The following is a 72089-nucleotide window of genomic DNA, read 5'->3' as shown; positions in this document are numbered from 1 at the left end:
ATTACAGAGCATAATTATTAAAGATGAGTACATAGAGAATATATTATTAATATTCACAAGTACTTAAACAACATAGATTACACTTATACCAACAAACGTGACACTTAAAATAATAAAAGTTGTAAGGCAGAAAGATATGTGTAAGGGGAAGAGAAGCAGAGAAGATTGGTTGGAAGAAAATACCTGCCCTTTAGTTATGTTAACTTAACATATCTAAAACCTTTTCATGAATTATCTCGATTCGAAACGGTTTACCCCTACCAGGATGATACTGAGAGTAAATAAATAAATAGCACAGGAGCAACTCTCACACAATATGCTACGCCTCCGTGTTCGATTGCCATGTTCAAGGCCTTTCTTCCATCAGACATATTTCATGGTATTCCGTTGCAAATAATCGTATCGCGGAATTTTTCATTATTATTTATCAGGGTTTACAAAAGAAATCTAAATGTTGTATTAATAATGTAATCAACGCCCCTCCGTGTAGTCTATCAAAATGACACTTTCTTTTTAAAGTGAGAACAGTATGAAAAAAAAATCTTACCAAAAAACAGAAAATCTTCAGAAAAAAACCTTGGTATCCAGCTCCGTCAAGTACACTTAAAATACTTTTAACTTTGTGCGGGTACCGCCGCCACGAGAACCATTGATTGGATAACCAAAACCTCTGCCATAGGTCACCCCGAGTGTTTTGCTATGTTTGGTGATTTAGCGCAGGGGTGTCCGGGTTCATGTTCGGGTGAGGTGTGTTGAGGATGGTGTGGTGTGCCAGATCGGGAGAGGCTTGTTTGGTGGCAACAACTGGTCTCTCGACCAGTCGGAGGGGTATTAGTCCAGTCAAGTTAAACATGAAAAGGGGGTTGTGCTTGCAAAAGGTCCAGTCATTCTGAATTTTATATGTTGTTAGGACTTAAACCAGTATAAAAAAAAAATTTTTGCAACTTCGAAAGTGCTGTGCGAGCGGCGGTGGACCTAAAAAACCAGGAAATTTTCGGATTTTTTTCAGTTTTTGCTCAATATCTCAGTAAAGGAAGGGTCTGACCGGTGTAGTCAGTGTATACACTTTTAAAGTAGACTGAATTTACTATAATTTGAGACCAAAACAAGTTATATAAAGCCATTGGTTTTCAAGATACAGTTCTTCAAAAATAGGAAATTTTTTCCAAAAAGTGAAATTTTTTCGAAATGGTCACTTATTTTGTAAAATAATTTCTAAAATACGCATCTCACGTCAAATATTGTATGATATAAAGTTGTTGTAAATTTAATAAGCTTTTATTTGAAACTAAATTGATATCTGTAGACTAAAGGGTTCTCTCAAAAATGGCAGATAACCAAAAACAGTCATAAGTGGGTTTTCGGTGAAATGCAAATAAACTGTTCTCGCGTCTTTTTATGGTTTTATTTATCAAACAGTTAACAGATTTTTGATGAAAAAAAGAAAAGATATTACATCTATCGGGAATTACGTCATCTTCAAACATTGTTTTATATACCTACATACCAAAATGCTTGTACAAACATCATGGTACCTACTATAAGGACATTTATTATTATTATTTTTTTTTTTCTTTTTTTTTCTTTATTCATGAAATATTAATGTGTACAGTTTTTACATGCTTTTCGACTACCACACTAGACACACGCCCGTATTATGGTAGTCGAAATTTATATACATAGGTTTATATAATTATATAAATGTAATATTTGATAACTTGTTAATCTAAGTATTTTTTTTTCTTACATGCAATGTATGTGTATAATAGGTGACACTTTTACTGGTTCCCAGTTCAGTAGATTGCTCAAGTGTACATCAACCGTATTTTAAACTGTTGATATTAATGAGATAAAATGAACACAATCAGCAAATAAATAGGTTACTTTACTTGTTAAAATAATGAAAATAAAGTAGAAATTATGAAAATGAACTTGTTGAAATAATGAAAATAAAGATTAATTAATTAATTATTAAACTTTTTTCTTTACAGAATTGAATGAAAAACAAAAATGACTAATAGAGAAAATGAGTTTAATTTAATGATGGCAGGCATTCCTTGAAAAAGTTCCTTCCCTTTATAAATAACCAATTTTGAACACTTATGACATACAAATTGTGAGTTTTTGATTTTCTGATATCAATACTCAGCGAGTTGAATATTTTGGGAGCAATATAAGAAAACTGCCGCTGGGCGAAAGCTGTTTTCGTTTGGGGAATTTTACATTTTAGGTGTGACGAGTAACGGGTGTTAATTTTTTCTTGTGTTTTATTCACCAAGTCATTTTTCCGTATGTATATGAGAATGGTCTTAACATATAATTGTCGAATATCTAATATTCTGAGTTTTCTAAAAAGTGGTTCTGATGGGTTTGTTGGCTTACATTTGAATATTATCCTTAGTAACAGTTTTTGAATTAAAACCATGGGATGAAGAATCGTTTTTGCACAACCTCCCCATCCCACTATACCATATGTAGTAATTGATTGAAAAAGTGCAAAGTATACACATCTTAGTGTTTGTAGGTTAAGGATAGATCTGAGAGAGTAGAAAATGTAGCATAATTTGCGAAGCCTTTTTGTTGTAGAATTTATATGGGCCTCCCATCGCAGTTGATTGTCTATAATGACCCCCAAGTGCTTAATTTCGTTTGATATTATAAGGTTATCGCATGAACAATTTTTGTGAGGTGATGTAGCCATGTTGAAGTTCTGTGAACATGAATGTATGGTAAGTTTATGATAGTTTTGAGGGAGATTAGGTTTGCGTATGGAAAAAGTAAGTATTTAGTTTTCTCAATATTTAGAGTGAGGAGGTTGGAATCTAACCAGTGTTTTATTTCATTTATACCATGATTTGCTTTTTCAAATGCTGAATTCAAATTATCATCTGCAAATATGATAACCTTATCATCGGAAAAAGATATTATAGTGCCACCAGTATCCAAATTGCATAACGAGTTAATGTATATTAGAAACAGAAGTGGGCCCAACACACTGCCTTGGGGCACGCCATATGTGATTGGCAAACTTGTACTTCTATACTCTTTAGCGGAGTTAATAATAGTTGACTGGGACCTATTTGTTAGATAGCTCTCAAACCATTTAAGAGGAACACCTTTTATTCCTATCTGTGAGAGTTTTTTCAAAAGTATGCGGTGAGATACAGTGTCAAAGGCTTTAGCCAGATCCAAGAATACAGCGAGGGGCTTGCGACTTTTATCGAGGTTATCAGAAATTAATTTAGTAAAAGCTGCAATTGCATCTGATGCACTAAGACCTTTGCGGAAGCCGTATTGGTTTTTTGACAGGATTTTATTTTCTTCGAGAAACTTGTAGAGCCTTTGTTTTACTGTTTTTTCGATTATTTTAGAGATTGGACTCAGTAGAGATATTGGTCTATAGTTATTGACGATTGATCTGTCCCCTGATTTAAAGATAGGAATAATTGTTGAATGTTTTAGAGTGTTTGGGAAAAGGCCAGTTCGAAAACTTAGATTTGTGATGTATACAAGGGGCTTAGCAATGATTGGTTTAAGGTGTTTAATTAGTTTAGTGGATATATTGTCAACTCCCGTGGAGTGTGTATTTTTGAGTGAATTGATGATTTCAGTGATTTCTTGTTCTGTTGTTAGTGTGAGATTGAAAGGGTCATAACTCAGATTATCGAGAAAGATAGTATTTGCAAGATTATTTTCAGACTTGCTATTTCTTTTTAAAATATTATTTGCTAGATCCGATCCGATTGTAGAGAAGAATTGGTTGAAGTGATTTGCGATTGTTTCTGAATTTTCGGTTGCATTTAGTGTTTTATTTGTGATGGTTATTTTATTTATGGGTGTGGTAATTTTGTCGGTGTAGCATATTTCTTTGACAATGTTCCAGATTTTTTTATTATCATTCGCAGCTTCCTCTATCTGTTTCCTATAATAATCTTCTCTGGCCGTACAGGTTATTTTTTTACAGGCATTTCTGTATCTTTTATAAAACAAGAGAGATTCGTAATCAGTGGGGTTATTTTTACAATATTTATGAAGTTTATCACGTTTGCGGATACAGTGTAGAATACCAGTAGTTATCCAAGGTTTTAGTTTAATTGTACGACTACTTTGATTGTTGTGTGTGTGGGTTGTGGCATTTTTCAGATGCTTATGTAGGATGTTGATGAGAGATTCACACGCTAAGTTTGGATCGCTAATTTTGTAGAAATTTGACCAGTTTTCATTAGAAACCAGTTTGAAGAGAGTGTCATAAGAAATTTTCTTTAGTTGTATAGTGGATGCTGGTAATTTTTGAATTTTATGAGAAATGGAGGTGATAGTAGCGTAGTGATCTGTCACAGTGCACTGATATATGAGAGATTTGATATTTAGCTTACATTTGACAAAGACGTGGTCTATGCAACTGGCGGATAACTCTGAGACACGAGTAGGGGCTGTAATAGCTGGGATAAATCCTTGAAGAGTTAATAAATTTATGTAGTCGTTTGCTTGGGGATGCATTGTATTTATAATATTAATATTTAGGTCACCAATAATTAGAACATTTTCGTGATCTCTAATACATGCCAGAAACTGATTAAGCGAGTTTAAAAATGGTGTTATATTGGAAGTGCTCGGTGATCGGTATATAGTTAGAACAGTAACGCTATTTTCTATTTCAAGTTTAAGATAATTTGAGTGAGTTATTGTGATTTCCTTTATAGAGTATTGTATATGATTTTTTATGTATATAATAACGCCATCATTTTGTAATTGGTTATTCTGAGTACTGTATTGATTATAGTTTTTTATGTTTTTAGGAATATAGTTATCTCTGATCCAGCATTCGCTCAGAATAATCAAGTCAAAGTCTGAGTCAAGTTCTGTAAGTAGTATCATTAGTTCATTGAAATTTTTGTTCATGCTTCTGATATTCATGGAAAATATTTTTAGGTTGGATTTATTTAGGGTTTTTTGAACTTCTACAGAACTACTTGTTTCGATACATGGAATCTGCGACAAATTGTCTAAAATATTATTTATATTATCTTCCATTTTTTAAATTGGTGTAGGGTGTTGGTAGCTAAACTTTGGATGAAGACTAGAAGCTGAACAAAACTTGGCGAGCAATTTAGAAAACAAGTTGTATGTAGAGTTTTTACTGTTGGCAATGTTAGAAAATAATGTTGATGTTTCAAAGCAATAGAAATAGGAATAGTATCTTTTACCGGATTCTTGATTCTGACACTAGTACAATATATGTGATACCTCAAAACAAGTACAATAAAAAAATAATAATACGATACAATAAAAGTTTTACACATGATAATTTTAGAACTATAATTGTGATGAATTTGGTGAGAGCAGTGCCAGTGTCTCCGCATTAGAAACAAGAATTGCAGGTGTTCCGATATCTCTACGTACGTAGATCTGCCCTGATTTGATCCACGAATACTTAAAAAAAATTTCCTTTGTAGCTTTGCGGGCCAGGTACCACAAGTGGTTAGCACGAAATGTCAGGTGTTCCGCAACGTAGACTGGTGAGCTTGGTCCGGCAATCCCTAAGTTCAGAGTGTTGAGCTTCTCCTCGGGACTGGATGCTTGTTTGTGGAAGGCTTTTATATCCGATAGTAATTGTTCTCGATCGCGATTCGAGGTCAGTTTAAAAATAATAGGTCCATTTTTGTGTTTTTGTGTCCTGTAGGACGCTTCAATGTTTGAAGTATTTACTTTTGATTGAATGGTTTGAAATTACATGTACACAAAAAATAAAACTAATATAAATCATGTAGGTATTGTGTCTTGGTTGCAAAATCATGTCTTTCTTTTTATCTTACTTGGGAGAGGCGCCCAGTCTGTAGTCGGGTCATCTTCATCGTCCGAGCATTTCAGCTCCACATCCGGGACGTTAATGCAAAATTTGCCACCGCATGACTGACAGAGGACTGAGCAGTGGAGCCCAGCTTTTCTACACGAGCAGCTCCCAGAGCATCTTTTATTGCATTTACACGAAATTTTTCGCAAAAGGGCAGGAGGTGCGGGATCCATCGTGGTGGGGATGGGGGTGAGTCCTTGAGAAGACAGCTTCCACCCCCATTAAGTGGGATTCAAGTTGACTCCCCGCCACTTCTGCACTTGGAGGTAGCACCTTGCTGCATGGTGGCCTGCAGCATCTTCCGTCGGTGGCAAACGGGCGAGGTTTATGTTTGTTGAAGTGACAAACGTCTTATACCTCAGAAAATCCAAAGTATCCCTCGCGATGTCACCCCCATATAGAGCCACGAAGCACTTGATGCCTGCTTCACTCACGGCTTGTGGGGTAGAGTCTGGCCGAAGGAAGACCTCCACTTGCTCAGCAAGTGGTTCACTCTTGCTCAGAAGTGTGCTGATTTTGGTCTTTCCTTGGCCAAACGGTGCTGAGGTGGTATGGCACCCGGCCAACCTTGTGGGTAAATAGTACCGTTCCTGGTAATTGTCGGGAGTCCTGGTTGTTGTAGGAGGTCGTAGAGTAGTAACAGCAACCAGCTTCACCCTTCGTGCTCTTCTGAAGATAGACGTTTGTCTCTTCAGCGCCTAAACCATTGAGAAGAACGAGCAGGTCGACATCTTCTCCCACTATGAAGACCCGATCGGCATCTGCTCTTTTTGATAACGCCATCATGACGATCTCTCGATCAGCATATTCTTCGGCAACAGCCACTTCTACTCCCTCCTTCTGAAAGGCGTCACAAAGAAGAGTTATAAGGCGTCTCTTATTGTTTTCATTGCCCAAAACATGCTCTTGAGCAATTTGAATTGCTGTGGATTCATCGAAAGTCAATTCGTAGCTGGAATGAGCTGCGTAGCGCCGGAGTCGTTCCGCTGTTTTGGTGTTTTTTTTGGTAGCATCTTTGGGGTAACCGTCAAAAACGATGGAGACGTTCTTCCCAAAGTGGTTTCGGACGTAGGTGGTATAACGCGCCAAAAGTGCTCGAACCGTGCTTTTCCGCTGCCACACGACCTTGTGCAAGAGGTAGCCAACATCCAAAGTGACGTGAGTGCTGGCATCTATCGGCGTGTGGCTGGAAAGAGGAGTGAAGGCAGAGTAAAGAGTAGATTTTGTGCCCTTGCGCATCCCTTGTTCATTGAACAGAGACATCGGGAACGGGGCCAACTCATATTTGAAGTCATCCTGTAAATCCTGTTCAGATTTCTTTGCAATACACACTCGCTGAAAAATTGTGAGCGGATCCACAGCCACTCTTCTGTTTTTGTCCGGCAGTTTAACGGTTGAGGTCACAGACATAGGAATTAATAGACGAGAAGCTAATGGCGAGGGGTAAAATCAACTGTTGAAGAACGAAGGGAGTAAGGCTGACTGTGATTCGTCAATAAATCAATCTGACAGTAAATAGGCATCTCGCATTATAATATCACCATTTAGTTCTTAAAAGTAAAATCTGCTTTTGAATGAATAGACATTTTTACATGGGAGCGCAAATTACTCGCCACGTTATGAACTAATTTGCGAAGTCCAAATTCGGCAAAGTAAGGCAGCTTCTATTTTCAGAGTCGTAGTTAGTTTCAGAGTATTTAGTTAAGACACTTTTACAAATGTCTCATAATTTACTTACCCCAGTAAACAACGATGAGCACACTTGAGAATCGCTACATCGTTATGTGATAGTATATGTTTCTAAAACTGATCCATATAATACGGTGTGAATAAGCTTAAAATAAAGTAAAATAATGCTTACTTATGGAATGTAATACGACAATTGGGTTTATTCTCTTTTTCACATCTATTTTTACAAGTTTTCATATCACAAGTCAACATTTTGCCGTTTTATTTCGTAAAATGAACCGATGATGCCTCGACCATAGTTCGCACAAGAATGATGACGTCACGTTTTCAAATTTCACTTGAGGCCATATGCGAGCCCAGCCGGCTCAATGGAACCGGTATGGGGAGTGGGGATAATACGCTTTTAATCACTTAGGGCAGGTCTACTAATATTCATATGTCTATGGTTGAGGTGATCGATGCCAGCGTGGTAACTTTATTTTTCCGTTATATTACTACCTTGTCGTACATTTTTCCCACAATTTTCATTACTCCTTCCGATCCAACTCTCTGGGCTGTGTGGCAATTAATTTCAGGACCTGCCAGTAAACCACTACTGATAGAAATTAAACTGTCAGTTTTGGGAAATGGAGGGTGGAGAGCAAACTAGTTTTTTAGTTTTTCCACATCACTATTATCTTGGATGATTCGAGAAGGTCTCATGTCTACATGCTGCTCTCCAGTATGACATGATAAGCTGCAAAAACTTTCCAGTTCTTCACAAATGTTCAACATAAACACCATTCCTGTTGTCCACCTTGCCAGAACACTTTCGGAGATTCCTCTTCCTTGGGTCAACCCACCGTAGGTTTTCATGGATCGCATCAGCTTCTGCTCAATTGTTAGGTCTGACCACAACCCAGACCAAAACTTGTCAGACCGGCAAATGGTGAAGGATCCTTTTGTGAACATGTCGTATTCACTTTTATCCATCCGATCTTATAGAGCCATCATATCCTGAAGATAGAGGTGCGCGCTCTTAGCATACAAAAAATGTCAAGCTGCGTGGAAAAAAGGGAGCATCTTGTGGACAGTGTACAAATGATGGTTCCAATCACCAGCACACTCTGCCTGGATGAATAGTTTTATCAAAGTGGTCATACGAAAGTATTGGACCCACAACTGTGATGTTAGACCATTCGCTTTAATTTTCTCCAAGGCACTTTTAAATTTTGCCTTTAGTATTTGGTAGGTATCAATTTCTTCTGCTGATATAGTGAGAGACCTTTCAGTGTCTCGCAGCAATTTTTCAGTCTCGTCTCGCTCCTCAGGAGTTATGTCAACCTCATAAAAACAATGCTGGCCAGTGTGAGGTTTGCCAAAATGTGGGCTCGAACAGCTCGTGAATATGCGTGCCCATTCGTATGGGTAACCATGGGTATAGGTACTAATGGGTACTTGAAATTTGAAATAGTCGTAATTATATTATAACCCTAGGATAAACTCACGAAGATTAATGGATTTACTTCACATCACAATAAAACCATAAAAAGACGCGAGAACAGTTTATTTGCATTTCACCGAAAACCCACTTATGACTGTTTTTGGTTATCTGCCATTTTTGAGAGAACCGTTTAGTCTACAGATATCAATTTAGTCTCAAATAAAAGCTTATTAAATTTACAACAACTTTATTTCATACAATATTTGACGTGAGATGCGTATTTTAGAAATTATTTTACAAAATAAGTGACCATTTCGAAAAAATTTCACTTTTTGGAAAAAATTGCCTATTTTTGAAGAACTGTATCTTGAAAACTAATAGCTTTATATAGCTTGTTTTGGTCTCAAATTATAGTAAATTTAGTCTACTTTAAAAGTGTGTATACGGATTACACCAGTCAGACCCTTCCTTTACCGAGATATTGAGCAAAAACTGAAAAAAAATCCGAAAATTTCCTGGTTTTTTAGGTCCACCGCCGCTCGCACAGCACTTTCGAAGTTGCAAATTTTTTTTTTAATACTGGTTTAGGTCCTAACAACATATAAAAAATTCAGAATGATTGGACCTTTTGCAAGCACGGATGTACATCTTGACTGGACTATATATTCATATGTCCGTAACTCCTGGACTCAACCCTCATGCCCTTTACCTTCCCAGAACTTCCTCTCTTTTCTTTCATTAAAAATGACCCTTCACACAGCATCTCAGAAGATAACATAGGCCCTGAGGGGAAATATTTTTTTCGGGGCCTCCTGTGTGGGGTGTAATGTAAAAAAAATACCAAAATGTTCTGAAATAGACTTTTCTAAGAAATTCCAGAAAAATCAACTACATAAAAAAGATAAAAATTGGAAATGCTTACTCCAAAATGTTCCAAAGCGATTGGTAAGTAGATAAACTTTGACTGGGACCGTACATAGTTATTATACATAGCATAAAGAAGAAAATTGTGCCTTCCATACAAATTTAAATGGAAAAAAATGTTCCATTTAGCCCAATAGCCCAGCGCTCTGCCGAACTTACACTCTCCTCACATCGTAGATCTCCATCTCATATGAATTTCGTTAACACAGTTTTGTATTGGAAATTTAAAGCCCGATTGGCCAAGTATTTGAATCACGAAACAAGTCCACAAGGAATTTTTTGTGTTCTTCTTTATTATATGGTACTATTCAACTTGTGTTTCAGTAGTAACAATTTAGTTGAAGGTACCGCAGCTAGATTTAATTCGAAAACAGTTCTCACGCATTGCATTCAGCTTGTTTTTCGACTTCTGAAAATGAAACTCTTCTGAAATTTAAAAAAAAACTTTCTACATATCTGTAAAAACTCTTAAAACATTAAAAACTCCATTTTTCAATATTCATTCAGATAACATTGAAAAGATTCAGCGGAAATATCTAAGGTTTATAAATTATAAATTGCATATTCCTATACACAACATAAATTTCAATTACCTCTTGGATAAAATGTCTCTATTGAAACTTTCAGAAAGAATAAGCACAGATTTAATACTATTACAAAGAATACTACATTTTAAAATTGACTGTCCCGAATTACTTCTATGTATCAATATCTATGTTCCTAAAAAATCATGCCGACATTTCTTACCTTTTTACTTCAATACACCAGGACACTAGCTTACCAAAATTCTCCGATTCCGAGACTTCACAATCTCGGAAACAAATATTCTGATCTGGGTGATATATTTCATTTAAAAACTAATCAGCATAAATGTTGTATATTCTATCACTTTTATTCTTCTAGACACAAATAGACCTATGTACTCATATAACTATTCCGCTTCTATTATTTTGTTTTGTTGAATATTTTAAATTCAATTATATGCGTGAGGATTCATTTTTGCCACTATGTTTACATTCTTCTTTATTGTATTAATTTTTAAGTGTTTACTCTGATACAAAATGCTTGTATTTTTTTTAAAGAAAAGCCAACTAGGGCGTGCAATAAATAAATAAATAAATAAAATTCGTATAACGTACACGCTTGTTGACCCATACACTAAAAATAATAAACGGGCGCAAACACGAAAAAAGGCCGTTTCTCAGTGAAGTTTAACAAGGACACCACCGTCCGAAGAGAATACATATGCATCAATACAAATACATTAATGTTGTATTGTTAAGGTACACAGACTAAAAAATGTGCAAGCGAATAATTGCTCCTTTTTTAAATTGTGGGCCGGAACAATTTAGCTATTATGGAACTTGGGTAAGGAGCCTTATCCATACTAAATAGTTGACCAACTGAAGTTCCCGGCATTGCCCGGGATTGACTTATTTTTTTGGGGAGTTTTCGAAATAAGGTGCAGACATGAAATTATTATTTCAACTATAAACATTAAAAAAAAATCTGTAGGTATTGTAAGGATCGGGCGATAAAAATAAAACTCAAAAATGACAACACTTGTGTTACTTACTTAAGCAAGTCAGGTACATCCTCAACAATTTATATATATATATATATATAATTGTATTTAAAAAAAACTTTTTACACCTATGTTGCTTGTTATAAATAAAATAATTGCTCCAGGAAGCTTGACAGATTGCCAACCAAAGAGGATCTTTATTCTAGTCTCAGAAATGCAGAGTGAAAACTAAACATTTTCTTCTGGTCGTTTTTCAAGATCTAGAGACGTTAACAAGTTTGATGCAATTGCTGTATGCACATTGCACACATGTTACCAGAGAAGTAGAGTGCATCATAAAATTTATTTCGTTTTGAATACCACTAGAACTTAATGCGTTTTTAACGATACGTACAAACGTAACATTTTATATGACTATTCAATAGTTTATGGTGGGTTATATTTGAAAATTAAAAGGGAACAGTAACTTAAAAAAACACCATATGTATAACCTTAGCCATCAAAAAACAGTTTAAAATTCCAACAATCCACCATCACATCACATAAGAGAAGAAAGTGACAAAGACCGCAAATTAGACATTAATTATAGCGCAACATATTTTATAGCGACAGCAGAACACGTTTTCTGAATCCGTATAAATTATCGATGAAAATGTCTACTTCAGCACACCCAATCTTATTATATAGTCGTCACATTTGGGACAGAGTGCTAAAATGGGCTGTACTATTTTTAAATGTTTTTAAGTGAAACATACGGTGGCGTCTTATATAATGGGAATTGGGAACATTTACTGGATTTTTTTTTCTCAATTAATAAATTAAAAATAATATTTGTATATACTAGATAACACATTTGGGTGTCTCTAGAGTGGAAGGTACTCTCAGTATCGCCCTGGTTAAGGATCACCATTAAGAATCGAAACGAATCAATGAAAATTACACATCTTTAGTAGAATCTGAATTTTTAAGGGTATTCACAGTTTGTGAAAATAACCCAAAAATAAGCAAAGTTTCATGAATTTCATAATTTACTTTGTGCATGAAAATTTGCTTATTTTTAAATTATTCAATATTAAAATTACAGATCTTTATTACAATGAATAAAATCTGAATTTTCGAGGGCATTCATGGTTTGTGAAAATATCGTAAAAATAAGTAGAGTTTCATGAATTTCATAATTTACTTTGTGCATGAAAGTTTGCTTATTTTTAAGTTATTTAATATTAAAATTACAGATCTTGATTACAATGAACAGAATCTGAATTTTTGAGGGTATTCATGGTTTGTGAAAATAACCTAAAAATAAGCAAAGTTTCATGAATTTCGTAATTTATTTTGTGCATTTTGGTTCTATTTTACCTGTAAGTACTATTCCTCTTCACATGAACAGTGCAGAGTACGTATTGATACTTAGTAGGTACTTACCTTTCTCTACTTTATGCTTCTGCTGCACGGTTGAAGGAAGCTACTTAAATCAAAGGAGATTTCCTCAATCCTTTTCCTGCAATATATATTTGCAGTGAATTTTTATTTAATATTTTCATTGTTATATTTTAACAAGATTTCTTCTTGAAAAGGCTTTATCCGTGCTGCGTGACTAGATCAAAATAGCCAGGTACTTCTCCTTCTTCCTCTTTCCAGTCCTCTTCTCCACTACTTTCAGCTTCACAGCATAGTCCCAATTAGGGATGCCAAAGTGGGAGTCTTGTTCTGCAGTACAAGTAAAAAATATAATAAAAAATATATTTTAAAGAAGTAAAGTATGTAAATATATTGCGGTTAAACTATTCATCGTGCGATGATTCCTATTCTCAAATGCAGATCTGTAGATTGGGTGTTTGATTACCTTCCTCGAATTAGAAACTATTTTTTTTAGCAGTTACATTACTCCCACATAAAATTGAATTGAAATTTTTCTATTAAGATGTTGAGAGCATATTTTTACAGTATGTACCTAAATAAAAAAAGTTATTCTTATCTATTTATCCATTTTCTATCTAAAATCTTAAATCTTCGAAAGTTCTTCAAAGATTGCTTTGAAATTTTGAAAGAACGTTGCATTTATAAACGCGCGTTTCTTTATATTATATAGATGTCACTTATGGCAGGTAAAAAAACAGCGCCATCTGTTGGACTTAAAAGCAAAACGGGCAATTTTTTCTCTATCTGCATAGATAGACTGAGCCACAGACACGCGTGGTGGGGTACAGCTAGTTGTAAAATAAAATGAAAAGCAGTCCAACAACAAAAAAAAATCTTCAAAACAATTTTGTGTCAAAATGTTTGCGCAACAGTCAGGCGTACAGAGTAAATATAATATATGTAATTAAAATCTTCTTCATGTAAAAGGGTACGTGTCCATGTAGTGAGATAATGATTGATTATAAAAGTGCCACGTGTGACCTTTGTCTACAGAAGGGTGTTGTGATGATGGTACATGTGACGTTTTATGCTGAAAATTTAATGAAGGGAAGTCGTTCAGCGTTTTAAAATAGCCCTTTCACTCTTAGAAGGTCACAAAATATATTCTGAAACGTGCTAAATTTGCAGAAAATATGCAGAAAAACAGAATTTTTACGATAGTACCCACTGTCTGTTAGTTGAAAATTGTTTCAATACTTAAAACTTTTGCTGATATCAATTTACGTGTCTCGAAAAACACACAAAACTTTGCTTAATTTATCGTAGTTCTGTTGATTGATTAATTGTAATCGAGAAAAATTTCAGGAATTTTCATTCCTTGATATGAAAATTTGAATTTTATTTTCAACGAAATTGATTTTTTACTGTCTACGAGATAAAAAAAGGTTTCTACAAAGATCTGTTAACACAAAGATAGTAGTTTCTTAAAATGGTAGTATTCTAAAGATATAATATTTAAAAAAATAGTATAAAGTGAACTTTCATATTCATTTATATTTAGTAACTTATTTGCAAATAATCAGTTTGCCAGCTTGTTTATTTTGGTTGCAGCTTAAGCTATAAAAATAGAACTGAAAAGTTTGAAAATATGCATGGATTGAGGCTTGCGTTATTTTATATTACTTCGAGCTTTCAGAATTACAATTGTTTTTTACGAAAAGCTCCATGCATTTACATAATTCAAGCGGTAGAAGATAAGATTGTTCCAAATGTCAAGCAAATTAATAAATGAACTTTCTATCATCATGAAATGTTATTAATATTAATTCTATATTTTCACGAAATGTTAAATAAATTAAATTTTTTTAATTTTTTTTTTTTTTTTTTATAGTTAATACAATATTATAGTCACAAGAGTCCCAACTGCTCCCGTCTGGAGCCAGTGAGACTATGGCATCCCCAATTGGGGGATGTTGTGAGGCTGAAGGTAAGTGGGGATGGGAAAGAGGAAGGTGGGGAAGTACCTGGCTATTCAGATCTAGTCACTAAACACGGCTAAAGCCATTTGGAGCAACGTTTCAATTCTGAATGGTGGTCTTACACCAGGGCGATACTGGTAGTATCTTCCACTCTGGCCAAATCTTCCAAATACGCCGTATGCATGAACACTTCATCTACTTTTTAAAATTTACATTCGTAAAGTCAAATTTAAGTCCCCGCATTCCCATTTTCTACTGATTGATAACATGTTTCTATTTAACTCTGGTTTTTAGTTCATAAAAAAAACGTAATTTCATAAATGTAAAGAAAAGCATCGAAAACTAAGAAATTTATTAAAAACAAGTTTTGTTCCGTTATTTAATATGTTTTAGGTATGAAAAAAATCACATCTTATCTTTAAATGCAACTAGAGCATTGGTCAAGAGATTTTTGCTCTATTTCAAACGAGTTGTATTTTATTAAATATTTTCAACATTTTTTCTTAATTATTAACGTTTTTTAATATAAACGCGCTCCCTCTAACATTCGTATTTATATATCACCCTTTCAAACCAAGTGGAAATGCTTAAAACTTATTTATTCATTGAATTATTGAATCACTTATTTATTTAATTGAAAAAAAAATTCCAATAGTTTGGGCAATCATTCGTTTATCGTGTACTTATTGATTCTAACATAAATTTTAAGATTACAAATGAACAAAAATATTGATATGCTACTCGTAGTTAAACATAGATTATTAATAAAGTTGAACCAGTGCGTAAAAATTGTATTTTAGTGAAATTAAACAATTATTATGAAAATTTGATATTCATATTTTTTAATAGCCAATTATTTAGTAACAAAAAATCCATTTAATGCTGTTGAATGAATTTAGCGACGAAGTTAATGGTTAGTCTCTTCACAATACTAATTGATATTAAAAAAAAAATAGTTTCAATGTATCTTTAAATTAATAAATAATGAAACAATAATATAGTCAGAATATAACCCACTCTCGTAAGCCTCTATTAAAATCCACTTTATTTGCTCATTTATCAATATAAATTTTAGTTTTAACTCGTATAAATAACCACTTTGCTAGATGTCAAATGTAGAAACTTAACATTGATAAAGGAGCAAAGAAAGTGGATTTTGGAGAGTAGCGGTGGTAGATTCGGTTGTAGTCCGGTAGATAGGATGCTCGGCCAGGAGTTAAAAATATTATAACTACTTATGGGTTTGAAAGAATATTTAAAAATGATCTATTCGAACCAAACGTAAAACTAAATGTTTTAGTTAAAGTTTAGTGTATTTGGGTTTGATGTTATCAAAGACCACTAAATATATTTAGTATATTTATTTATTTATATTTATATTTATTCAAAATAACCGCAAATCGAAATTGAAACATACGTTGGTTGTTTCACAGAATTAAAAGTTGATTTTCTGTGAAGGTTCTATTCAAGTTCTGTTATTATTATATTATATAGTATACAGTATTGTGAAATAATTTGGTTAATAATGATATTTATTTTTTATTAATAATACCCCAAACTAGGAAAATGCCTGTATTATGGTGGTAACATAAAAAATAATAATAAATGTTCTACATATATCGTAATACAAATTGTTATACAAAAAAATATACCTAGCTCTCTCATTCAAAATTTGGTGGTATTAGATCTATCAAAGAATTTATATATAAAAATTCAAAAATCAGTAAATCTTAATACATGTAGGATTAGGAAAGATTTTTTAAATATTTATATTGAGAGATCAGTAGGATTTATAGGCCCAGTTATGAGTTCTACCGAGCCGAACCCTCTGATATGAAAATATCTGGAGTCGGTGAATTATTTTCCCATTTGTTCTCTGGTGAGTTGACGCGTTGTTCTTGTATTGTTTTGTATTTATTTTGCTTATATAATGCACTTGCATAATGTAGATTGACTAGACGATCATTTGTGGAAAACTGTGTGGAAGGGTTTAGTTTATCCTGTGGGAAAGATTTATCCCGGACATAAAGTCGGAATAATATATACGATAATAGGAATATATACGGAATGATTTCACTTGGTATTTATTCAGTCATACAATAATTTCATTCAGGAAGCTTTCCGATTTCGTTCTGCCATACGGTAATTTGTTTTTGAAGAGGGCCTGTTTTAACCTTACTGCATTGCTGCTTGAGCCCATTATACACTTTAGGAGCCAGGAATACATGGACACGTTGTCCAAACGGTGTATTCATTTTTGACACTATCATCCTTTGTTATGATTGTGTAACTGTGATCTACAAGACTATGAAGATTGGGATTGTTCATTTAGTACATTATGAGAGCATGTATATAAATCTGTCTTACTTCTAATAATTTTGTTTCCTCAATAAGGTTGTCGATGGATACATATAAGGTTATTTATCCATCACTCTTATTACAGCTTTTTGTGCCTTGACTTACGTATCTAGTATAGTTTTAGCTGCACCGCCCCAGCTTAGTATGCTTATATATAATAACAGAACTTGAATAGAATCTTCAAAGTCTTGAAAATCAACTTTGATATATGATGACTTGTTAAAATTTTGTGAAATAACTCGTATTAATATTTCGTAATAATATGCCACTGCCGTGACAAATACTAAACAAAATGAATTATGAAAGCTTGAATGAAGCCATTCTTTAGTTAAAAAATATTAATTAAACGCTTAGGTTTTGTTTGGAAACATTCAAAACCCCAAATTCTTGCGAATCTCTTTTCAACACCGGCTACTTTCGTAAGGTGTAAAACAATTTAAGGTTGGTACTTAAGCATGTTTATAAAAGCCATTACAAAGAGAGCGTTTACAATTTATCCCCGCCGTAAAGACGGATAAGGGAGAGCTGCCATAATTCTCACAACATTATGAGCTGCCTAGTCACGGCAATTATTCTCCTTGCTTATGGTTATTACTGCCTCGGATTATTTTCAGCTGTAGGATGCAGAATAGCGGTGAAAGATACCCAGCACTAACAGCTGATCTGTCTTCACTGACGCCCGCTGGAACGAAGCTTTTATTTTTAGCATATGATTAAAAAAACAAAAATTGACGCCTCATAAAATTGATCTTGTAGAACCATTTTTCCATCCAGTTGGGCAATATTATGAAGCGGCTTAAGGAAAGGATTTATTAATGCGGGCCTTGAAGATTTTCATATTAAATGAAGTAGGAAAGCTTTTTAAAAAATGAAGCCGACATCAATACTGTTTACAGGTGTTCCGATCGTATCCGAACACCTTCTTGCAAGTGCACCGATATTGATGGGGTAAATACTGATAGCTTATCCGATCAGGCTCTATTAAAATACATGTAAAACAGAAATGGTTATTTTATTAATCATTTGTCTTTATATAATATAATTTAGTTTTTATACATCTTCTGAACTTTGTGTTTATTCCGCTATGTGGGGAGGTTAGTGCAGTCCCACAGATTCCATGTAGAGATATATGCAGTATAAAAATATGATCAAAAACAAAAAAAAACATATATGATCAGAACAAAAATAATAGCAGTAGATACTGTCTAACCGACATTTTTTTGTGAAATACAACTACTAGAGTAGTTTGCGAAGCTTGAAAACTACTTAAAACTATTTACATAAATAAACCAAGGCGCTACGTACATATTTATTTACAGTTGTCAGAAAAAAAATACCAAAGGAAAACTTACAAATTATTAAAAAATGTAAAGATTTTTTCTCTTCCAATATTTAAAGAAACTTTAATCAACTTTCAACACAATTTAAAACATCTAGACTTACAGAATTAAAAAAAAAATGAATATAGAACTGGCTGCAATCCTCATAAGTTATAATTTTGTAACATTACTTAGAGGATAACTTTATTTTGTTAAAACTATATAGAAATCGATTTAACGTTTTTTTTGTTGTATGTAATATAATTAAGTCTCAAGTCCACCTCTTTAATATACTATACCTAAGTTCACTATTAGTTTCAAGTAATTTACTATTCAAATATAAATACACACACAAAGTCTGCACACGGCTTAGAGCTATAGTGAGGAAACTTTATAGATTGAAGTTTTTCGTTCCACCAAATACCCTTAGAATAGTATATTTGTCATTGGCGGAATCCCTAATAAGATATGGAATAACTTCATGAAGACATTCATCAAAAACAAATTCTTTCAGTCCAAAATGTATGATATATCACAATATAATATAATCTAATAATAATAATAATCTTTGGTAAAATTATTATTAAACAAAGCTAAATACGAACAAAGACATGACGTACCAAAATCATTTCTATACAATTCTGTAAATTTTTTATCTGTTCGTGCCATACTGTGGTTTGAAATTGCAAGTCAGCATACATCTCAATCTGAACATAATAAAATAGTGACACATGTTCATAATACGATAATACAAGACTTGTAGTTCCCAGATACCTGAATAAATACGGCAAAAGAACTCTAAAATACCTCGTTCCTATAATTTACAACATGTTACCGTACTCAATAAAAATCTGTGAATTGACTCGCAGAAGGAAATTTATGTTAAAATTATGTGAAATAATTTTTTTCTACTAATGTAATTTTGTGTATATTTTATGTACTTGTTAAAATTGTATGTGTATTTAAAAAAAAAGTAATTGTTAAAAGAACCCGTCGAAAAACTGATGTCAATCAGTTTAACGGGACTTAAAGGAAACACAAAAAAAAACAAAAGACTAAAACTAACTACGACAGGAAAAAAAAACAAAACACACGTGAACTCTTAACATGGAGGAAAGTATACAATATATTTATATTATTAACATGTTTAGAAAAATAAATAAAATAAAATAAATTCGACCAATTCTCCGCTTTCTTCCTTCATCGGCTATTATACCTCTCTCAGCGTTAAGATATGAAAATCATTACATCATATCAATCACTATTAAACCGAACGAGGATATTGAAAGTTTAGAATCGCCGATGTATTACGGAGAGCAGCTATAGTTTTCAACGAGTCCCTAACGATGATGAATTGCCGTAGGGAGGTCGGAACTATCTTCCTACCTTGCATCCCCATCTCCTTCGCTACTTCTTCACGATGGCGCACCGAGTCAATTATTAAATAAGAACTGATGCGAGATAACTTGTTAAATCTAAAACGAGCGAATTTAATAAACCGTTAAACCAATTTAACTTATGCATTTTAGTTATCTTTGTAAATTAGGGTTTACACAACACTTTCAATAAACGCTGCTTGATTATTTCTAACTAGTAACAAGAACTTAGCTTTTGCTAAACCCTTTTGTGATTAGATTATCTTTGCAACTTTAATCACGTTTGCTAATCTATTTTCATGTACTAATGGAATTTCTAATCAAACTTAACTTATAAGATTTCCACTAAACACTCACAACATTATGTTTATAAAACAAAGTAAGAAAGTATCTTAATGCATTGAGAAAACATCATGTCTTCGGTAAAGGATTTCATCATATGGTAATTTATTTATATAATAGAAACCTACTACAAAACACGTGAATCAGTAAATGCAACTGAAAGATTAATTAAAAAAATATCTGAGTAAACATTTGGCCCCATTCAGTCAACATTAGCAGAGACAATTTTGAGACATGTCTTTTCACGAATCGTATTGTTTTTTTTTAATATGTTTAATTTGTCGTGTCTCATTTGGTTAACCCCGCATCTTCTAACTTAAAAATTTTGTCATAAATAAAAAATGTTTTGTTATCTTTCTTTTTTGTAACAAATAGAGATAATGATATCCTCGCTGGAATCTCCCGTGCTGAGGATTTCATTTTACATATTATTGAAATTTAGTTGTTTGAGTAACATGAATGAATTTTAAATATTATATTATGTAGTGTTTTTTCTAAAATAATTATAAATATATTACAAGGGTTTTTTTTGGTGCAGTTGAGTGGTTTCGGTTTCAGTCTACATTTGTTGTCATCATATTCTTTATTTCTGATCTCCCTATATTTTGTGTTCAGCTTTTTAATTGAAATTAAAATATTATAATATTGACGAGATTTTTGAATAAGAGTGGGATTTTACTGTAGAGTTTTGTATCAAATTATACATAAGTTTTTTTGCCCAAATGTTGTATTTATTGTTGGTTGTTTGATATGTTTTTAACCCTGTGATCATATACGTCTATGTTGTTAACTCTTGTGATTTATAATTATGATTATAAAGTAGTATTATTTTAAAATAGAGTATAAATTTGATTAATTGATTAACATACTTACGTCCAATTTACAAAATCAGTAATAAGAAATGAAATAAAGATGTAAATTATGAAGGTGAATGTGGTATGAGAAGGCAAAGACATACGGCATACTATATAATTTAAAAAATCAGTTACTCGAAATTAAATAAAACACGAGGGTACAGGATGGTATATGAAAGCAAAAACAAAAGATATAGGTAAATATATTATGTAATTTAATATATTAGTAACACGAAATTAAATAAAAATGAAAATTATAAGTATAACGGATGGTACATGAAAACAAACGACAAAGGCAGGGATAAACATATTATTATAAATCATTTAGACTTTAGTAAAAGAATCAAGGGCTTGACTTGAGTCGACTTGTCTACACATTCTGGACAGTGGCGGATAATATCCATTATTTATTCAGTGTTGATTGAGGAAAAGCAGTTCTTTGTTTCAAAGGGATGAGAGAAAACTAAGGTAGGTAAATTAAAAATACAATTAATAATTTCGAAAAAACAAATGAGATTTATTTTTTAACTACGGTCTTTTAAAGGAGAAAGGTTTAGATTTTTAGTTTTTTTGATTTCAATACTTGAAATTTTCGATCGTAAGAACTGTAAATGTGTATACCATTTTATAAAGAATGCAGTCTTGACATACAATTTTTATCCATATTTAATTCGTTGGTTGTGTAGTCATGATGATAGCCAACTTCGGACGGATTTTCGTGTTTGACAGAACAAAAAGTGCGTTATTGGTTTTTAATGGAGATAAACAGCCTAGAGTTTTTGTCTGGACACAAAGTTGTAATTTTAAAAAAAATATTGAAAGTTTACGCCTCTCCATAGAAATAAAGCTTTTTGTGTACCCCTAGGACGGGGATAGTTAACTCAAAACACGTGGACAGAATGGACACATCATGGTGGAATCCAAAAAAAAACATAAATTTTGTAGACGTCATTTTTTCATTTTTTGCATCTTCAACAAATAGTCGAAGCCACTGCTGTATTTTCTTTAGAACATTGAATAATTAACATTGCCTATTCGTTAGAATTCTAGAAGACGCAAAATAGCTTCGTATTTAAAAAAAAATTACTTATTTTAAATTTCGATTTTGTTTCAAACTGAAAAATGTAATTGGAATAAACAAATAAATACATAAATGAAGGAAATCGGTTTTTGTATATTTAGGACAACAAACAAATTTGTAATCGCTATTATTTGAACGCGAAAATTATTTAGTCCCATCATGTTAGTGATTTGACATACATTTGCAAACAGCGATCAAAATTTACAATTAAAAAAAATTGTGTGGTATCATCTAATATATTATAAAAAAGAAGAATACATTTATAGTAAACGTTATGTAGACACAAAAAAGTTGTGTTGTGATATTAAATAGAATTTGTTCAAATTTGAAGGGTCGGGTTTTTTTATTCTTAATATGTATAATTCCAGGGTTTGGAGAATTAGGTTGGTCACCCCTGCATGGAAGATTCTCCATGATGGTGGTAGGAATATCGTTTAGTATTTTCGGCCGCTGTCATCGTTGGTCTCATCATTTGGTGACGGTTCAGTTTTTGAGGGGACTATTAAATTACTCATTTTATTCGCCGTATATCCAGTGATAGGTCCCGTCTGATGACAGACCATAATTTTTCACTAGGTTAGAGATAGAATAATAACCGGCTGACAGGTAGTGTCTGCCAGATGACTAGTAATTCTACGTGATAGGTCATCTATGGTAATTAGCGACAAACTGGGTTATACAGGGTTTTCCAATAAGAGGTGTTATTTTGATATTCAATCGTAAAATATCAATGGTTTTATTGCTTTTGTGGCACGTAGCGCCGTCTTGTTGAAAGTAAACGTTGTTCAGATCAATATTATTCAATTTCGGCCATAAAAAATCATTAATCATCTCTCGATAGCGCAATCCACTCACTGTATCTGTTGCTCCAGCCTCATTTTCGAAAAAGTAAGGTCCAATGACTCCGCCGGACCACAAACCGCACCAAACAGTCACACGTTGAGGATAAAAAGGCTTTTTAACAATAACTTTTGGGTTTTCCGAGCCCCAGATGCGACAATTTTTCTTGTTGATGAAGCCATCGAGGTGGAAATGGGCCTCATCATTCAAGATGATTTGCATTTTTTTTTTTTTTTTTTTTTTTTTTTTTTTTTAATTTTTTTATTTATATTTTTTAAATTTTTTTTTTGTAGAGAGACAAACAGCTTTAACAGAGCAAATATAAATATATATATATATGTTAATTATAGTCAAGCCAAAAAAGTCTCCTATGTTAGAATTGATTGGAGATGGAGTTTTATTGCATAAAAAAAAATATATATATATAAATATATTATAGGTGAGGAGGGGAGGAATAGGAATTTAGGATGAGGATAGGAGATGCTCTGGATACATTCCATACTATTGTATTAATTTTCGATCGTACGAGTTAGTTCTAATCGATATTTGTGAAGTGTATTGCTAAAAATGTCTATGTTTTGAAATTAAGTATTATATTGGGCACATATACGTGGAATGGGTGAATTTTTTCTAATGTTAGTTCTATATGTAGGTAAATGAAACAAATGGGATTGCCGTGTTGATCTTGTTGGAATAGGAATATTTATTAAATTGGTTAGCTCTGGTGAGTCGAGGCCATTGTTAAGAATTTTAAATAATAAGATTTGGTCAAAAATCAAACGTCGTGTGTGAAGGGAGTTGAAGTTGTGGTATTTAATAGTATCGGTGTAATTTAAGAAATGTAAGTTTTGTTTATAATTAATGTGTTTAAAAAAATTTTTTTGAATTCTTTCGATTCTTTCAATGTGAGCTTGGTAAAAAGGAGTCCAGATCGGTGTGCAGTGTTCTAGGTGGGGAAGGATGAACGCTGTGTAAAGGGAATATAGAGTCTTAGGGTTGCGGAAAGGTTTCGTTAAACGTATTATAAATCCTAGCATTTTGTTGGCTTTGTTGATGATTGCATCAGTGTGTTGAATGAAGTTTAATTTCACATCCAGTATTACCCCAAGGTCTCTGATAGATTCTACTTCTTTGCTTTGTGTCCCATTTAATGTATAATCAAAGGAAATTTTATTTTTGTTACGTGTAAATGATAATTTGTTGCACTTTGAGGTATTTATTACAAGTTTATTTGATTCACAGTAGTCGAAAAGACGATTGAGATCCTCTTGAAGTTTAATGCAATCTTCGATTGATTTGATAACTAAGTAGATTTTTTTATCGTCTGCATATGCTAGGTAATTGGCGTGTAAAAAACATTTGTGAATATCATAAATATACACATTAAATAATAATGGACCTAAATGAGAACCTTGAGGTACACCGGAGGGCACGGAAAATAAACTGGACTTAGTTCCCGCAACTGATACACATTGAAGTCTGCTCCGAAGGTATGAAGTGAGCCACCGAAGTAAGTCACCATGGATGCCTATTTGACTTAATTTTTTAATTAGAATGAAATGGTTTACTTTTTCTATTTGATTCACTCAAGTGAATTTTAATAATTTCAATGCGTTGTTGAAGGATGAATCGTTCCATTTTTATGAATGGCGTAGTTTTTAATTGTCAAATGTTAAAAAATGACAGCTTCAAACGTAACATCTACCGAAATAGCGGGCTATTCAAAATAACACCTCTTATTGGAAAACCCTGTTTAAATGTCAGATAAACGTTTCAAAGCTGAGCTTAGAAGTTGCACAAGAACGAGCCGTCCAACTGATTCCTGTAATCAAGCGCAGATGTCATCCGTGTACAAGTAATGGGCTTTAGCAAATATCACTAATAACAGACAAAACGCTTTTATAATCAGAGCGTGTAACTTATAAGAATTTCAATGATATAGTCATATTTTCATGTAATTCATGAACATTTAAAACATACTCGTAATTTCTAACTAACATTGAATATTTTTAATAAAATACTGCAAGTTATCTTGTCCAGTTGCATATCATTCATTTTATAAACCTTTGCTTCATTTGAGTTGTAGGTATATTAGTGATTTTTGCTGTTTTTAGTGCAGTGAGAAAATCTTATTATATTACTTATTTAATATTTATAATTTTGAATTGATTTGTAAATATTTTAGGTTCTGAACCCTAAGTTTTTTTGTTTTAATTTGATGTTTATGTGAAAATCTGCCATTAGATTTTGTGGTAATTATTCTGAATCGCTGGCCACGCTTAGTACGATTTTTTCGAATAAAACCTTTTGATTCGCCTTAATTCCTATACAAGAAAACTATGTGCATTTGGAAACTTTTTAAATTTAAGTATTCTTATTTTAAATTACGTAAAATGAACATTCGCTTTCGTTGTATGGGATTGTATGGGAAGACAGCCAAAATAATTTATGTTTATGACGTTTAGGTATGTTCGTATCCCTTTTACTAAACGAGTGGCTAGAAAAGATGATGACCGTATACTCTATGAAAATTAGGTAGGTACTATTTTGGCGGAGCTAGGAAATAAAATAAGGTATTTAGGCATTTTTTAAATATAAAAAAAGGTTAGGTTAGTATAGATTAGGTGAAGTTAATTAAGTATAGATTAGGTTAGGTTAGTGTAGGTTAGGTTATGTTAAGTTAGGTTAGGTTAGGTTAATAAGGTTATGTTAGGTTAAGTTAGGTTAGGTTATGTTAGAATAGTTTAGGTTAGTATAGGTTAGTTTAGGTCAGTTAGATTAGGTTAGGTTAGGTTAGGTTAGGTTAGGTTAGTGTATTTATTTTTATTTATTTATTTATAAAGCGAAGACGGTTTACTTGTAATTCCCGTGAGCACTTAGGCCATAGGCCCATTGTGCTAACTACCATTTTTCCTCATTAATCGTATTTAACAGAAATCCGGTCCCTTTAATAATGTTCACCAAGGTTGTCATTGAATATGTGGCTATTTCTTCTGGTTCTACAATGTGTCTTCCCAGGTATCTGAGCCTTGCTCCTAACAGAGCGAGACAGCGGCACCAAAGATGAATGGAGTCTCTTCGTCTTTTTCAAATTTCCAGCATCTGTTAGTGTTTTCCACTAGGTTAGTATAGGTTTGGTTAGGTTAGTTTAGGTTAGTATATGCTTGGTTAGGTTAGATCAGGAAAGGAGTGGTTTGGAGAGTGTACGGGATGTGTTTGCCTGCACAAGAAAAGACTGTAAATAATAAGCACCGACACACGTTAGCCCTCAACCTGGGTAATGATTTAGTAAAACACTGTGAGGTGTTCTATCCAAACCATCATAAAAGAAAGACAAGTATTGTACTGGTATACAGAACGTACAAAGGGATGTAGCTTATAGGTACTTCCTATTTTTTACAGCCAACCAAATTCACAAGAAATAGTTATATGTATTTCAATACAACTGGGTTTTAAAACACAGATAGAAAACTGAGACAATCGGAATTCTTTCAGCGGTAATTTCAGATTGGAGCACATTGTGCATAATCGCGCCATACGATACAGCAAATGGCGTAGGCCACTGCAGGAGCAGTGGCCAGTTCAATTGGTAGCCAGCAGGAATCGGCATCAGTGGCTAATTCAGTCGGTAGCCAGGAAGAATTGGCCGGCTTCTAGGTGATCAGCGGCAGTGGGAAGTTCAGTCGGTAGCCAGCAAGTATTCGTCAGCTTTTAGGTTGTCAGCATCTGTGACTGGTTCAGTCGGTAGTCAGGAGGAATTCATCAGCCTCTAGGTTGTCAGCATCAATTCAGAAGGGATTGGCCAGCCTCTAGGTGATCAGCGGCAGTGGGCAGTTCAGTCGGTAGCCAGCAGATATTCGTCAGCCTTTAGGTTGTCAGCATCTGTGGCTGGTTCAGTCGGTAGCCAGGAGGAATTCATCAGCCTCTAGGTTGTCAGCATCTGTGGCTGGTTCAGTCGGTAGCCAGAAGGAATTCATCAGCCTCTAGGTTGTCAGCATCAATGCAGCAGGGATTGGCCAGCCTCTAGGTGATCAGCGGCAGTGGGCAGTTCAGTCGGTAGCCAGCAGATATTCGTCAGCCTTTAGGTTGTCAGCATCTGTGGCTGGTTCAGTCGGTAGCCAGGAGGAATTCATCAGCCTCTAGGTTGTCAGCATCTGTGGCTGGTTCAGTCGGTAGCCAGAAGGAATTCATCAGCCTCTAGGTTGTCAGCATCAATGCAGCAGGGATTGGCCAGCCTCTAGGTGATTAGCGGCAGTGGGCAGTTCAGTCGGTAGCCAGCAGGTATTCTCAGCCTTTAGGTTGTCAGCATCAATGTAGCAAGCATTGGCCAGCCTCTAGGTGATCAGCGGCAGTGGGAAGTTCAGCCGCAGGAATTCAGCGGCGTCATGGTCATTTGATTATAAGAGCCGGCACACGAAGACGCCCCATTATTGTAATGATGACAGATGCTTCCGACTCAGCTGATAGAGTGCCGGCCGTAAACAGCTCGTTGCAAATAGTTGTAATATTTAAAATGATTGTGCCGTGATGGAGGAACAGAAACGACTACAGATTTCAGTTGACACTCAAGGATTTATAGTTTTTAATTATAATTAATAGATCGCGTTTTAACTGGAGGTGTTCCGTCCACTCGTGGTAATATTTGAAATTTGAATGTCCCAATATTTTGTTTTAACTGGCTATTTATAATTTCTCCAACAAGCGTTCTTGTGACATCAATAACATAAAAAAAACTTGTTTACTGTTCTAAACGCAGGTGTTTGTATGAGTCAGCGTCAGCAGTTCAATATTCTTTTTTTTTCCGGCTTGAATCGCAACCGATTATTTTGATGAATTTTTCAACTGACAAATTTTATAATATTAAATGCAATAAAATCATGTTTTCATGTTCGATACAGTTAGGTTTTTTTACGTACAAAAATATTAAAAAAATGTTTAAAAATTATAAAATAAACACCATAATTTAATGTAATTTTATTTACTGTGTTCCGCCAAAATATCACTTACCTAATATGCATGAATAAAATAGTACTCAAGTTTCTTCTAGCCCCACGTGTAGTATCGACTATGAATACCAACGTAAGAAAATAACGTTTTCATTTTAAGTAATTAAAAATTAAAACGTTAAAATTTAAAAAATTCCGAATGCAGATAGTTGCCTTTTTCAGTAATTAATGAGAATCAAAAGGTATTGACCTTGAACAATGTTTTCTAAAATTGTATTATTTAAATATCTATGTATATTGTAAATTATATCTCAAAGTACATTAACCTCAAGCTAAAACGCTAATGGTTCATCACGAGGCATTAAGATAATACACGAGTACATACACTATTCTAAATATAAAGCCGTTTGTATTACTCTGAGAAGAGAACAACATCTTGAGTAGGAAGGTAGCAAACAAGAAAAACACATTAGTTATATATTTTACTACCTCTCTCCTACTTAGTGCTCGCAAAATAATATTAATGACCCCTGACAAAGGTTTTTGCGTCTTTTCCTACCAAGAAGCAGACAATGCTACTTTTTCTAACTCAGACCTGTACTTTAAATAATAGTCTAGGTCTCTTAGTCTTAAAATATTTAAGGAGAGTACCATCTTTGCACTAAGTAAAGTAATGGTAGTAATTATACTTACATACTAATGATTACTGTTTGGTTTCAAAATTAATTTTCATGACTTTGAAGCATACAAATTTCACTAAAAAAAATTGTGTTACACTTTTGTTAATATTCATATTGAAGGTTGTCAAAATATTTGCGGTCGTGAATTTTTGTCGTGAAAATGTAAACCGTTGTAAGCTTTTTGATAAACATATATTGTAAAAGTACACATACCAAAACAAACACTGTAAAGATTTATACAAAAAAATTGACATAGATTTAAATCTGTACTAACAATGTATTAGCCACTATATACAACAAAAAAATAAATATCATTTTTAATACTTAATTATTATAATAATGCTAATTAATAAAGCGCCGTTTTCGTGAAAAATCATCTCAAGGGCGCTGTGCAAATATATTTCTTAAATAGTTAATAATACAACTACTGACTTAAAACTTGTTAAAGACTTGTATCTAGTGACGTACGACTAAGGCCTATAACTATTTTCTTACGATTAAGGCCTATAACTACTATCTTAATGACATATATATATTTACATATGTAGAAACTTAAACTAACGTTAACATACTAGTACTTGTATTAAGTATACCATGAAGAAGTAAGTTTTTTTATTACATTATTAACAAAAGTTGCTAAAACTAAGCACGGTTTTTGTGATTCTTTTTTCGATTTTTTTCAATTCTGTCAAGCTAATAAATAACGATATAGTAACAGAACTTGAATAGGACTTACACAGAACCCGAAAATGTTTAAATTTGATGAATTGTTCAAATTTTGTGAAACAACCCATCCTTAGTTTTAAAAACTTTTTATTGTTTACAAAACGAATAGTGATATTTATTATTTTGAATAAAATGGTGCCACAAAATAAGTTTGCTTTGCTTGAAAAAGGAAATACCTTTTTTATTTAATGTTAGCTTTCATCCCTAACGTTATTGTATTTAATTTTTCAATTAATTCGAAAATTTGAATAGTAAAAAAAAATTGTATATACCATCATTTAATCAAAAAAGGATCAACATGTTTCAAAAAATGGATTCTTTGTCAGGATGCACGTATTATATTGAATTATTATTGTACTATACGTTTTTTTCAATGTAACAAAATTGATTGCCTGTTATAAAAAAGTTTATTAGTTAAAAAAGAAATTAGTGGTAAAAACAATTGTGTTATATTTTAATTGATTGATACGTCAAACCCAAAGTAATTGTTTTCTACGAATAAATAAATAAATAAAATAAAATAAAATAAAATATTTAATCTAAATTTATGATTTAAGCACTTTAAACCAATTTTTGATGTGATTATTAATCCGTCAAAATACATGTTTTTTAAGTTTTCCGTGAATTTTATTTAATTTGAATAAAATAACTTTGTTTGAACACCACTTTATTGATCATGTAACTAAATGTATTATAAATCAAACAGTTTTGGTTCCGCCTGAATCTTTCTAAGGGTTTCGTAAAAACAGGATGTTTTCATGAAACCCTTAGCTTAAAGTTCGGGCAGAAGTCGAAACCAGTTAGTTTACATATGTTATATACTCAATAAAGTGATCTCCAAGCAAAGTTATTGTGTTCTTATTATAATATTATTATGTATACCCACAAAGTGATTGGTACAAATGAAAGTTTAATTTAATTTGAGTTAATTGAACGAGCTAAGTATTTTATAAAGATTTCATACGAACATTATATGGAAAAACAGAATCAATTCATCATTGACGTGATGTTCTAAAATGATTTTTTCGATCCAAAGAGCGGTGTGTTCAGCAAATAAAAAAATAATATGCCTAAACCAGTGTTCAAATAAATTAAAACGAGGAGGTGTTTTTATTTATTGTTTTTGTGTTTAATTCGTAGAACTTCATTTTTTTTTAAATTGATGTTAATCAAATTTAATAATATTATTATTAAGTTCTGCAAATATTTTTTGGTTTTGTAGCTGTTTTGGCTTTTAAGGCCATTTTCAAACTGTGATTATAACCACATTTAGACGACTTATTTATATGATTCTATTTTTAAAAAAGGAGGTAGTGATTTACAACCACGTGCTTCAACTCCTGAGAACCCTGTCATAACTTAAATAAATGCGGTTATTCATAATACATTTTCAGTCATTTTACTTCAAGGGAGCGTCATTGCTCTTATTAATTGTGGAAATAAATAAAATCAAAATGATGATAAAAAAAATTTGAAAGATAAAAAAACAATACCAAGTCAATCAGATGTTAAGCACACGGAGCATGAAATGTGGGTCCTTTTTAAAATAGTCACAAAAATGTCAAAAATATAAAAAACACTCAATATTTCAAACGAAGAATGCTCAAAAATTAAAAGAAAATCAAACTTTTCCGAGAATATTTAAAATGGGAAAATACATTACATCAATGGGCAAATAGCAAGATGGTGAAATATTGCTAAGAGTTTGTATCGACCTCTAAATTGTTTTAACATTACATTTATTTAAAATTCACGTTTTCCAAAGCGGGAGGTTTTCATTGGCGTTTTATTTATACATTTATAACTTCTTGTTCGAATGCAAGGAAATGTATTCGGTTGAGAAGGTTAAGACATTTTATGAAAAATAATTATTCGACAAATTCCATCCAAGAACTTTTTGCTCTGAAAAATCACTTAGAAATTCTATGTATACACACCCACGCCTAAATCTACTCGTACTCAGCGATCTTAATATGAACATAATTCAGTATTATTTTATTATTTTATTCTAGAACAAATCAACTTATCTTTATCCGAAAATTATCCATTTAAAAAAAAACTGGCGATTCTATTTAAAATAAAGTGATCAAAATAATAGCTGCAAATTATCCGTCTATTTTTTGGAGCTGGCAAATAAATGTGTAATAATAAAGTGTCACGATAAAGTTTGTGTGCAAAATTGTACAATATTTCACACAAATCTACATCGCTCGATATCAAATGCCGGTTAAAATACAATCAATTTTATGGGTTTAACCACTTGTAGGAATATTATAAAAAAATCAATTTTTAAGGTTCTTTGAAATTTTTGCCGTTTCATATTGCAATAATTCATTTAAAAAATTTCAAAAATTTCCAGTTCTTCAGACCAGTACTAATAGGCAAATACACATTCTTTTGTTTTTAATGCCACGTGCAAAACCGGTGTTGTTTTTATCCATCTGAATTTTAAAAACCTCAAAAACGCTTTGCTGAAAAAATGTAACTTCTCTCTAACGTATTTGACATGATGTTTACATACCAAATTTAAAATATAATATGAAACAACGTAAATACATACCACATTTAAAATGTAATACGAAGTCATAGCTCTCTATGAAAATATATAACAAAACAATATTTTAAAAGGCGCTGTTAAGCTCTCTCGCACAGTTGTCGAGTTGAAACATTCAATAAACTAGTCACCTTTAAAAGTAAGTAGGTAATAGGTAAACCTGTTACTTTCAGAAAAACTGCTCTCTTTGACCCTAATTTAATTATGTACATAGTTTAGCTGAAGTTCGTGCCAAGCCTTCCTCAATTATCCTTTACTCTAACAATATAGTCGCTAACTAGAATAAATTACGGCGTTTCACAAGAAGGGAGGGTCTTTTTTGCATATTACACGAAATTTGCCCAAACAAATCTTGTTTACGAAGGGTCACTTTTTAATAAAACCAAGTGTGTACCATGAATACAACGCTTATTAAATAGTTGCCAAGTAATGTTACTTACCAACGGTATTTCAGAAATTAAGCAATTAGAAAATGAGATGGTTAATCCAAGGGTTCAGGGTCAATTAGATTTAACAGGATTTTTTTTATTATTTTTTCGTTACATTTTAGGCACATTTGAAAGAATTTTTTATTAAATGATTTTATTTACATTATTTGAGAATTTAATCTACAAATAAAGGAACAAGCATCACTTCATCAAATTCCCCACAAAACATTACTGTTGTGCATTTTTGTGCGGTGTGATGTAATAAAATAAGCGTGTAAATGTATTCAACTGTATAGAATATAGTTACAAGAAGGCTGTAATAATACTTTTCATAAATGATTACTAATGTGTACATAATATTGTTCTTCTGCATCAATCATAATTGCATTAGCTGAATATACTGCATGGTTACTTTTGCACTATATTATTATGTACATCGTATGTATGCAAAAGCTCTTATTTGTGTATAATATTATAAATAATTAAATGGATTTCTATAAAAGTGGATTAAGTTGAAAACAAAAGTTTGTTACATTAAATCAAAGGCTCTTTGTTTAGTAAAGGAATAATATATTGTTGTGTGAAGTGCTTATATAAACATTATTTGACAACCTTTTGATTTCCTCTTTGCATTGTTAAGCCGAAAATATGGTCACGAATTGTTCCAATGTGTCTCCGGAGAGTCATTTAGTTCTCCGATACTTGATACGTTATGACGCTGAACACTGATTTGATTCCGATCATGGAGAAATAACTTCAATACAACACAAATAATATTGATTGAACAGCCGTTAGTTTGACATTGGGGTTATTATTAACCTGGGGCGTGCCATTACGTAAAATGGGACCACTACATGGGAAATATTGCCGCTTATATTTAAATAGTTTTTTTTACACAATTTATAAGATTTAATAAAAAAATGTTATTATTAATATTAAGCCATAAACTTATAGAAATAGTTTCTTTCATTTAAATTTTAAAGTCAAGAAAATAGTACCTTACTACTTTTTAGGAACTTTAAAAAAAATCATTTAATATAAAAGAAATCATTAAGATCATCATCCTAATAATTTTGATGTTCACATCGCAATCTTAAAAAACATCATAAAATTCGAAGTTTGGCTTTTTATAAAATTAAAACTGTATCATAAAAAAACATATTACCATTATCAGCAAACAAAAATGTTAAGTAACTAAATATTCCCACCATGAAACTATATAATAATATGATGAAACTACAATAGATTTAATATTATTACTAAACTACTTCAAATTTCTCGTCAGTAGGGGGAGCATTGTTACACAAAATAACTAACTAATGACAGGTTCAGAAATCATAAAATACAAGTTTCACGAAACAACTGCATCAACATAAAAAGTTTTCCCCTTTAAGGTTTTGTATTAAATAAATATGGCTTTAACATTTCCAGGTCTTTTAGAATTCAGCAACATTTTTTCCAATCGCATTTTGGAGTATAAATGTTATTTTTTATCGGCATATTCATATTGTGCTTGAAAGGTAGGGTGGAAATGTTCTTTCTTTAGCACATTTCTTAAAGTTTCTCAGTATCTCTTCTATTGATCAGAGTATTTCTATCACGCCAGAGTAATAAGGAGAGATGCAAGTCTTTAAAAAAAGAGGTTGCGTGGTAAAATCCTGGAGAGGAAAAAATAATAAAGGCTTTTGTTTTTCGTGTTCGGAATTTAGAATGCATTATATTCGTATCTCGTTCCAGTCAAAGCAAGGCATATAATAACGTTTAAAGTAGCATTTGAAATTTTGCTTGAAATGACTAGATCTGAGATTTGAATTGTCAAAATATTCCAGTGCTTCCTCGGAACTTAATCAGCCTCTGAACAATCCTAAAATTGTGTATGTTATAGTTTCACTTTAGCTAGAAAGTTAGAATACTTAATACTTAACACATTTATTGTAATTAATTTTTATTTGCAGTACTCCATTTTATATACCCAGAAAAAAACTATATCAAGAAATGAAACTCTTGAAAATGAGAAAATTGTACGAATACAACATATGCCTCCTAATGTACAAAATCCAAAATGGACTTATACACACAAACACAACATTTAAACAAACGTCACAAGTACACGAACATTATACTAGGCAACATAACAAATTGTGCACAAAAATACTAAAAGGACTGAAAGTGGCAAAAGAGGCATAGGCCACGAGGGTGTACACATATACAATCTCCTTCCAGATAACCTTAAAACGGAGAGTATAAATGTATTTAAAAAAAAACTTTTTAATATTTAAGTTAAGAAAGTGAAATTTCTTAATAAATAAGTAATAATTATTTTTAATTTTGCTGTCTGTCTGTGCAGATAGATAAACAACAGCGCGTATTGTTTTTACGTCCAACAGATGGCACTGTTTTCCAAATAAGCATGTTTTAAGCTGTCACAGATGAGATCTATAAAATATAGGTATATGAAAACACAGGCATATACGAATGCAACGTTGTGTCAACATTTCAAAGCAATTGGTGAAGAAATTTCCTAAATTTAAGATTTCGAACTAAAGAAATAATAAATAATAACTTTATTATTAATATCCTGACGAAGCTCGATCCAAGCTATTATTATTATTATAAAAAAAAAAAAAAAAAAAGCAAAACCGGTCGATGTGAAAAATAATAAAAACTCGTAGTTAAAAACAAATTGTTTGATTTAATTAAAAATATAATGTCTAACCACAAAGTAATTGCTTCCCACAAAAAAAAACATTTTTATTTTTGTAAATATATTCAAAAATGTTATCATTCAATTTATATGAACTTTTTTCTGAATGATAACGTCATTGTGGAATATATAAAAAAATAACAAATCACCTTCAATCTACTTTATCGCCCGAACTAAAATTCAACAGAAATATCCAGAAAGAATATGAAATAAAAGTGTACAACAAGCAAAGCATATTATGTGCATAAGCTTGTTACTTTTCCAATGCTTTTTTTCTGTTTCGGAGTCCCCATGGCTGCAGGTTCATTTCAAACTGCCTCCGCGAAGCGGATTTTCCTTCACAACTTGCGAAAAAGGATTTTAAACTTGTTATTAAAGCTGAGAGGTCAGACGACTGTTAAATGGAAAAGAATCCAAGAATGTCCCGTCAAGGTGTTCTACCATATTTCAAAAGATTATTTATTTATTTAATATCAACGGTATAAATATACCATAACCAGTAAATCAAATACAATGACATCAGAAAGTATGTAAATGATCAGAAACTCTATAATGATATTAAAGTAAGAGATGCAGATACACGCAAAACTTCTAAGTAGACTTTCTAGGTTTAATATTTATTGAAAATATATGATATTATAGCCTTCTTGCAGTTAAATAGATCCGCCACATCTGCTTATCTATTACTAACTTCATGTAATTTATGTATAAGTGAGTATTTACAATGCTCAACCCTGGTATTGATACATTTATACATTATTTTGGAACGAGTTGCTCGCGCAAGTACATGAAATTCATTGAGGTTAAGTAAATTGGGGCTGCCTATACTACCAGTTACGATTTTGAACATAAATATTAAGTCGTTGAATTTTAATTCTTTCATTAAATATTAAATATTTATTTATTTATTCACGTCTAAGGCTTTTACCTGCAAACATTATTGTAGGTAAGTTATTAAGGAGTACGATAATGTAGGTACATTAAATTTATATTAGGTCAATGGTACGAAGGTCAAAAATCCTGACGACAAAGCGAGTCTAGTGACCTATTATGTCGTTGACTGATAAAAACATTGATTTATAATTGGTTTTGAACCCACTACCTCTAGGGCCTAGGATTATGCCACCCAACCACAGATATAGTAAAATAGTGATTTTAAATGTTTTTCTGCGAATTTCTCTAAAACAATTATACATCAATATATGAATATTATCATAATTTGCATAAAAAATGTTTTAAAAAATTGAAATTTTTTAGTTGGATAATTAGAGAATATGATAGAGGTTTCATATTTATGACAAATAGAAAAAAAGAGGATATAAAAAGCAAAGAGTTCACAAAAATACCAATTTTCTACGTATTTAACTTATTACGTAAGTATGAGTAGACTTACATTTTATTGGTCATGATTTAAAAGATATGATATTAAAGCCTTTTTGTACCTAGCTTCTGTGCAGTTAAACAGATCCGCTACATCTATATAACAACACAAGTATTACGAACCCAATAATTTGTATTTATTGCGTTAATATCGTGTCAATCAATTTGTTAGCACCAATTTTTATTTGCTACGTTAATCGATTGATCAAGCAGAACAAGATTTTTTTTTAAATATGTAATAAATATGTAAGTATTAGTGCTCATTGGAGGATGATGCCATTCCTCGTGATAAAGGAAAAAATAAATGCTAAAATGTTAAAATCCCTGATAATCCCTTATAAAATTACAAAAGTACGTAAATATAACCTCATGAAATCGTTATCAATTTTTATTTATTACATTACGTCATATTTATTTGTGTCATCTTTGAAGATGCTGTATGGGGGTATTTTTAAGGAAAAGAAGAAGAGAAAGTTTTGTGAAGGAAAAGGGACGAGTGGTGGGTAGGAATCTTAGGATCAGTGTGTCCAGGAGTGACGGACTTATGAATCTATCCCTCCAGCTGCCGCGCATGGTGATGGGTCAAAAGAGACCAGTTGGAGAGTTCAAACGGTCTCACCAAACAAGGCTCTCCCGAACTGGCTATCCACGCAGCTGGTGGGCAGGCGTATCTTGAACACACCTCACCCGATGAACCCGGGCACCCATGCTAAATCACCAAAATAGAGGTGTTGGTTATCCAATAAATGGTTCCCGGGGCCGCGGTACCCTAAACCGAAATCAGAACATATTTGAAAAATACACATACCATTGTTATTCTACGCATTTGTCATAATCCGCTCGGGAAAGAAATATTATTGGTATCTACTAAAAAATGTTGAGGAGTTGATAGATTTTATTTATTTTCTAACAATAACTATAGTTTATTGTGTTTTTGTTTTTTTTCACACTAAGCAAACACTATGTGGATTTACATAGATATAATATAGAAATATATCTACGTAATTATTGTAACTACGCCGACCAAAACATATATAAAACGTGATATACAAAAATAGGTCTAATGTGTGAATCGAAAAATAAAAATCAAAAAAATAAGCTCAAAAGCAGCATACGAAAATCAAATTTGAAATATTTTGTGAACAACAAAGCATTGCACTAAACCATTTTGTAGTATATTATCACTTGCCAGGGCGGGGGATATTTTCCACAACAAATAAATTGGTGTGTGAAAGGATAGAAGGAAAGGAAACAAATAAACATTCGAGTTTATCCAAAACGCTTTAACCCGAACCCGAAACTGACCTTTAAAAATGTCGCCGGTAGAATTTTTAAAAAGGGTAGTATTATTTATGAAAAGAAGAAAAAACGTATGTTGTTGCACCGAAAAAAAAATAATGTACCAACAACTCGACGGAATAAATTCTTTAATTAAAATTTTCGCTGAATTTTGTCCAACTGTTTCACGTTTCTGGCATTTTTCGATCTGCTTTGCCCCCTGGGCGGGAAACGGGGCTTTGCTTGCTAATGTGTCGTTAGAAGTAGGCGCTGAAACTGCCCACTGTGAATGAACCTAATTTTGAAGAAATATCATCTCGCATTAAAAAGTAGAAAGGTTCGCTCAATTTGAAATAAGAAATATTTAGTAAACAATTTATTTCCTCATAATTTTGTTTGGTATGCTTTTTTAACATATTTTTATTTCTTTAAAAATAATGAATCAGGAATTAAGTCACGTACAACTGCTATTCTAGACATTTGTTATAATCCTCTCGAGGGTGAAAGATACTCTTAGTATCGCCCTGAAGAGAAAACTCCATTGAACCGTTGCTTGACATGGCTTTAACTGTTTTGTGAAAACACATCTGGAGAGCCAATCACTTCCCGTCTTATTTTGCCCTACTCTTTTCTCCAAACAATTTCCTTCTGCCTCAAAATATAGGTAAGTAACTACTTCGCAAGTGACATAAAAAATGATTGCATGAAACATTGTTTGATATAATCTGCCTCACAATATACTTCAAACATTGAGATGCTTTAAATTAACTAGCTTCAGGCACTTGCGATTCTTGCTATGATCAATAAAATAATTAAACAATGGTTTGTAATAAAATATATTTCAAAAAAGACGTCTAATATCATCCTTGATACTCGATCTCGGCAGCCCAGATGAGACTTAACCAAGGCTTATAAAATAATATGAATTCTTGTGGAACAGGAAAATACTGAACACAAAGAATTAAATGATAGTTCAGTTTCTGCGTAAAAGTTTCCAAGAAAGGAAATATTCTCAGAAGACCATGAGTTATCCTGTAAAATAATAACACGTGAGTGGGGTAAGATCATCACTTTGAATCAGCACAAAATGTTATAAAAAAAATACAATATATCGAAGAACCTTTCTAACAAAGAGATTATGGAAAATATTTTGTTGAATATAAGCACTATACTTTCGGTAAAAAATCAATAAAATTAAAGCGTTTGAAATTATGGATTTGGACTCAGAATTCTGAAAGTTAAAATTGAATAAATGATGAAAAGTAAATTAATGTTTATTATTTCTAAGACAAAACGTTTCTCTAAATGGTTTTCATCTTGTTTACATTACACGATAATTTACTTTGTTAACATCACTTTATTTCGATACACAATCAACATGTTTTGTGGATGAAGTCCACTCCTTTTTCGCCATCACAAATTTAGTTGTCTTTTAATTTTATTACTTCGTAAAATAACATTATTTGTAAATTAGTAGGAAAAATACATTAAATTACGATTAGAAATCGTTGAAGCAAAAAATGTTGTTTTTGCATTTCAGATGACAGAAAATAAAATAAATTTTACTAAAAATGAAAACGTACCGTGTTTAGTTTAGTAAAGTGTGTTTAGTTATTGATATACTGTTTAATCAACATGTTCTCTATTTTGGTATTTTCTGAGAATTAACCTACTAAAAATTGATCTCTCTCAATTTACTTTTTTAATTTCTAAATTACTAATCGTAAAAAAAAAAAAAGTGGGTGTGTCAAGCCTACGCAAGACAGAAGTGAAACTTCTAGTATTCTTCTCTCTTATTATTAGGGCTTTTTTATACTAATTTTCATATATTTATTGGCAGGTAGAGTAGAAATTAATATTGTTTAACGTTTGCCAACGACCATACCATGTTGAACACACCGGTTCTCGTCCGATCACCGAAGTTAAGCAACATTGGGCGCGGTCAGTACTTGGATGGGTGACCGCTTGGGAACACCGCGTGCCGTTGGCCCATTTTTTATGGTAATTTCATGTTTTTTTTTATTTTTTTATCGTTACTATCATTAATAATATCATAAAATTCTTTAACTTTTCAAGTATGCTACAGGCCTAAAATATTACTTAGTGGATTGATATTATGGTCAACCATTGAAAAAAAAAATTCCTGCAAAGTTATGGATGTAATTACGATCTTTTTCAAGCGCGTATGTAATGATTATTTTTATCAACGTCGCACACACCTTGCTAATGTTTTCAGTATTATTAGGGCTTTTTTATACTAATTTTCATATATTTATTGGCAGGTAGAGTAGAAATTAATATTGTTTAGCGTTTGCCAACGACCATACCATGTTGAACACACCGGTTCTCGTCCGATCACCGAAGTTAAGCAACATTGGGCGCGGTCAGTACTTGGATGGGTGACCGCTTGGGAACACCGCGTGCCGTTGGCCCATTTTTTATGGTAATTTCATGTTTTTTTTTATTTTTTTATCGTTACTATCATTAATAATATCATAAAATTCTTTAACTTTTCAAGTATGCTACAGGCCTAAAATATTACTTAGTGGATTGATATTATGGTCAACCATTGAAAAAAAAAATTCCTGCAAAGTTATGGATGTAATTACGATCTTTTTCAAGCGCGTATGTAATGATTATTTTTATCAACGTCGCACACACCTTGCTAATGTTTTCAGTATTATTAGGGCTTTTTTATACTAATTTTCATATATTTATTGGCAGGTAGAATAGAAATTAATATTGTTTAGCGTTTGCCAACGACCATACCATGTTGAACACACCGGTTCTCGTCCGATCACCGAAGTTAAGCAACATTGGGCGCGGTCAGTACTTGGATGGGTGACCGCTTGGGAACACCGCGTGCCGTTGGCCCATTTTTTATGGTAATTTTATGTTTTTTTTTATTTTTTTATCGTTAACATCATAAAAAATTTTATATCATTCTTTAACTTTTCAAGTATGCTACAGGCCTAAAATATTACTTAGTGGATTGATATTATGGTCAACCATTGAAAAAAAAAAAGGCGTTAAAAACAAAAAAATTATGTGCGATGGCCGAGAATCGAACTCGGATCAACTGCTTGGAAAGCAACTACGCTGACCATTACACCACCAACGCCAGTTGTCGAGATGAGCTAAGAAGCATTTATATTTTACTTCAAAACTTTGACTAGATCAAATGAACTTTAATCGGTCCCGCATTTTCGTTTCGGTCATGAGTTGGTTTTACTCCGGTACTCGAAATTGCATGACGCGGGTAAAGAAGTTTCACTTCAAAAAGTTGAAACAAAATGGGACAACTTTTTTCTAATAATGGGTTATTTCGTGAAGCATATCATACCTACAATAATAATTCTGAAAAAAAAATCGCAGAAAAAAAAGGGTTGTAAATTTAATTTACGTGAAATCACGAACAAAATTCCACGAATGGCGCGAATTATTGCCAAACATTAAAAAAATGACAAAAAGTCAACAGGTAAATAACAATATATTTTACAAATGAGATTGAAAGTTTCGCAAACGTTGCTGGAAGTTTTGTATTTGTCGTTAAATACTAATTTAATTTTAAACCAACTAAAACTAACCTAATTTTTTTTAAATTAACTGGATTAAAAAAAAAAACAACACAAAAATAAATGAGAAAAAAAGAAATTTATATCTTGTCCATTCAAATATGCTATATTTACTCTAAATTATACGTGAATTTCTTTGTTTATGTGAGTTCCAAACGAGAAGCCGTGCGCTTTGAAATGTTCTCGGAATGGTAAAAAAACCCTCAAGGTATACTACAGGCAACACCCTATTTACCCAAGGCCCGGGAAGGGCTAATATTAAGTCATTTATTCCCTGCCAGCCTTCGTGAGACTTGTTAACTTAAATTAGTAACAACATGAAAAATACAAACAAAATTCCCGGAATGCGTACAAGGTAAATTAAGGTATGATTTAAGATTTTCACGGTTAATAATCTAATGCCGGTTATTTTTCGTGAGCTTGAGCATTCACCATTATTTCTCCGTCATTTCTTGCAGTAACTCTAAAAAAATGCCTTTACTAACTAACTTAGTGGAAAACGAAATTTACTGAAATGAAACGCAGAATTTTTGAGAAAAGAGAGCGCAATTCGATGCAGGCAAAGTATTTACATTTTGTAGATTCTATTAGCACATTTTTAGGCATGCGATCGAAATTGAATGTGGTCTATTGTTAGAACATGGTAACAGAAAGCCTGTTATTATGATATATAATCAGCAAAACTATCAGCCAAAATAGCAAGATCCGGCGTCATACAATTTAGATTGTTGCTTTGTTTGTAACCTGAATTTCTCTTCTCTCATAAGCCACAAATATTTTAGGAAGTTAAAAATAAGATGAGAAGCCACACATTTTTGCCAATTAGTTTAATAAAAACAAATTGAAAGTTTCCAACTGAGCTAGTTATCTATAGTGAAAAATTAACAAGATTTCTCAAATTTTGTTAATGAAAAGAGGAAAACGATGTTTGAATGTGAACTTTGAATGTTTAAGATGTTTCAGGAAAAAATATCTCTAACCTATTTTTATGAATATGGAAGATGTCTCCCTCTACGAAATTTCAGTTCCGAATGTCCCTTTAACTAGGGCACTGGGACATCGACAAGCTTGGACTATCGATCCCTTAATTATGTGCTTTGTTACAATTGATGAGAAATGTTGTAATTGGTAATTAGGTAATTACTCAGATATTAATTGACTCGTGTCAAACGTGACAAAAACTGGTTAGTGATTAGAAATTAAAACACGAACCTTATAGTGAAAGGCGAATAAAACTCAATTATTAATCTATTTCAGGAAAATTTATTTAATGGCATTTAGATTGGGGATTAAGAATTACCGGTTTATTAATGTTTCATTCAATGACTTATAAATAACGGTTTGGCCAAATCATAAAATTAATAACACGATTATATTACTGTTCGACGACTAAATTGAATATATAGGTTGAATCGGCGAGAAATACAAGCTCTAACCTGGAATCCGCTTTGAACGGGAGATTATTTATTCAAAAGTGGGATTGACAATAATTGAAGCATTGAATACGCTCAAAGCGATATCCTTAACACTAATACTTCATCGATTAAATATATAATTTATTGATACACAATTATAATCGTGTACCAACGCTTAACAGATGCATGACGCATGACCCATATGAAGGAGTCAGGGGAAAAACAGGTTTTGTCACGTTTTTCAGTTTTTTTAACTGGCAATGCAGTTTGAATGGATATGTTCTACCAAAAACTATAGGATAATAAATTTTGTAGTCACTGGGATATCTTGCTTTTAAAATATCGGAACAGGGTACAAACAAACTTTGTTCTTTTAATATTCAGAAAAAAACAACCGTTATCTATGGTCGATTATGACATTGACAGTTTTAGGTTATATTTGGGTATTAACTATATAAGTTTCAAAAAATATTTTTCAGAATTCAATTATACTAATTATATTCCAATACATCATTTAGTTTTAATTAATTACAGTAAGTATCTTGGTGACATTGATTATTTTCCCGCTGATTTTTGTGTACTCACATCCCTTGTGTGGAATTGATACAAAAAATCCCTCTACAAAACAACACTAAAGTTGATACAGAATTTGTGGGAATGCTCAAATCCCTTGTGTGGAATTAATATAAAAATTCCTTCTACAAAACAACACTAAAGTTGATATAGGATTTGTAGGAATGCTCAGATCCCCTGCGTGGAGTTAATATTAAAAATACCTCTACAAAACAACACCGCAGTTGATACAGAATTTGTGGGAATGCTCAGATCCCTTTTGTGGAGTTAATGTAAAAATTCCCTCTACAAAACAACACTAAAGTTGATATAGGATTTGTAGGAATGCTCAGATCCCCTGCGTGGAGTTAATATTAAAAATACCTCTACAAAACAACACCGCAGTTGATACAGAATTTGTGGGAGTGCTCAGATCCCTTGTGTGGAGTTAATGTAAAAATTCCCTCTACGAAACAACACAAAAGTTGATACAGGATTTGTAGGAATGCTTAGATTCCCTGTATGGAGCTTGTATAAAAATTAGAGTAATAGTCGCAGCTCAAATTGCCATTTCACAATGAATCGCAGAGAGAAATATAGCGACGTAAATGATTTGATTATTTAGCTCGTAACTTGGAACCGAGGAATTGTGGAAGAACGAATGGCGTGTTGGTTGGAATTAGTGAAGCGAATTTGAAAACAGATTGTAGTAGCAGTCACGAAGATTGATGTCAACATTATTTCTAATCACCCCCTGTGAACTGTCCAAAGTAGGTGCACATATTCAAATAGTCTCTGAGTTTGTATATTTTGTGAAACAAACATTGTAAAGTCATACTGAATATTCATATAATATTTTTAGTTGAGAATTTTGGCACACAATAAACACATTTGATAGAAAACGTTATTCTAAGAACAAGTGAATTGAATAAGTTTTTTAAATTAATTTGCCTTAAAATTAGAGTCAGGTCACGGCATGAGTCGAAATTAAGAATTACAGATGACTGAATATGATTTGAATGAAGCAAGGTGTGTGCCAAGACAATGTTGTATGGCGGTCAAACCACGTTAGTTTATTTTATTTGGATTTAGGCCGCTAGCTATAACACTCCTTATGTACATGGCGACAAGGTTTAATTACCCGTCGTCTGATCAATGCAAGAAAAAAACATCGTCAAAAGTGTGTTTAATTTTATTTTGCGAAGTTCAGGCACAAATATTTGAATGTTTTACGATAATTTTCTAAAAACTTAATTTTGAAACATTATGCAATAAAACCATAAATTAAAAGGAGATTTTTTAACTTAAAATCAGTTTTTAATAGCCTGACACGTTATTTTTTTCTGGGCTTATAAAATACTTCCTCGATTGTTTTAAGGGCCAAGAATTTAATTACAGATATAATATTAAAATGCTAAAATATTTTTGAACGATCAAATTTTCAATCAAAATTACATTACTTCGTAGTGTTTTGACTTAATATAAATTTTACATTACAATTTGTTTGTATTCTCTCAACCACCATATTAGGCTAATGCCCTTATCACGGTAGTAGTGCAAAGGTTATATTATAATGTAACAACAAGAATAATAAATGTAGAAATAAATAATATTTAATAAAGAACAAATATAAACCACGATAAAAATAAAAATTAAACTGAATGATTAAAATAGAATTTAATAAAAAAATAGATTAAAAAAATTAATAAAAACAAAAACAATAAAATAATAAATATCAAATTTAAAAAAAATGCAAAATTACGACAGCGTACAGAAATATTAGAAAAATTAATTTTATTTGAAATCATCGTGACAACACACAATAAATAATAAGTATCAAAAAATCTGTTTCAAAAATATTCTTTCACGATTATTCAATTTTTTTTACTTATACAGGATTTTAAGATACGTGACTTACTATAAACGGTGATTCCTGACATTATTTCGAGTAAGAATTGTAAATGAAATTTGGTCTCGTGTAACATTTTATGTTTTTTTTTCAAGTATAATCGTTAAAAAATCAATAGGTATTGGACAGTTCGGGTCGGGTTGAGGGGTTGGGTAGTTACTGGAATGAGTGACCTGAGTGAAAAGTCACCTGGGACCAAAATTTCATTAACTTATAATTTCATTAGTAATCTCAGGAATCCCTAGATAAAGTAAGTACACATACTGATATCAGCTGTTGTTGATAGGTGCATCGGTGATTGCATGATTGTGTCCTGTTATTCTTTGTCCTGTGTTGTAAATATACTCCCTACTCACCTGTGAGCTCGCGATCGGCTCATGTATGATATAAATAAATAGGTCTAGCGTAACACTAGAGCCAAGGCATCGTATTACAGGTGAATTCACGGCTTTATGTAAAAGTTGAAGTCAAATTTAAGGCAAAGCTTAATGGTAAATCACTATTTTCGATTAATTTTTACTACGAATCGGTTTAAATTATGCTAACCGAAAAATATGCTTTCGATAAATTGAAGCTTTTGAGTAGAATTAAAATAAGATTGTCAATTACCTCATACAAAATATACGCATAAACTACCACGTAAACATCAAAATACGATTTTATGGCTAATGACAGTGTGTGTGACAGTTATGTTATGTCCGTGACAGTTTCCCTTGATTAACTTGTTTCCTACTCATAAAATTATTGAAAAAAAAAACCTTTTAAAATCTTCTAAAAGTTGCAAAGCGATTTTTATGCCTATAACCAATATTCATGGTGCTATAAGGCTTACTAAGAATATACACTTTTTCGGCTTATGACTTCCTCTTAATTTTCATTTTTATCATACGCTCTACCTGGATACCTAAACAAAATATAGAAGAGATAAGCAGGTACCAAAATCATTTTTTAAATTTTATTAATTAATGAAGATACTATATATTATTTATTTATAGTATTATTACGCTAGCGTCTGGACGATTTAGGCCCTCTGATTGGTCGAATTCAAATCGTATGTTTCGGGTAAATCCTGAATAGGGGGTCTGCAGGCAAAATTCGACCACTCTGGCCCCTCTGGCGGTATAAGAACGAACGAAATGACTGGCGCGAATTTTTAAATATGCAGCTAAAAATACGAATAGTTACGCAAAATTACTTGACCATTAACAAGCGTTTAATAAGAAGATTTTTTCTGTAAGCTTATCACTTTGTGATGGCATTATTTATTTTATTAAAACATAAATAATGACATCACAAAGTGATACTTTATTTACATCACTTAATTACATACAACCTCTACATATTTCATGAACGAAGTTCACCTCATCAGTAGTAAGTATACATTGAATTCAAAAATTAAATATAGTTTACAATTGGAAAGAAGACATGAAAGGAGGGGGGGGGGGGTACGAGTGGGCGGAGTTTATCAGAATTAGGAATTACAATATCGTTAGACGAATCGTTATCGTTATCATTATCGAAAGACCAGCTGAGTGGGAAAATATTTAAAAGAGGGTTTATAATTTTTTTTGCTTATTAATTATATCTGATTTTATATTGACATGTTTTCTTATTTCTAAAATTTCATGATTATTTTTTTGCGATGCTTTATATCCTGTGTGAAGTATTTTATGACCTGAATTTTTAGCAAAAGTGTAATCATTATTCAAATTATGATCAAACTCAGATTCATTATTTCCATTTAGAGCTCCGAGATGTTCTTTAGTTCTGATTCAAAGTTTCTATTGGTTCTACCTTTGTAAAATAAATTACAATCATCCCAATTGAGTTTATAAACTCCCGATTTTTTTGTTTGATTATCGCTATCTTTATTATTTAGAATATATTTCTTCATTTTGTTATTAGTGTAAAACGCCGGTTGAATAGTATCACGAATGTTTTTATTTATAATTTTGGAAGTATCGTTATCCACAAATAGAATTCTACGCCATTGTTTATTTCTATCTTAAGAAATAGGGTAAATATACCGTGTGAAGAGATTATGTTTAATTCAGTATTTCAACTATCAATTTAAAAAAATAACCGTTATTAAATGCTATTTGTTTTATGAATATATTGTTTTATGGTTATATGCTATTTGTTTTTCAGGTCTAAAAATGCTTCACGTAAGATATAAAGCATAGCAAATAAATATTTTTTTAAATTTTAGAATTTAGAAAACATGTTAATATAAAAGCAGATATAATTAACAAGATTTTTTTTTATAAACTCTCTTTTAAATATTTTCCCACTTACCTGGTCTTTACGTCTAACGTTATTGTAATACCCAATTCTGATAAACCCCGTCCACTCTTACTCCTCCCCCTCCTTTCACTTCTTCTTTCCAATTGTAAACTATATTTAATTTTTGACTTCGGTGTATACTTACTCCTAATGAGGTAGACTTTAAACATGTAGTGGTTGTATATAAAAAAAGATATGTAAAAATGAAATAAAGTTTAATAAGATTACATTACATTTCAGAACACCTTTGTAACCTTCACTGGCTCAAGTGCCCTGCAAGAATCCAATACAAACTGTACTGGATGGTGTTTAAATCCATCAATGAAATGGCCCCTCCCTACATCTCTGAACTATGCGTCCCAGAAAACACTGGCACTGGTCTGACGCAGTCAACTCTTAGATCAGCAACATTATCAGCTGTAGGCCGACTGATAGAACCTATGCGCAAGCCAAATACTAAGTTTGATGATCGCGCTTTCGGAGTATCTGGGCCGAAGGCTTGGAATAAACTCCCTCCGGAACTAAGATCCATAACAAGTCCAACAGAATTCAGGTCTAAACTAAAAACTTACCTTTTTAAGCTGTCGTACCTTTATATTAAATATACCATTCCCAAGAGAAAGTCCAGTTATATTCAATTTTCCAATTATGTCCTAAATCTTGTATCTAAATTTCGCTAATAAACAATTAGATAATGTTAATTAAGTGTTAATCTCAAGTGACCTACCAGGTAAGTATTGTACTGTATATTATCTCCATAAATAGTTAAGTAATAACATAGATCACTGTAGAAATGTATTATAAGTTTGTACAGCGCCCTTGATTTGGTGATTTTGCACAAAAACGGCGCTATACAAGTCATCCAATTATTATTATTATTACATTATTTTATCTATTTACGTTGTATATCAATGCATATGTACGCAATAAAATGTCAACATTATATTTATTTATTTATTGGGAAATTTGTATAGCGCCGCTTTTGTGAGATATCACCTCAGGGGCGCTATATTGTAATAATCCTTTTATAATAATATATATACTAAACCTATAATTGTGAATGACCTAATATCTACCTATTAAATGCAAGTGTTGTAAGTATCACTTAAACTGGGCGAAGCCTACCGAAGTGCCACCCGCAGGGCCTAGCAGCAAAAAACCCGCGGAGCGGGTTTTTAATTTCTAGTTATATATCATTTTGTCTAAAAGTTTGACAGATCTAATTTAATTTATTTTAAGTAGTAGTTGTTCAAGTTCATTTATAATATCCCGTGATTTTTCTCGAACTGTTTGGCCACTGTAATAAACAATGACTGCGAACGATTGAAAAACGTTTTGAAGGCCTTCATTCAGCGGTGAATAAAAAGGGTTGTGATAAAATTTTGCAACATGGTATGTTGAAGGATTATGAGATATAAACTTTCGATTTAATTTATTTTTTACTCTAAAACCACTAAAATTTTTTTTAAATTTAGAATAAATTTAATCGACTGGCAAATTTCTTATTGAATTGACACGAAAAAAGATTCTATTCAAACTTTTGTCTTTCTTGTTGCCTATAGCCCGGTTTACATGGGTGATTGAATTGAAGAAGATAATAGATATATAACGAAAAAATATATATCCAAACTGGGAATCAAACCAATTATAAACCACCGTTTTATTTTTCCGTGTCTCGTCCTGTTTCATGTTTCGTATTTATTTATTAGTATTATCTTATTCTTTAATGATACAATACGAGCATCAATATAACCTTCAGTATTCCCTTGTTTGGTATAAACCTTCAAAAGCTATTAAAATAAAAGTTATTCCAATAAATATATATATTTTAGGAAATGAAATAAAAAGAATTTGGCATTCTCAGACTATAAAAATATTACCATTCGTTATTTCGGCTACTGGCATTATACCTAGCTCTCTCATTAAAAATTTAGGCGTATTAGATCTATCAAAAAATTTATACATAAAGATGTAAAAGTCGGTCATTTTGAATACATGTAGGATAATGATTTTTTTTTAAATTTTTATGTTGAGGGAACAGTAGGATTTAAAGGCCCTGTTAGAAGTTCTACCGAGCCGAACCCTCTGATATGAAAATATCTGGAGTCGGTGAATTATTTTCCCATTTGATCTTTGGTGAGTTGACGTGTTGTCCTTGTATTGTTTTGTATTTATTTTGCTTATATAATGCACTTACATAATGTTGATTAACTAGATGATCATTTGTGGAAAAGTGTGTGGAAGGGTTTAGTTTTTCCTATGGGGAAGATTTAATCCGGACAATAAAATCGGAAGTTTAAATAAAAAAAAAACATATTTATATATATATATGTAAACAAAGTTATTTGTGTTTTAATGGAATAAAGTTTAATAAGATTACATTACATTTCAGAACACCTTCGTAACCTTCACTGGCTCAAGGGCCCTGAAAGAATCCAATGCAAACTGTACTGGATGGTGTTTAAATCCATCAATGAAATGACCCTACCCTACATCTCTGAACTATGCGTCCCGCAAAACACTATACATATTTCGTTTATTTGTTTTTTTGAAAGAACAAAATATTATTTACCATCTTTGTTATTTGTTATACATCAGGGCAGATGTGTGTTGATACTTTCCTTTCTCAATAGCCTGGCAATTCTGTCTGTCACATTGTGCAGATAAGGCAGGAAGGCACAGCCTTTCGACTCTTGTTCAATTCTGTCTTTGTTTGGTGCAGATTTGGCTCCTATGATTTGCCTTGTCTGACTTGCTGGGTAACCGTTACGCTCTAGTGCATCGGTCAGCTTTGTAAGTTCCGCTCCGATTTTTTGTTCTTCACATATTCTGGTCGCTCGGGTCACCAACGTATTGATAAGTCCTCTCTTCTGCGCTGGGTGGTGGTGCGAATCAGCGTGTAAATATCGAATCGTATGGGTTGCTTTCCTATACAGGGTGTATCGGCACTAACCCGACAAACTTTAACCAGCTATTCCTTAGCACATTTGGAGTAAAAATGTTATGGGCACTTTGCTGTCCGCAAGAGAAAGCGCAACACAGCATACTGCCCCAAAAAACTTTTGGACCTGAGAATCTCGTCACTTACGTACTGACGGATCAGCTTTCAAAGTTCTCAACCAATATCGGCGTCACGTTTATTTTTCAAACGGTGAAATAAATTTCCAAAAATTGGTAGGTATCCCTCATTTTGATTGGTGTCCGCAATAACTAACTTATTAACTCTGCAACACTCACACCTAAACAAAAACACACGACAAATGTTTTACACCTTCCGCAGAAGAAATTATTATGTTTACGCACCAAAATTTAGACATGAAGCTATCTTGGAGAGAGTAAAATTTCAGGTGTATTGGTCTCTGAGCGCTCCCGTAAGTTAAAAACCTCCGAAAAACTATCAATTTTCATAAGTTGCATTCGTATTTACACGCACTCGTGAGTAATTTATCAAAAACTTACATAAGCCGTACATTTAACCTCGGAGTGTAAAGGCCGCCTATGTGTAAGTGATAAGTTATAGGACAAAATTATGTTGTACTGTATTTGAACTAGAAAGTTGAAACTAGAAAAGTACAATTAGTATTGAACTAATTTTGAGTTATTGTTTAAAAACGAGTGAACAGACAGCAGAAGTGAATTAAAAAAACTTAAGCAACTTTGTTGTAAGTTAGTTCAAAACGGCGCGACTGCAAATTTGGAACGTTAAAATAAATTAAAAAATAATAATCCTAGCGTTCGGCATAAAGTGAAATGTATTCTAAGCAGATGTCCCATTTCTGTTAAATCGTAAGTAGGTCAGTATTGATTAATGGGTCATTGTCAGTGGTTTATTTATGGGGTCACTATACATTGTTTACATTGCATTTTGCTATTGATACTTTAAGATTTATCATCGATGCCTTCGACGTGTTTGAAAAAAGTTGTACGTTTTTTACGTTTTGATTTTGATACTTATCATCGATGCCTTCGACGAGGTAAAAATTAACTCCGACATGATTCAAAGAGTGCAATAATCAATCATCAGGTGGACCCAACTGTGCTTGGAAGTTAACGGTGAACATTTTAAATAATTTTTGTGACGTGTTTGTGTTTTGAATTGGAGATCGGAACATCGCTACATATTGTGAGTACCAACCTACGCTAATAATAATTCCTATCCATTGCGTCGGAATCTCAGATCGAATGACAAAAAAAAATTAATCCTGAAATAGCCAAAAAATATTTGTTTTTCTTTTTTTTTGGGTGAAACTGCTCAAATCAAAAAAAAATTATGTTTATTTGGGTTCCCCATGTGGTGTAGATTTTCCAGTTTTCCGCTTGTACTGAGTTTCCGGACACTGTGTATAATTTAAAATGAATAAATAGTAAAATAATTGATTTTTTTTTTAAATTTTTTATTCCAGATCTCGGGGAGGGTAAAAAACTATTGTAAGATAATACATACACAATAAACGAAAACAAAAGATCATAATAATAATACAAAAAAACATAATGAGATTAAAGTTTTTTTTTTTTTTTTAAAGAAAAAATATTTAAAAATATATATATAAATATATAATTTTAACTATTATCATTTTACAATCCTTCTACAGATAACACAAGCAAAGAAAACCTCTTATCTAAGACATATTTTAAAAGCTATAACAAACGGACAAAAAAAATGTTTTGTAACAAAGTTGGGTGAAATAATTGTAGGTACCTAATGTGTTGAAATCTTCTTACACAGTATGGTAGGGGCCAGGTCAGAGTGCCTACTTTGGTCAAATGATATTTCATAAGGGGTCAAAAGTTAGATATATTCCAGCCACATGGAGGCCAATTTCGTGACAATATGATCCCAGACTTTAGCTCCTTTGAAATGGTTGTGTTCTAAGCAACATTTTTGCAAAAAAATATCAGATTTTTTTTTCTCAATTCGGATATTTGAACATTTTGTAATAGACATCACTCTCATAAATAATATAGCAGGTAAGCTAAATAAAATTGTTTTCTCACTTTGGCTTGAAAATTACACGGTAAAAATAATCGTGTTAAAAAGTGATAGCAAGCCAATTTCTTGATAAAATATTAGTCATTCAAAATATATCGAGAACACGTGTTCGTTTCTTGAAATATGACGTAATGCGAAAATATCACTAAGTCAACATCAATATCAGTATTTGTTCGAACACGTGTTCCGCCGTCGTCATAAATCATTTGTTTTTAACTGATACTTTTTTGTTAGGAACTCTGTCAATTCAATCGTTAAAGGTCTGCAGTCCCGTTTTTAACAGGAAGACTTTGACAGATTTTTAATACATTAACAGTACACTGTAACGGACGTACTGCTCCGGGATCGGACGCGGTCGCCACATATTGAAATTTGCTATTTACCTTAACTTACCCTGTTGTTAAATTGAAGAATGTAAAATGCTGATGTGTGAAAAGATAAATTGTTATAACCCTCTGTTTGTAAAATGATGTAAAATGTTTTTGTGATCTTATAATAAATGAACGTCGGAGCTTGGCTAGAGGTATACGGGCAGAGAAGTATTGTGAGAGCTGGTAAAATCATATTTTAATTCGGGCACGATTGTTAGAACCGTGCCAAAACGTAGTGAGAAGCCGTGCCGTGCGCCATGCGCCGTCATAGCGTCACAAATGACCGGTGGTACGCCGTCATTACGTCCCACGGGCACGGTTCTGAGGATCGTGCGAAACTACCGGCCGAGCGGCGGTAGACGTCCCGGCGGGGCGCCGCGATAGCGTCGCAAATACGGCTCACGGATTCCAGGAATCAAAGAAAAAGTGGGCCCGTGTGCGCGTCGCGCGCCCGCTGGCGGCTATAAAACGGGCAACAGGCCCTCAAAACGTCAGTTAGCCAGCAACCACCACCAGCTCTACACCTCTCTCTCTGCTCTGCCCTCTACCTCGCTCCGACTTCTGCTTCTACTCGCCTTCTTTCACTCTGACCCCCGCCTCACCCTGGACCACGGACTTGCCTACCCCTTCGGACCAGACTCGGAATCAGCTCAAGAACAAGCGACAAGCTATCGGACCATCTCTACAGCGGCTTCAGAGACGGCCCCGTTCTACCCCTCCACGCCACTGAAGGACGACATCTTACGCCTCCACAGATTGGGATCACCGGCCCTATCTACAGTCTTGTGTGTCACGATTACGTCTGATACAGTACACTATGTAAAATATAAAATAAAAAAAAAATTTAAATTTTTTTTTTTAAAAGAAAGACAAACATTCCCGGGTTACGAATAACCCAACAATGTTTGAAAATCTCCTACTACCACCACAGAAAGCCGAAAATGTTGCTTGTGTTGTGATGGAGGACTAAGCCAGCCGAGGAATCGAACACGCGACGCTCGGGTGAGACCCAAGCGCTATGCCCACTCAACCACTGACCGGTCAATATTCAAAAGATTTTATCCCCTACCTACTTTGTAGTGTTATAGAGAAATGCGAATTTCATTGTTAAACCAGACCCGTGAAAAAACAAATCCATAATATGTTCTGAAAATATAATACGAAGTTTTTTTTTAAATTTTAGAATGTTGAATAAAAACTACAGAAATTACACAAAAATAGTAATTTTGAAGGTGTCTGCGTTTAACTTCGGTTCAATGAATTCTAGAACTGGGATTTGTTTTGATTTACTAAATTGGAACTGATTTTGGGAAAAATTCAGATAAGCGGTAACCACAATAATTAATTAATTTGTATTAAATTTGTGAATTTATTTAAATATTTGATAGAGATTGTAATTTTTTAAAGTTTGAGGCAAGTATTTTTTTTAAAGATACTTTCAGCTTCACAAATCCTACAATTTTATTATCCAATGATTTTTCATGGGTCTGTGTTAGTTCTATAATAATTATTAGAGGAAGTCTTCATTGTAACTGAATTAGATGTGAGTTTGCGTTGATTGCTAAGTAATATTTTCGAGGATGCTGGTTATTTCATGTTTCGGAAGGATATTGATAAAAAATTGCCTGCATTTAAAAATATACCTTTGACACGAGTGCCCTACGGAAGAGACAATCCTTTTTTGGGAGTATTTTTTTTGTACTCCTAATCAATCAGCTATCATTTAGAACAGTCATACTAGATATTTTTTGTATTATTGGTCAGCAAACCGGCAATTTGTCAGCCATAAGTTGTCATAATAGGTTGTCCAGTCTATAGTTAGTAATAAGATATAGCATGAATAACTTACAATTCTTGAGGTGATTTAAATAAAAAGCCCGCCCTACACCAATTATCCAAGTACTATTATTATTAAAAGCTTACTGACCCCACATTATATCATGGCAGGCTGCAGGTATATTATTGATTCAGGACGGTTTGTTTCACAGTTCTGTGAAAGTTCTTTTCAAGTCTGATTGTTATTGTGAAATAACTGGCCAATAATTCTGTGAAACAATCCTTCCTTAGAGTATAATTCCCAGAATTAACTGATAGATATGAATCTTACACTGAATTTCCTCCATTGCTGTTTATCTACATATTATCATATTTTTTTTATTCCTAGAGATTTTGCATAATTTATCAAGGGGCGTTATTTTCATCTATTTTAGCAAAGGTGCTTTAGGGTTCTAGGATCTTAGCATAAATTTGAGCTGCCTAATGCCAGAAAATCTAACATTACCAATTTAATGCTAAGCCCTCGGCAATAAAGGTGCGGAGGGTAATTCTATGTAGGGCTCTTTCAGGTTGAAATAACTTTGCGTAATGTTATGTGAAAATTCAATATTTTGTAAGAGATAACATCCCTCGATAATCTAACATTTCAGTACCTCTCTTTCTACTACGACATTGTCGAAATATGTTTTCATTTGTCGACATGTTTTTACAGTCGCTAGAAAATGTCAGAAAGTAAAAACATTCTATAAGGATCGTCCCAAAGCATTTCAATAAGAAATGTGGTAAAGTGCAGATTTATAATTTTGGGGTGGAGGTTAAAGTACATTACAAAAGGAAATAAATAATTGACGCCCAAAAAGCTAAAGGTAAAAAATTGATATGTTTTTATGATATGCCAGCACAGATCTGTGAAAATAATCTAATATTATAATCGTAGGATTTGTGAAACTGAAATTTATAAAAAGTAAATTTGCATCGGGAACTTACAATAACAAATTCGAATAATTCAATAACCGTTAGTAAATTTGAAAAATTACGTCATCAGTCAAAAATTTAAACAAATGAAATTTACATTCACATTCAAATAAAGTATCACTGGTTAATTAAAATAAAATAATTTTGGTATCTATTTTATCGCTTGTCTGAATTGTTTACATAATCAGTTTCAATTTTGAAAATGACACTTTAATTTAAAACATATCCAATTTCTAGGGTTCATTAAACTGGAGCTACAAACAGATTCACAACCGAAATTAGTGCTTATAATAAGCGATTATTGTTACTTAAGGGTCAAGTTTTTTCTTATTTCCATATTTTTATTTTATATTTCAGATCTCGCGGAAGGTGGTGAAATCCCACGAGTTCCATATAATACATAGAATATATGAAAGTAACGATGAAAAAACATTGTAAGATAAGAAATAGAAAAAAAATGATAACATATATTAAAAAAAAATAATAATAACACAGAAAAAAAAGAAACGAAAACAAAGTTAAACTTTTAGACATTTTGAATTGGCTCCATCGCTTGTAAATGGGACCATGCCAGAAGTCCAGTGGTGCCATCACAAGAGTGTTTTCACTCGTGTAGCTAGTTATCCGTTTTCTGTAAATGGGACAGTGTCAGAATCCAGTGCTGCCATCACAAGAGTGTTCTCACTCGAGGATAATTGCGTTCAGTAGCTGGTGATCCGGTTTTTGTAAATAGGACCATGCTAGAAGTCCAGTGCTGCCATCACAAGAGTGTTCTCACTCATTTATAATTGCGTTCAGTATTTGGTGATTCGTTTTCTGTAAATGAGACAATGCTAGAAGTCTAGTGCTGCCATCACAAAAGTGTTCTCACTCGTGAATAGTTGCGTACAGTAACTAGTTATCCGTTTTCTGTAAATGGGACAATGTCAGGATCCAGTGTTGCCATCACAAGAGAGTTCTCACTCGTGAATAATTGCGTTCAGAAGCTGGTGATCCGTTTTCTGATTATTCTCTCAGCTCGGAATTCGTAGACGCGCCCTTATACGAACATCTCAGTGGCACAGACTGCAGTTCCGGGACAACCCAAAAAACATTCGGTACGAGTTGTTGTATTTTACTTCAATTCTTTTTAGAGATTATTTATTATAGTTTATCGTTGGGCCACAGCTTCGAGGTACATGAGATGGTGCAGTGCGTGTTAAAAAGATGCATTTTTGCTTATTGGCTATACTTATTAAAACGTCTAGAAATCATTTGTCGTCCTAATTCACAGTAATCTTCTCTGTCGCTCAATATCCGAGTCATCATTGAGCTTCGCTGTTATGACGATTTGTCCTAAGCACTTGATTTCGGAATTTTATGTTATTCTCGTGTTTTTTAGACTAACGGTAGGGCCTGCGTACTTGAATACTAGCAATACAGATTTAGTAGGGTTATAGACCATGTTATGCTCAGCAGCATATTCTTCCTATGTCTTTAACGACTTTCTAGTAGCTTTAATGATTGGCGACAAAATGACCGTGTCATCTGCATACACAATGTTATTTTCGCATGATGACAACCTACATTTACCGAGATGAGTAATCACTCTTATTTTTATTATTATTTATAATAAAACAAGTTTTTTAAAGTAGGTTTAAAAAAAAAAAATACCGGACAAAAGTCCCAACTGCTCCCAACCGTCTGAAGACAGTGAGACCATAGCATCCCCAAATGGGGTATATTGTAAGGCTGAAGGTAGTGAGGAGGGGGGGAAGATGAGAAAAGGAATGTGGAAGAGTATCTGGCTATTCAAATCTGGTCACCAAACACGGCTTAAACCATTTCAAGCAACGTTTCAATTCAGGGCAATAATGAGAGCATATTCCACTCTGGAATGTGCAACAAATATTCTATATATTATTTTAAATGTATGAATTGTGAATTAACACCAATTCAAAAAATTAAATTTACTTGCGCACGCCGGGATTTCAACCCGCGACCTTCGTTTTCCTAGTTAATAGCCTTACCCCACAACCACGGAGGCCGTTGGATGATGAAGATGGTATATTTATTTTATTTTGCCATTTTTCTTCTTCTGAAATTTACCAATGATACATTCTATAATATAATGTCTACACTCGCACGTAGGTGAGAAGAATCAACTAGTATAGGTATTCAGAGTGCGCAAGGAAAGAAGTTATGCGATACAAATGGTGACGGATAACGCAATGTAAATAATATGGCCATGTTATTTTTGTTAACACTACCTGCAATGCGTGAATGAAATTTATGTAAATGTTGTTGGCTTTCATGCTGACTATAAACGGTATTATTTATATCATCGTTCTGAAATAACAATATGTAAAGGGAAGGCAGGTAGCGCTAGAAACTGGAGCAAATAATGGAAATGATGCTTACTTTGGGAACAGTGTTGTTTTATACAACGATATATACTCGACAGAATTTAGAGCTAAACTTAAAACTCACATTTTTAGACAGTCATCCTCGCAGAACAATTATCCCGTTAAAAAAGTGATAGCTTGCCAATTTCCTTATAAAATATTAGTCATTCAGATTATATCTAGAAGACGTGTACTTGTACGAACACTTGTTCCGCCGTCCTCATAAAACACTTGATTTTAACTGAAACTTTCTTAGGAACTCTGTATATTCATTCCCGCATTCCTGCATTCCTGCGGTTTTTATCAGGAAAACTAATAGTTTGGCGAGATTTTAAAGAAATGAACAGTATTTTTTGTATCTATTTGTAAATAATAAAATTAGAGTCTGAGCCTAGGAACTCACAATGTACAGCGCCCGTAAGGTGATTTTTCAGAAAGACGGCGCTAAACATATTATTTAATTAGTATTATTATTATTGGTATTTTTACTCCTAGGTAAAGAGAGTAAATTAGGCAGATAAGTAAACCTTTCAAAAAATTACAAAAATAATAATTGAATGGGGGAAGAATGCATTTTACAAAAATTTTGCTGCCAAGAACCAGTTAAACTATGGTATTCCTAATATTATGGAGGTGATATAAGGATTAATAAGATCGAATAAAAAAGATAAAAGATAGAAGTATGTTATACCGTCAAAGATTCAGCAACCACCGGTAAGGTAGCGTCGCCTATAAACTTTGAACATCAGTCATGGTTCTGTCCATCAAATAATCAACAAGTTTAATTATGAGAAACTGGAACAGCCTCCAAAGAGCCCAGATTATAGTGCCTCCGACTTTTAGCTGTTTGAGATGTTCAAGGATGCTTTGCGAGGTCTTCGATTTCCGACAGAATTGGTTATGGAGGCAGCGGTGCAAAACTGCCTTTGCGACCAACCGGAAACATTCTTAGAAGCTTGTGGATCGCTAGATCAAGTGCATTGATAAGGGAAGTAATTATGTAGAAAAATTGTGGATACACCTTTGTGCCAATAAATGGTTAAATGAAATGTGTAGATAATATTTGCACTCGTACTTCGAAAAGCGATCAGCATTCAACCGCCGAGTTCTAGTAATTTTAGGATTTAGCCTAGCGGTCATTAAGTGATTTAGAATACTACCCGGATTCAAGCCTAAATTCTTTCAAAATATGTTTTCATTCAAAACATTTAAAAAACATGGAACGAAGAAAATGGCACCATATCTTATGCCAGTGGAATTAATTGATTATGCGATCAAAAAAAAAATCACATTTAAAATCTAAAGGCTTATTAATTAATGGATTAACTTAAAATAATTTTGGTACATACTTTATTGCTTTTTTGAACTGTTTCCACAATCGAAACAATGCGACGGTTCTTGACTGCTGAGCTCACCATTGGAGATTTTTAAATAAGAATTGTGAAATAGTGAATTTAATATGGAATGTTTATGATATGAAGGGAAAATATGGCAATCCAAGCGGAGAAAACCTAACATTTCTGCCACATCGTTTACAAAGGGCAATATTATAATTGTAAAACGTGTATTAAATAAAGTTAATGCTTGAAAAACTAATAAATAGCCGGGATAATCTTTGAATAATTGATATTACCTCCGCTAAAGTAATCCAACGTAGTCCCTTAAGAATAAAATTTGATTCAAAAATGTTGCCAGAATTTGGTAAATTTGACAAAACGAACCAATTAAAATAACGCCACTCTATTGTGTTGATCCGAAATAAATGGCTCGCCTCGGGAAATAAATAATTGTTAAAAGAGCAATTTGTAATGCCTACCTCATTTCGCAAATAAGCAAACAATACCAAAGGCATGCGAACAATGATTGAAATATTGTACAGGGTTTTCCAATAAGAGGTGTTATTTTGAATAGCCCGCTTTTTCGGTAGATGTTACTTTTGAAGCTGTCATTTTTTGACATTTGACAAGTAGAAACTACGACATTAATAAAAATGGAACGATAAACGCTTCAACAACGAATTGAAATTATTAAAATTCACTTGAGTGAATCAAATGCAAATCATCTTGAGTGATGAGGCCCATTTCCACCTCGGTGGCTTCGTCAACAAGCAAAATTGTCGCATCTGGGGCTCGGAAAACCCAAGAGTTATTGTTGAAAAGCATCTCTATCCTCAACGTGTGACTGTTTGGTGCAGTTTATGGTCCGGCGGAGTCATTGGACCTTACCTTTTCGAAAATGAGGCTGGAGCAACAGTTACGGTGAATGGATTGCGCTATCGTAACACTATATAATAATGATTTTTTATGGCCGGAATTAGATGGTATTGATCTGGACAACGTTTATTTTCAACAAGATGGCGCTACGTGCCACACAAGCAACGAAACCATTTATCTTTTACGATTGAATATCAAAATACTCAAGACCACACCCTGCATAGTTGTCTTTATATATTATATCTATTAAACAAAAACAAAAAAATGTATATCTATATGGGACGTGTATGATTGCACTAACCTCCCCACATGGCCACATTCTGGAATAAAATATTATTATTATTATAAAATAACACCTCTTATTGGAAAACCCTGTACAATTAAAAGATTTACACTTATAGTACGGAAATATTTTGACATTCGTGAGCGATCACGCTCTTCTAAAGTACGGTGAATCATTAAAAGACTCTAATAATGAGTGAGGGTTTTGCTGGAGACTTACATTTTAGTTTATTCCGACGAATTCGTAATTAATAAAAACAGTACCTTACCATTCTAATATTTTATGTAAAACGGTTTGAAAATTTTATAAAACGTTTTTAACTATAAAATTAGAAGTAAGCACCAGATTTAATTTTTCTAGACGATAAAATAGTAAATTTATGAGGGATTCCTCCAGAAACATGTGAGAGTTTAGTAATACGTTCATTAGAAATAATTAATATAAACACCTTGGAAAGACTAATTTTCTAGGCCTGCTAGGGCCAATTTAACCGTAGGTCCGTCCATTATGTCGGGCCGCGCGTATAATATTGTTTTTACACGACTTCATCACTTACGTCGTTAAGATTTCCACGTTATTTTAGAGGTTTGCTAGGGCAAATGCAACCACACGTCTGTTCAATATACCAGAGCCGCGCGTCGCATATTTTCGTGCATGGCTTCTTGACTTACGTCGTTAAGATTCCGACTTTATTTAAGGATATTGTCTCTTAAATTTAAAAAGAGTTTCCTTTCAAAAAGCAAATTTTATATAAAGATAACCAGGAGTTAGCATTCTGAAAATAAAATAAGGTACAAATCAATTATGTATAAGTTAATAATAACCAACACCTTTGTCATATGTCACACCAAATGATTCGCTACGTTTAGTAACTTAGCAGGAGTGCCTGGGTTCATGAGGTGAGGTTTGTCTAGGTGTTGGCAGAGGATGCGTTTGCCGACCTACTATGTTGCGGGTCAGATATGGAGAGATTGGTTGAGAGAGACCTTTTGACCTCTATAGCCGGACTCGACCATTGACCTTCAGATTTACACCCACCACTCATGCCGTTTTCTTTCCTAGAACTTCTTCTTCTTAATTTCTCTTAAATACCCTCCAAATAGCATCTCCAAAGACGACTAAGGCTTGGAGAATTTTTCCTAAGGGCCTCCTATGTGGGGCCCATGTACAAAAAACCAATTTTTATTTTTCAGTACTTTAGTATCAAGAACTAGAAAGTTTGGTGTATTGTATACACAGATTCAAGAATAATATGATAAAAATGACTAAAAACGACATAGAAGACAAAATGAAGAAATTAAAATGAAATAACTTTAGTCCAACTCAACACAGGACCCCTTAGTGAGGAAGACTAAGAAAAAACAAAAAAAAATCAACGAACTACAATACTTTGTGAATACACCAATTTTAACTTCAACTGTTATCGTTTATACATTTTTATACTTATCTACACCGTATTTTGTATCTCTACATATTAAATTACAATATACTATAAAAAATAAAAATATTGAAAAAAAGTAAAGTGTTCTCAAACTCAGGCGAACTGAATAGTTATTCATGGCTATTTAAAAAAATCTGTTTTATAATGATTAAAGCATATTTACGGGCGAGGTAAGGTGAGGGCTGGTTAGCCGACTATTACCAGGTGAAAAACAGGTAAAAACAACCCTTCACCCGTCCGCCTTCTTTTGTATTTAGCAAAACTTTTCGAAAGCTTTACGGAAGCATTTAATTAATAACAAAAACACCCTAAGCCCCTCATAGAAATTTCTATCCATTGTGTATAATGTTTAATTCCTTCCAAGACTTAGACACCATTGTTTTTTCGCTCATTTTGCTGTAGGGCCATTTAGATGATATGATAAAGCGCCCGTGAAATGTCTGAATATTTAAGTTGTTGGGTTTTCTTATCTGAGCTTACTTTAGTCGTAAATATCAACATACACGAAAGTATTCGGGATTTCAGTCGAGCTTTCGGGAGCTTTTTCTCCAGCGACAAAGGAAATCGGGTAAGTCATATTACATTGTATGTTGACGCGCCGCATGAATGAATTTTATTTATTATACTTTTCGTAATATCTTGAAAAATTAGTCTCGAGATTAAGATATTCCCAAGCAAATCTGGGCGGGTTAAAAAAGGTTTGGATTTTATTAAACACGAAAGCGTTTTTCACGGAACGAGCTTAATTTAATTTAATGTAAGTGAGAATAAAAACGTCTTAAAGGTTTCGTTTTCAATCTTGGTAAACAAATATCATGGCCGTATTGATAAAAAATAATTTGTGTTTTATTTAAAAATTAATACAAACATCCTCATAATCTTATCATATTTGAATCTCCCCTTCTGCCACCACAATAAGTGGAACATATTGCTTGTGTTATGATGGAGGTCTTAGGTAGCAGGGGAATGGATCTAGTGAGGCCTGGGTAGGAATACGACTTATTTATCCACTAGGCTACTTACTGGATAAATATTATTAGGATCATTTGGAGGTGGATGATAGCTCAATGGATAGGAAACCCAGTAATCTGACGAACAAGTTGTCTCAGTGGAAAGGTGTTTAGGCACATTCTATAAATCTTAGAATTAAAAAAGTATTTTCATCCATTCATAAAGCAGACATAGGTTGGTGAGAGTGCGAGTAGTGAATTCCAGTGGGATACAGCTGTTAAAACAAAAAAAGGTCAAGCACGTCCGATTCAGAAAATATATTTGTAGACATGCTTTTGTTTTCACAAAACAAGTAAGTCAATATATGAACTTTAACTTTTAAGCTTTCTTTACAACTTTTATTTCCGATCGTGATTTTACCCTTGTCTTAGACTCGAAAAATTACGATAAATTATAAAAAAAACAGGATTTACAAAGTTAAATAAGTTGGAAGTCGTGATTTTTTTCGTTGATGGTGGCTATATTCACGTATGTATTCAGAGCATTTAGCTCATTTTTCCTCCGGATTCATGCCTTTCAAAAACAAATATTGTCAACTTTAATTTCAAGTAATATAATTTTAAATTTTTGTTGACAAATTAGAGCGACGATGGATATTTACCTTTCGAATGAACACCTTTGGTTAATGTAGTTTGTCAGAAAATCTATCTTCTTAGTTCGTAAACCAAGTCTTTCAGTAAATAGCTCTTTCTTGTAAATGGTAAAAGCGCAGACCCTTGAGAAATCAAGAACCTGACTTTACTTGTCAAAATTAACCAGAAGAAGTTTAAAGAAGATTAATACACATTTCAAATACAGAATTTAAATAATTTTCTGGTATAAAAAATATTCTATTATAGGTACGAACTCTATCGCTTATCTGAATATTTGAAAAAACAATTCTAATTTTGAAAATTACACTAAACATCAAAACAAATCCAAGTTCATTGAAATAGAGTTATACACACAGAACCGCGTCTGAAATTAGTGTATTTAATGAGATATATATATTTCAATTACTTTTATTTCTTGCTAGAACAATCCCGATGAGTTACAAAACTCATTGCAAGACGAGAGGAACTTACAACACGTAGGTGGGAGTTAATAGGTACAATTTTAATAGGTATTTTGATAACAAAATTATAAGTTTTACATACAAAACACTACAAAAATTGAAAAAGGAATGTTAAGTAGAACAAACAAGAAAAAAGACAAGAATTAGTTATTTAAGTTTTTTTTAAATATCCTTTTAAAGCATTACTCTTTTGTGTATGTGCTGGCTGTTTTTATACATATCTGGAAAAGAGTTATAGAGTGTGTAGGCAATGTAGTTAAGATATATTAAGCCATATTTTGTAATGTGTATTAGAGGAATGCGGATTTTATTGTTATTTCGAGTATTTTGATTGTGGATGCTTGGTTGTAAAGTAGCTTGATGTAATTGTGGGTTGATTATTGAGTAATTTGTACGATGGTTCTCGTGATTTCATGTTTAAGAAGGACTGTGATTGGAGGAATACTGGAAATCGAATAGATGTCCTTGACGCGTGTATCCCCTGGAAGACCAATAAAATTTCTGAGAGCTCGGTTTTGGACCACCTTCAGGTCAGCTATCAGTTTCTTTGAGGCAAAGCACCAGACACAGCAGATATAGTATAGGTGGAATGTATCATGGCACAATACACCGTTAGTAAATGAATGGGTGATAATCCTTGAAGACTATACAGTACACCAGTTAAGGGGGGGGGGGTAATTTTCTCCTTCACATGATTTATGTGGAGATTCCACGATAGCTGGGAATCTACAATCAGGCCCAAATATTTTGTGTTCGTTTTCTTTTCGGGACAGTTGTCACCAATTTTGATAATGAGGCTGCAATTTTTCTTGTTGCCGAAAGGTATGTAATGCATTTTATTACATTAAGGGTCAGTTTTTTTATTCTCAACCAGCTTGTGAGATGGGTAACATCAACATTCATTTCCGTTTCAACTTCCGCTAGATTCGGTTTGCTATAAAAAAATACTGTGTCGTTCGCAAAAAACTGAAGAGTTTCTTTTGATACCCTACTTTGTTATGTCATTAACATAGATTAGGGACAGCAACTGTCGAAACTGTTGAACCCTGAGGCACTCCACGTGTTATTTTACCTAAGTCACTCGTGACTCCGCCTAGTTCTACTGCCAAAAAGCGATTCGATAGGTAAGATCGGAAAAGTTAGAGGGGAATGCCAACAATGCCCAAATGTTTCAGTTTTTCGATGAATACATTATGATATACTGTATCAACAGCCTTCTTTATATCATCAAATATTAAGTATTAGCCGCGGTAAAATCACCACGATTAATATGATTCTGTAGCTTCGATATGAAATCGAAACCTGCACGTTTAGTGTTAGACCGTCATCTAAAATTCTGCTTATGTTTAAAGTAACTGAAGTAATTGAATAAATAAAATAGATTAACACAAGATATCTTATTTTAAAATAAAAAAAGCTTCTAATGTTTGCTTTTGAGATGATTGTATAGATAAATTTTACAAAAATGTCTACGTTTTTTATTTATTTTTTTACTTTTTTGCAAGAGAAATCATGAGTTTTCTCCTGATTTTAGAACGGGAGGAACTTACAATATATAATTGGTACAATTTTACTTTTTTTTTACGTATTTATTGATTTTATGGAATAAAAATGTAGGTATTCGTCTTAAATTCAGTCATAAATACAAATTACACAACAAATAAAACATACAATACAACACAATTTTAAAAATTCTGAACTATTTCAAACCAATAAATAATTGAGAGTTCGTGTAAAAAAAATGTTTGCTATTTTACATAACGATGGTCAAGCGCACACAGTAAATACGTGTTTGCTATTTCAAATATCGATGGCCAAGCGCACACAATAAGGAAATGTTTGCCATTTCAGATATCGATGGCCAAGCGCACACAATAAGCAAATGTTTGCCATTTCAGATATCGATACCCAAGCGAACACAGTAATTTTTTTTTGTGCTATTTCACATATCGATGGCCAAGCGCACACAGTAAAGAAATTTTTGCTATTTCACATATCGATGGCCAAGCGCACACAGTAAAGAAATATTTGCTAATTCACGTATCGATGGCCTAGCGCACACAGAAAAGTCCAATAAAAAATGTTGATAAGTGAGAAATCTTGGTATTCTTTACAAAACACGTATTTTTTAAAAGTAAAACTACACTTATCCAAAACATCCAAGATCACAAGGCCAAGACCCTGAATAAAACCGGCTTAGCTTGTCTTAACCTTAAAAAAATGTATTTTTATATATTTTTTATAATTGACTAAACTTTTTGAAATGTTCCAATAAATGAGTAAAAATTGAAAAAATATATAAAACGATTTTTTTTGTAGAATCTCATACAAGTTGACAAGTCATCGATATATTGTACGATTTATGAGGCCTAGGAATAACTTGCCTACCGAATTATAATAGGAGAAAATCTTTTTTCGAATTGTTTGGAATAAAATGAATTCTTTAATAATTTTAAGTGGGCAACTGAATTTTCATTTTATCCAAAAGTAGAGAGGAAATAAATATTTGGAGATATGTTAAAATGAGGAAACCATTTCATCAAATTTACATTTAGTTCATATTATCGTATGTCTCGTATATAGTTAATACTTTATATTTAATTTTAACTTTTAAAAGTAACAATCAATGTAATATTTAATCACTGAAGAAGATGACAATACTAATAAATGAAAACGAAAAATGAAACAGAACAACGCACAGTAAATAAAAAAGGTAACGATCGCAACTGGGAATTGACCCAGCGTTCTGTCCAGTCTTACAGGGACAACGCCTCTAACCACTCAGTCAATGTCGCCTGATTTTTTAACATTCTCTAAAAAGTTTTTGATGTTTACTTTAACCTTTTCATTTTCAGTATCTTATTCTGTTTCATATTTTGTTTAGATTTATTGGTATTATCTTCTTCTTCGATGATTATATATTGTTTGATGTCAATCGCAGATTGGATGGAAACTTCAATATTGCAAAATCTGCAGTCAAATCTTTACAAAGGCTTCAAATGTCATTGATAATTATAACCTAAATATTTGTTCGCTAATATTGATCCAAATATTGTATAAAGATTGCCAAGAATAATACAAAGTCATAGGCTTTTTGTTTCATATAAATGAAAAATTCATCAAATTTAAAAGTTAATTTTTAAATTCTGTTTTAAGTTATATTCAAATTCTGTCACTATTCAACTGGCCAATAATGATATAAAAACATAACTTGAATAGAATAAATACTAACAGAATTGGAAAATCAACTTTGAAATTTGATGAATTATTAAATTCTGTGAAACGACTGGCGTTAATCATATTTAAATTAGGTAGGTATCTGTTGCTAAAAAATATTTTAAAAAATATTGTCCTCGTGTCACTTATCATTTTACCAAGACACACTTGTCACAGGTTTGCCATCCCTGCCTTGAACGAAGGTTTTTAGCTCTCCTGCACTGTCCTGGGAAAGGTAAATATTTTCATAGTTCGGTGTTACCTTCTACAGTTGTTCCGCACAGAAAGCAGGAGGCGGGGCCCAGGGGCGGCTCGTAAACCAAATAAATAAATAGCTGCTATAGGCACTCCCAGCCCCTGCTACAAATCATCCGTTATCGGCGCGGATACAATGGGCATGGCGGGTGGTTCATTTCTATAAACAAAACAATATTTCTAAATAAGTTTTTGTTTTTTTCATATACGTTGTTTTATGTAAATCGACCATCAATATAGCTGTATCATCCGCTAGAAATATATAATATTAATTTACCCTTGGATTTTTAACATGCTTTGATTTTATAAACAATATTTCATTGTAAACAACTTCCTTTCATCCAATGAGCATTGTTTGTTCTATTACCTTTCTTTGTTGCGATATTATGAGTACGCAGCTTTCCCTAGTAACACCGTATTGTTAGCCCCTAACACGTGTTAGAATGGGTCTTAAAACCCCATAAACTGTGTGAAACGCATGTTTTGCAAGAAACCCACGGAAACCTTTCTAAGACTTCTCTTTGACATAATTTCCGGGCGTGACACGTTTAGCAAAAATACTAATATCATTGGTCTGTGTGACTTGCGCAACTCAGTTTCAATGAGATCAAATTTCCTTTGAATTTACGTAACATTTTAAAAATTGTATCTAATTGTGTGAATAATTCAGACAAACGTAAAATACCTACCTCTAATAATATTTTTAAGAGAAAATTATTTTTATCATCATTTTCAAAATTGGAACTGAATGTCAAGAATTCAGACTATCCCGTGATTTTCACGGGTCTGTGCTAGTTTTAAAATAAAAGTTTAGGGATTTAATGGTTGGCATGGCGGGGCAAATAAACTTATATTATAATGTTGTATTGTAAGAACGCTTCGGACACAAGCTTTACGATAATTAATGGTGCAGAGGAAGATGTAACTCATATTTAAGAAGTTTGTTGGTGTGAATGCACTTCAACTGAGATGTTGGGGCTGCAGTATGCTTAGTGAAGATTGCGCTAAATATAGTCAACCTCCAATTAGAGGTGACAACAGAAGGTGAAAAAGAACCCAATGCTCAGAAAAAACCCTTGAAGCATTGGGTTGATTTATAAGTTCGAAGTGTTTTATAAATTAATAAAACGCAAACATGTGTACAGCAATCGATAAAATAATCATGTCTTGTTTGAAATTTAGTTTTTCTATTACACGACATAATGAATTCGGTGCTTCGGAAGTAAAGAAATCGTCAAGCTAAATTTGAAGAGTGGCAAAGTAATCATAGGAGATTTCTCGTAGGCTTAAGGACGAAGAGTGGAAAAAAATATAATCTGATTGATTAATGATGACATGGGAGTAAAGCCGTTGAGGATAATGAGGTACTTACATACACTATGAATACCATTAAAATTGTGTGGAAGATTTGAAGTTTATTTTAAAGCGTGTGGAGTGTGGCGAACCAATCGCTCAAGGAGTGGAAACACGACCTGTAATAGCCATCTCAAGTATGAGGTACCGTGCTCAGGCTGAATGGAACATGATCGCATTTCAGAGTATTTAATCCTTACTCCAGTACTCGGAGCTCTGCTGGAGTGGACCTTCTATTTCCCTAGAAACTCGTGGGTCGAAAATTGGACCATTCGAAAACTTTTTCTTCCCTCGTGAGGCCTTCAGGGAACCAAAGGGGAGTGGAAAGGAAAGATGAGGCTCTTTTGTGGGGCCTTCAAGGAGCCAAGGGGGGATTAGAGAGGAGAGATGAAAAATTGGAAGACACATTGTGTAACCAGAAGACTTAGCCACATATCCAATGACAACCCTGATGAACTTTATAAAAGGGACCGGGTGACTGTTAAAGGAATGAGGTAAAATGGGAGATAGCACAATAGGCCAATGGTCTAAGTGCCAACGGAAACTATTGTAAACCGTCTCAGCTCTATAAATAAATAAAATAAAATAAAATGAAATAAAATATATAAAATAAATAAAACAAATAAAATAAACAAAACAAATAAAAAAAAATAATAATAAAAATAAAAATAACAAAAAAATTAAATATATAAAATAAATAAAACAAATAAAAGAAGTAAAAAAAAAAAAAAAAACAAAATGAAAACAATAAATTAAATAAATAAAATCAATAAAATAAATGAAACAAATAAAATAAATTATAAAGTTTAGTATTCTGATGATGGTACTAAGACTGTGTAATTTTAATATTTTTATTAATATTAATTAATCTTTCAAAACCGCACAATGATTCCAACTGGCTACAACGTCATTACGACAATTATATTACGACATTAACTAAAACTTCATTTCTAATGCACTTTAACATAAGAAACTTCTGTGGCTTGACTTCAATTAACTTGTATATTATATAAAAGCATCACTGCATATTATATAAAAGCTGTTTGTTTCTTACAAAATAAATAAATAAATCATTACGACATAGAAAACGGCAATGTCTGCTAAGAGGGCTGTCGCCAACGTCGCGTGGCCCAGCGTGACATCAATGCCTCCGAATTCCCGAATAAAAACAAACTTGTTTTGGCGGATAAATCTAAAACGGCACATTTTAAATCGTTCAAAATTACAATATTTTTTTTCTAGAATTAAAAAATTCGTACAAGGTGGGTGTGGAATAAACTCATAACTGGGATCTTCAGAGAGTACCTCCGTAACGTACCTGACAGATCATTGTATTCAGCCGCCAGTTAAAAAAAAAATAATCAATGAAACACATTTAGATATCAAAAAAACCAAGCTTTGGAAACCAGTAACATTATAATTTTACACAACGACTCATTGAATCATAAAATACACAAAACAAAACAAAATCCGTGAACGCGTCTTAATATAAATGAATTGCTTTCCGAGTGGTTGCGTATTTACGTTGTTAGACTTTAAAAATGTTAAATATTACCAAGCATAACACTTGTTGGCTCCTTGCGGCGGAAACGATAAAGGAAAGTGGTATTTGGAAATATTGCCCAGAGGAAGTTCCGTCTATTCTCCTTTCTTTTTTATAAAATATCGAACAATCGCATGAAAACAATCTTTGGTTATTGAGTTTCCAACTTTAAGCTGACTTCGACAAAACAAAAATTTCAAGCAATTGAAATCTTTTTAAGAACTTTATATTACTTGAAATCTGAGGCTTTTACTTAAAACTTATTTCTACGATTTGGAAACTCAAGATTTTGTTGAAAAATAAACATCTATGAAATTTCCACGTCACTGCTATTAATTACATTAAGTTGTGATTTTAGTACCGAATTCCGTACATTTATATCACGCATGGCTATTTTTTTCATGGTGGCTTTGGTTTAGTTTTACCATCAACCCATGGATTAATTACAGCACTGGTTTATTCTCAAATATTTTTTTATTATATAACAGAGAATCAATAATTATTTATGTTTACCTCTTTTATGGGCGAAATATAATGACAGTTGCATGGCTTATTCAAACATATATGTATATATTTACATATTATTTACACCTAAATATACCAAAATCACGTGTCACTGTGTTCGTACATGCGCTAATCTCCGAAACCGCCAAACCGATTACAATGAACTTTTGTGAATGTGTATAATTGGTTTCAGCTTAAAATATAGGATAGTTTTGGACCCAAAAAAATTTTGGTTGTTTTCTTCTTGAAATTTCTCAACAAAAAATACATACAACTTTCTAATCTTAATATAAAAAATTCAGCTTGCGTACAGTGTTGCCAAGTTAGCATATTATATGCTAAATTTGGCATAATTACTCCATGTATAGCATAACTATTATGCTTTTAGCATATAGCATATTTATTTGGCTTATTTTTACAGAAACATGAAAATAATAAAAAACAATTTTTTTACTAACAAAAATGATATCGATTGAAAAACTGGTGTCTCAATGAAGAAACATAGTTCACATTAAATGGGAATCCTTAACTTCCACTGTAGAGTCTTGGAATGAAGTCATGCAATATAAAGATGCAGCTAATAATAACCCCTTCGGTGATTTATGTCAATTTGCAATGTCTATTTTAACATTGGCGCATTCAAATGCGGACATTGAACGTGTATTTAGCCAAATGAGTCTGGTCAAAACAAAACTCCAAAATCGTTTGGCGGTGAGAACCCTGAATGCCATTTTGTACGTGAGATTTGGCCTAAATAGAGCAGGAAAGTGCTGTTATTCTTACACTGTTCCTGACGAAGTACTACGCTGCATTGGGACCAAAGAAAGTTACGACTCCGTCTCTCAGCCTTCCACATCAGCTGCTGTCAATGAAGAAGAAGAAGAAGATGAAGATGAAGATATTGATATTTTATTTCACTGATTTTATTTCTTAGTTAAATTTATGTTAGCTCTTTTTTGGAATTTTTTAAAGTAATTTAGCATTTTTCTGGCATATTTTTCCCATCACTCTCAACAAATACTAAGTTAAATTTATGTTTTTTTTTGTGATTTGTTTTTGGGGTGTTTCGGACAGCATTGCAGTGTCCATCATCAGGTTGAAACGTTGGCTAAAGAAGGAGTTAGCGCACACGGCATAACACCCCAAAAACAAATCACAAAAATACTTTTGGCCGTGAAAATCTTAAATCATATTTAAATTTATGTTGGCTTTTTTTTGGCATTTTTTAAAGGAATTTAGCATATTTCTGGCATATTTTTCCCATCACTTTAGCATATTTTGAAGTAGTTGAGTTGGCAACACTGCTTGCGTACGTCAATGCTCGCAAAACTCTGAAAGTAGTGGACCGATATCGATGGAAGTTT

General features: G+C 32.8%; 3 non-coding genes across 3 annotated transcripts; all 3 read left to right on the top strand.

The window, feature by feature from the left end:
* Positions 1 to 39493: 39493 nt before the first annotated feature.
* Positions 39494 to 39612, top strand: LOC149423719 (5S ribosomal RNA). The gene has a single exon (XR_016302254.1). It is a non-coding gene; the product is annotated as a 5S ribosomal RNA (ribosomal RNA).
* A 323-nt stretch (positions 39613 to 39935) lies between these two features.
* On the top strand, positions 39936 to 40054 carry LOC149423718 (5S ribosomal RNA). Its single transcript, XR_016302253.1, has one exon. It is a non-coding gene; the product is annotated as a 5S ribosomal RNA (ribosomal RNA).
* Positions 40055 to 40377: 323 nt separating this feature from the next.
* Positions 40378 to 40496, top strand: LOC149423717 (5S ribosomal RNA). Its single transcript, XR_016302252.1, has one exon. It is a non-coding gene; the product is annotated as a 5S ribosomal RNA (ribosomal RNA).
* Positions 40497 to 72089: the final 31593 nt, after the last annotated feature.

This window comes from Hesperophylax consimilis, chromosome 5, assembly GCF_061612785.1.
Source record: "Hesperophylax consimilis isolate HC1 chromosome 5, BYU_Hcon_1.0, whole genome shotgun sequence".
In the NCBI taxonomy this organism is placed as follows: domain Eukaryota; kingdom Metazoa; phylum Arthropoda; class Insecta; order Trichoptera; family Limnephilidae; genus Hesperophylax; species Hesperophylax consimilis.
Note: the sequence above shows the minus strand (reverse complement) of the source record. Positions and strands in the feature narration are given on the sequence as shown.